Source organism: Schistocerca piceifrons, chromosome 4 (assembly GCF_021461385.2).
Source record: "Schistocerca piceifrons isolate TAMUIC-IGC-003096 chromosome 4, iqSchPice1.1, whole genome shotgun sequence".
Classification (NCBI taxonomy): domain Eukaryota; kingdom Metazoa; phylum Arthropoda; class Insecta; order Orthoptera; family Acrididae; genus Schistocerca; species Schistocerca piceifrons.
The window spans coordinates 706103133-706175221 of record NC_060141.1 but is presented as its reverse complement, the minus strand read 5'-3'; the positions used below and the strand labels follow the sequence as shown (position 1 = coordinate 706175221).

Below are 72089 nucleotides of genomic sequence, written 5' to 3'. Positions count from 1 at the left end.
TCCATGTGAGTGAGACACGCCCCTCAAAAGTCCTAGCAACAGCTGAGTATTCTAGAGGAGTCATTATACCTTTATTCTAATATCCTTCACTATCAATAGGACGGGGGAGAGCACTACCACTAGCCATTGAATAATCAATATTACTTCTATCACTACTACTACTACTACTACTACTAATAATAATAATAATAATAATAATAATGCTACAGCTAGCGGTCCATCCTGTCGACGACTGGGCTGGCGAGAGTGCATCTCTGCAGGAAGAGGTATGCGCCATGGTACACATCTTTCGCTGACAGCGAGGACGTGATGTCTTTTCGGTGGACTTGCGCTACTGACACTTAGCCCGCAGCCACTTGCAGAGGTTCTTGCAGCCACCTGCAACCTCTGATGAGCAGTGATCAAAGGAGTGCGAGCCAGTGATGCGTGGCGGCGGGGACCTGTCACTTTCCCAACCCTGTGTGCATCTGGTGAGACTGCAGGAGCACACACCTTGTGCTGAGAAGCTGGTTCTGTAAAGATAAGACAGAGGCGATGATTAGTAAGATCGATATTATATTAGGAATAGAACACTTGTTTATATAATAATAATAATAATAATAATAATGGTAATTACCAAATTCAGCCAGCCCCAGGACTGCATCTGCTCCTTGGCCATTTCGTGCAACCATTCAGGCACTTGTGAGGAGGATGGACGAGGATCTACAGACTGTGTAACATGAAATGCCTGAATTAAGGAAAGGAATTTCATTAAACAAACATCTTATAAAGAATACTTGAGGAGGTTATGCCATCTCCATCAGATGTCTGTACATACACTCCTGGAAATTGAAATAAGAACACCGTGAATTCATTGTCCAAGGAAGGGGAAACTTTATTGACACATTCCTGGGGTCAGATACATCACATGACCACACTGACAGAACCACAGGCACATAGACACAGGCAACAGAGCTTGCACAATGTCGGCACTAGCACAGTGTATATCCACCTTTCGCAGCAATGCAGGCTGCTATTCTCCCATGGAGACGATCGTAGAGATGCTGGATGTAGTCCTGTGGAACGGCTTGCCATGCCATTTCCACCTGGCGCCTCAGTTGGACCAGCGTTCGTGCTGGACGTGCAGACCGCGTGAGACGACGCTTCATCCAGTCCCTAACATGCTCAATGGGGGACAGATCCGGAGATCTTGCTGGCCAGGGTAGTTGACTTACACCTTCTAGAGCACGTTGGGTGGCACGGGATACATGCGGACGTGCATTGTCCTGTTGGAACAGCAAGTTCCCTTGCCGGTCTAGGAATGGTAGAACGATGGGTTCGATGACGGTTTGGATGTACCGTGCACTATTCAGTGTCCCCTCGACGATCACCAGTGGTGTACGGCCAGTGTAGGAGATTGCTCCCCACACCATGATGCCGGGTGTTGGCCCTGTGTGCCTCGGTCGTATGCAGTCCTGATTGTGGCGCTCACCTGCACGGCGCCAAACACGCATACGACCATCATTGGCACCAAGGCAGAAGCGACTCTCATCGCTGAAGACGACACGTCTCCATTCGTCCCTCCATTCACGCCTGTCGCGACACCACTGGAGGCGGGCTGCACGATGTTTGGGCGTGAGCGGAAGACGGCCTAACGGTGTGCGGGACCGTAGCCCAGCTTCATGGAGACGGTTGCGAATGGTCCTCGCCGATACCCCAGGAGCAATAGTGTCCCTAATTTGCTGGGAAGTGGCGGTGCGGTCCCCTACGGCACTGCGTAGGATCCTACGGTCTTGGCGTGCATCCGTGCGTCGCTGCGGTCCGGTCCCAGGTCGACGGGCACGTGCACCTTCCGCTGACCACTGACGACAACATCGATGTACTGTGGAGACCTCACGCCCCACGTGTTGAGCAATTCGGCGGTACGTCAACTCGGCCACCCGCATGCCCACTATACGCCCTCGCTCAAAGTCCGTCAACTGCACATACGGTTCACGTCCACGCTGTCGCGGCATGCTACCAGTGTTAAAGACTGCGATGGAGCTCCGTATGCCACGGCAAACTGGCTGACACTGACGGCGGCGGTGCACAAATGCTGCGCAGCTAGCGCCATTCGACGGCCAACACCGCGGTTCCTGGTGTGTCCGCTGTGCTGTGCGTGTGATCATTGCTTGTACAGCCCTCTCACAGTGTCCAGAGCAAGTATGGTGGGTCTGACACACCGGTGTCAATGTGTTCTTTTTTCCATTTCCGGGAGTGTATAATATAAAGTAGGACGCACAGACAGAATAACAATATAAGAAGATAAATAAAACTCATGGTTTTGAAATGATGATGAAGACTGTTGTTGTTTTTCCCTCATCTTCTCGATAACCTTCGGATTTATTTGTCCTGAAATGTCTGGCCTGAACGCTGAAACGAAAGGAGAGAATATAGTGTAGAAGAGAGATAAATAGAATTTGAGTGAGATGAACGCACAAGAACTGAAACAATTTCCAGTTCGAAGTGCGAAAGATTAATCACACATAAAAAAAGATAATGATAACTTATGGTGTGCCTCAGATGAGCGGACGCACTTGATCTCATGGGAACTGTGAGCAAAATCATTCCATTCCTCTTTGTCTTTGCAGAGATAAAAGAAATAGTGAATACACACATGAACGAATGAACGATGCAATGAACAACTGACAAGTGAGAAATCCTGATGGAGAGCGGTTCCTTACATAGATGTGATGATGTAGTATCACATGATCTCTGCATGAGCCAATGGGTGTTGAACATTTTGCGGGTGTGGGGGTGAGCTCACTAGCACTCCTAGTGGCTGAAAGCTGAACTAACCAGATGCTTCCAACCTTGAGGAGACCTGAGGCTATGATAATTTATGGATTTACACCAAAATAATTCATACTATGAGTGAAGATGCTATTTGGAATGAAAGTTGGATAATATTTCAATTCAACATCTGAATTTGGAGCTCGTTTATGGAGAATGCAAGTAGATATATTTTTGGTCATGGATTTATGCATCTCGCTCAAAGTCTGTGAGCTTAGAGATTTTTTCGAATGTGAATGCTTTGTAGGTGTAATTCTAGGTTCCTGGCATTAAGACTAGTTTTTGTTACATTTAGCTTAGTTTTATAAACGCTGAAGCATCTCATTTAGAAAGTCTTGAGATGATAGAATGGATAGTTTTTTTAGTATTTAGGAATTGTGTACAGCTGAAAAGATGAAATTATGAGCTATTTTGGTAAACAGGTAATGTTAGGGCATCATTTTTTATGTAGACAAGCCGAGATGTCAAGGAAGCGGACATAAAGAATTTCTGACGCAATATTCAATTTTGGAGATTTCAATTTGGTTATTGTTTTAGATAGCGATGTGAGTTTAGTATAACACTGAGAACGTTGTTGGATGTGTTTGCAGTGGTAGATAGCTATAAGCACATGATGAGTCACGTGAACCCTGTTTGAATAGCGAGGGAGAGGAACAGATTTCTAGAGCATGATCTGTGATGTCCTCATGCATGCGCAGGCTACACACATCACATGGGTACCATTAGAATCATGAGGGAGAGGAACAGACTTCTTATAGAGCACATTCTGTGACATCAATATGCACATGCGGGCTATACACTGTGTTGTCAGTATGCGCATGCAGGCTATATGCGTCAGACGTGTTCCGTTAGAATCACGAGGGAGAGAAAGCAGTCGAACAGATGAGAGGGATGATAGCACACTCTGGTGGTGGTAATATGTACTAGACCACACGGGCCTCGTGGTGAACACACTGTTTCCCGCCATCTTGGATAATGGTACTCACATCATCCGCTGATGTCATACCTCTCATCTTGGACGACAGTGCCCTCTGCTGGTGGTAGCATGTACTAGGTCAGTTGGAGTCCGGACCTCGTGGTGAACACACTGGATAGCTGTACTGCATGATATTGTTTAAATAAAGACTGATGCATGCAAAATAAAGACTTATGTCCAGCACTGGTCGAGTCCTTTTCCCACGAATCCCTACTAGGTGCAGGTGGTGGTCGGGTGACTTAGGTTAGTGGAACTGCCCTTTCGTTCCCGCCATTTTATTAGGTTAGTAGAAGTTTCCCAATTGACCTATTTCACAGCCAAAATTCAAACTTAGCATCAGTTCCTATGATGAGATGGCAGTCGGATGACTTAGGTTAGTGGGGGTAGCCCAATTGAACTATTTTCCCACTATTTACTCAGGTTAGCAGAGATAGCCCAAGTGACCTTTCTTTACCTCCAAAATTCAAACTTCCCACCATTTCCTAGGATGGGGTGGCAGTCGGATAACTTAGGTTAGTGGAGGTAACTCAAGTGACCTTTCTTTCCCTCGATTTTCTTAGGTTAGTAGATGTTCAATTGTCCTGATGGAATTTGAACTACCCACCAGAGGGTGAGCATGGATAACTGTTCTTGCGTCACCAGCTGACGTCACGGCCGCCATATTGCATAAAAAACAGCTATCAACATGAGTAACTTAGAGGTAGATATCCTCAGAGTAGTTAAGCAACTTAAATCATTTAATAAAAGCAAGTCTTCCACTTCAGACTGTATACCAGATGGGTCCCTTTCAGAGCATACTGATGCTCCATATGTAGCAATCATATACAACTGCTCGATCGACGAAAGATCTGTAACTAAGGACTGGAAAGTTGCATAAGTCACGCTAATAATCAAGAAAGTCAATAGGAGTAATGCACTAAATTACAGGCCCATGTCATTAACCTCGATATGCAGCAGGATTTTGGAACATATATTGTATTCCGCCATTACGGGTTACCTAGTAAAGAATGGTCTATTGACACACAGTCAACACATATTTAGAAAACATTGTCCTTGTGAAACACACCTAGCTCTTTACTCAAACGAAGTGTTGAGTGCTATTGACAAGGGATTTCAAACTGATACCGTATATCTAGATTTCCAGAAGGCTTTTGACACTGTACCTCAAAAGTGGCTTGTAATCAGATTGAGTGCTTATGGAATCTTATCTCAGTTATGGGACTGAAGACGTGATTTCCTGTCAGAGAGGACACAGTTTGTAGTGACTGGCGGAAGGTCGTCGAGTAAAACAGAAGTGATTTCTGGAATTCCTCAACGTAGTGTCATAGGCCCTCTGCTGTTCCTTATCTATTTTAAACGACTTAGGAGATAATCTGAGCAGCTGTCTTAAGTTGTTTGCATATAAGACTGTCGTTTATCGTCTAGTAAAGTCAATTAAAACAAATTGCAAAACGATTTAGAAAAGATATTTGTAAGGTGCGAAAATTGGCAGTTGACCCTAAACAATGAAAAGTGTGAGGTCATCCACATCAGTGGATATACGATAAATCAGTCAAATCTAAAGGCCATAAATTTAGTAAAATACTTAGGAATTACAATTATGAACAACTTAAATTGGAAAGAACACACAGAAAATATTGTGGGAAAAGCTAACCAAAGACTGCGATTTATTGGTGGAACTTTTAGAAGATGCAGCAGGTCTACTAAAGAGACTGGCTACACTAAGTTTGTCCACAGTCTGGGACGCTTACAGGAAATAATTGATGGATTACATCGAGAAAGTTCAAAGAAGATCAGCACGTTTTGGCTTATCGAGAAGTAGGGGGAGAGTGTCAACGACATGATACAGGGTTTGGGTAAACATAATTAAAACATAGGCGTTTCTCGTTGCGGCGGGATCTTCTCACGAAATTTCGGTGACCAACTTTCTCCTCCAAACGCAAAAATGTTTTGTTGACGCCGATCTGCACGGGGAAATATGATAATCATATTAAAATAGGGTAAATCAGATAGGTGTTACTTTTTAGTGTTCAATGTTTGAGAGTGGAATAATAGAAAATTACTGTGAAGATGGTTCAATGAACCCTCTGCCACGCACTTAACTGTGATCTGCAGAGTATCGACGTAGATATAGATGTAGGTGTCATTCCGATAGGGGATACATCAGTGGATATGTCAATAAGGGCATTCATTACTATGAGGATTTCTTGATCTGTTTGTCCTGCATGTGTCACAACAGACCAATGGCGACAATCTGAATCAAAATTATTTCTATAGCTGTAGAAATTAGGCGGATTCCAGCCCCACAATTCCACAAGCTGTGAGCCCTCAAGCGATGGAATGGTGGAGAGATGGCATAAAACTCTGAAGGCTGCACTTATGTGTCATGATATTTATTGAACAACAGCTGCCATTAGTTTTGTCAGTCCCACACACAGGAGATAAACTGGACATTAGGGCGTCGACCACTGAAATGGTTTACAGAGAAATTGGAATTATTTTCAGGGGAACAGACTTCTATGAACCAGAATTGCTATACGTTTTACAGCAAGTGAAGATGAAAATAGCCAAACTACACCCAACCACGGTATCACTTCAAGGAATTTGTAAGGTATTTGTACCCAGGGACATTGCAATATGCTCGCTTGTGATGTTGTGAAGCAATGCTGCATGTATGTCACTGCAACGTCCATACTCGTGACATCCTGGATGTTAAAACACAGTGAAGACGTGATTCAAATAGACTACATCGTCTGGCCTCTGACAGTAACATGGGAACGGTTTAAGCCTGCATGTGTGCTTTCTACAGACACAACTGCTTGCTGTGAAGTTATTTTCCCACTGTAAACAAGAGTATCATAAACATCATATAGTAACAGATATGGAGAAGGTAAATAAAGGTGGATATAAGCTTTCAGCACTTATAAGTAGAGACACTATGGAGAGAGGAGGAGTTGCTATATATGCTATAATTTATCACAGTGTAAAAATTTAGAAATTAAAAAATGTTGTGTAGAGCAATATATAAAAGAATGTGCATGTGAGCTTAAACTAAATAACGGTACTTTTACAATTACAGCTGTGTATATGTCCCTACTGGGAAATTTTCAGCTATTTTTGAAAAATTGGATTCTTTGTTGTGCTGTCTGTCAGACAGAGGGAAGTAAATTATTGTTAGTGAGGATTTCAGTGTAGGTTTTCTGGAAGAGACTGATAGAAAACTTGACCTTGAAGTATTACTTGGTTCTTTCAATTTGATGACAGTTATTGATATTACTACTCGGGTAGTAGAGGAAAGCAGCACACTGATAGATAATGTTTTTATAGACCAAGATAAATTTAATCAAATAAAAACTTTTTTGTTAAGAATAATCTGTCTGATAATGACGAAAAGCTAGTTACAGTATATGACAGCCCCATACAGTAATACAAAACAATCCTCCAAAATAGTGCATATATTTAATGATTTAACAATTGTAAATTTTAGGGGGGAATCTTGCAACAGATAGACTGGGCTGAGGTATACAGGGAACCTGATGATAATTTAAAATTTAATCTGTTTCACAATACCTTTGTGGGTATATTTGAAAACAGTTTCACAAACGATACAGTGAAACATAATTGTAAGAAACTCTCTAAAAGGTCATGGATTACTAAAGGGATGAAAAATCTTGTAAACATAAAAGGGAAAATGTATCTTACAGCTAGAAGGAGTAATGAGCCAGAAACAGTCAAACATTCTAACAACTACTGCACTGTGTTAAGAAAAGTTATTAAAAGGTCCAGAAGTATGTGTATTCTGTCTGAGGTCAGCATGTCTGATAACAGAATTAAAACAGTTTGGAATATTGTTAAAAGGGGAACAGGGCAATAAGAGTACAGTAAGACTGTATTTCTATGAAACTCAGTGAAAAGTTTGTTAACAAAAAGTCAGGACTAGAAAATATTTTTAATAATCATTTTTTAAGTATTTTAGACAAAACAGAATCCAGTTATTCATTAGAAAAGCTAGGCTGTATGTGAAAGAGGCAATATCTATGCAGTTTCATGACAATGAAATTCAACCCATCTCTCCTGTAGAAATTAGGAAAATAATAAGTTCACTCAAAAGTAAAAGCTGGAATTGATGGCATTTCCAAACAGAGTACTAAAATCTTGTTCCCAACAGATAAGTAGAATTCTAAGCCACATATGCATTAGCTCACTGAAATATGCCATTGTTAAGCCATTGCATAAAAAAGGCGATGGATCTGATGTTAACAACTACTGTCCAATCTCGCTTCTGACAGCTTTATTCAAACTTTGTGGAAAATTAACGTATTCAACAGTAGCTTCAAATACTTGTAAAAATGAAGTATTAACAAAATGTCACTTTGGTTTTCAGAAAGGCATTTCCAAAAAAAAAGCTATATGTGCTTTCACTGATTAAATATTAAATGCTCTGAATAATGGAACATCATCCATTGGGATATTTTGTGATCTCTCAAAGGCTTTTGTCTGTGAATCATGAAATTCTTCTAGATAAGGGTAAGTGTTGTGGTATGAGTGGGATAGAGCACAAATGGTTTAATTCATATTTATCTGGACTAATGAAGAAGTTTAAATTAACATTACACATAATCTACAAAAATCAGCAGAGTCCATTAACTTGGGAAGTGTCAAGAATGGTGCCCCACAGGGTTCGGTCTTTGGTCCATTACTGTTTTTAAATATATATTAATGACTTTTCACTCTATATTCATGAAGATACAAAGCTAGTTCTGTTTGCTGATGATACAAGTATAGTAAACACACCAATCAAACAAGAATTAGCTTAGGAAATTGTAAATATCTTTCAGAAAATTAATAAGTAGTTCATGGCACATGGACTCTCACTGAATATTGAGAAAATACAGTATATACAATTTTGTACAGTAAATTGCTTAACACTATTTATAAATATAGACTTTCAATGGAAGTCTGTTGTTAAGAGAGATTATTTAAAATTTCTGGGTTTGTGCAGTGATGAGAAACTGACCTGGAAGAAACACATCAATGATCAGCTGAAAAGATTAGGTTCAACTACTGATGCTTTTAGAGTTATGGCAAATTTTGGTTATAGGTGTATCGGTAAATCGACCTACTATGACTACTTTGATTTACTGCTTTCGTATGGCATCATATTTTGTGGTAATTCATCATTAAGAAAAAGGTATTTGTTGTACAAAAGTGTGTAACGAGAATAATAGCTGGAGCCCACCCAAGAACACCTTGCAGACATTTATTTAAGGAATTCAGGATATTTGTAGCATCTTCGAAATACGTATTTTCACTTAACGAAATTTGTTATTAATAATGCATTCCAGTTCAGAAATAATAGCAAATTCCATAGCTACAACACTAGAAGAGAGGATGATCTTCACTATGCTGCCACAAAAATCTTTGGTCATTTGCAAAATAGCATTAGAAGTCTGACAGACCAACATTTAAAAACAGATTTTAAAAAATTCTGAGTGACAGCTCCTTCTACTTAATAGATAAATTTTTAGATATGAAGTAGTAATTGCAAAAAAATTATGTTGTGTAGACAAAACTTATGTTAAACTGACATGTTCCACATCATTACAAAATGTTGTATTCATGATCTATGGAACAAGTATTAATGTAATGTAATGTAATTATTCAGCATTCAATAGTGTTTTATCTACAGGCTTAATTATGAATTAGCCTATACCTATAAGATGTTGGACAACCACAAAAATTACTAGTCTTTGTATCTGAAAGGAAAATATCAAATGTGACTTATAAGATATTCTTTGAATAAATAGGATGCTATACAACTGAGATGATTAGCTGTAGATTTTTTCCTATTCACCAAACAAATGGAAAAAAGGTAAAGTCAGTCAGATCTAGCAGGCAGTAAAATTCTAAAAACTTGATATAGTGAAGCATCTGCAGAAGCTGGTTACAAACCTAGTCCCATGTGGTTTGCCATAATATACAGCACTCTCATTTTCTTGTGTTATTTCTGCAATAAGTGTGCTTGTTGCCTGCATTTTAGTCCTGCTTAAAATCCATTTTTTGATTCAGTATTTGAGTTTTCTGGTCCTTGTATTGAACTTTTGCCTTAGTTGAGTTCTCTGGTCCTTGTATTGAACTTCTGCCTCAACTCTAATGCCAAAACTTGCATCATAACATTAGTACCAGGCTGAATAATTTGAGGCACATTAAACAACCTATATACACTCCTGGAAATGGAAAAAAGAACACATTGACACTGGTGTGTCAGACCCATCATACTTGCTCCGGACACTGCGAGAGGGCTGTACAAGCAATGATCACACGCACAGCACAGCGGACACACCAGGAACCGCGGTGTTGCCCGTCGAATGGCGCTAGCTGCGCAGCATTTGTGCACCGCCGCCGTCAGTGTCAGCCACTTTGCCGTGGCATACGGAGCTCCATTGCAGTCTTTAACACTGGTAGCATGCTGCGACAGCGTGGACGTGAACCGTATGTGCAGTTGACGGACTTTGAGCGAGGGCATATAGTAGGCATGCGGGAGGCCGGGTGGACGTACCGCCGAATTGCTCAACACGTGGGGCGTGAGGTCTCCACAGTACATCGATGTTGTCGCCAGTGGTCGGCGGAAGGTGCACGTGCCCGTCGACCTGGGACCGGACCGCAGCGACGCACGGATGCACGCCAAGACCGTAGGATCCTACGCAGTGCCGTAGGGGACCGCACCGCCACTTCCCAGCAAATTAGGGACACTGTTGCTCCTGGGGTATCGGCGAGGACCATTCGCAACCGTCTCCATGAAGCTGGGCTATGGTCCCGCACACCGTTAGGCCGTCTTCCGCTCACGCCCCAACATCGTGCAGCCCGCCTCCAGTGGTGTCGCGACAGGCGTGAATGGAGGGACGAATGGAGACGTGTCGTCTTCAGTGATGAGAGTCGCTTCTGCCTTGGTGCCAATGATGGTCGTATGCGTGTTTGGCGCCATGCAGGTGAGCGCCACAATCAGGACTACATACGACCGAGGCACACAGGGCCAACACCCGGCATCATGGTGTGGGGAGCGATCTCCTACACTGGCCATACACCACTGGTGATCGTCGAGGGGACACTGAATAGTGCACGGTACATCCAAACCGTCATCGAACCCATCGTTCTACCATTCCTAGACCGGCAAGGGAACTTGCTGTTCCAACAGGACAATGCACGTCCGCATGTATCCCGTACCACCCAACGTGCTCTAGAAGGTGTAAGTCAACTACCCTGGCCAGCAAGATCTCCGGATCTGTCCCCCATTGAGCATGTTTGGGACTGGATGAAGCGTCGTCTCACGCGGTCTGCACGTCCAGCACGAACGCTGGTCCAACTGAGGCGCCAGGTGGAAATGGCATGGCAAGTCGTTCCACAGGACTACATCCAGCATCTCTACGATCGTTTCCATGGGAGAATAGCAGCCTGCATTGCTGCGAAAGGTGGATATACACTGTACTAGTGCCGACATTGTACATGCTCTGTTGCCTGTGTCTATGTGCCTGTGGTTCTGTCAGTGTGATCATGTGATGTATCTGACCCCAGGAATGTGTCAATAAAGTTTCCCCTTCCTGGGACAATGAATTCACGGTGTTCTTATTTCAATTTCCAGGAGTGTAGATAATAGTGGAAACTCTGGCCGAGAGTGTCTGAAAGAGATTGCAGCATACCCTGGTGGTTGGAAATGAATAATAACAGACTGGAGTATGTAAACACACGTAGGAGAGTTTACTAGTATGAGAAGTAAAACTTCTCATGGGTGCCCCCTAATTTTGGATCGGGAACTATCGGCAGCAGTCGGGAGATTTCGTGGCCTGGCGTGGTGTAGCGATTTGTAGATGTTGTCAACTGTGCAGCGTAGACTGCATTTGTCATCTGCTTTGTTGCCTGATATGTCAGTCGCTTAGCTGTGCTGTTGCTGTCAGTCTGTAGTAACTGCTTTTTCACTGTTTCGAAAATGAGTGATGATCCGTCGACTCCAGTTCGGAAAAAGAATCCGGTTATATGGAGTGTTTGTCGTAAACTGATGATGAATGTGGCGAAGTTCTGCGATGATGGGAAAAAAACCTCACTGTTACACCCGATTTGGCAGTCTTCCCTCAGAGCTGCGATGTACACTGGGAAGAGCCTGCACAGTATTGCGAGGGTTAGAGAATTTGTCAGGAATAAGCTGGACATATCCCCAGGAACTCCTTGCAAAAAGAGGGTAGTTTCAATTATAATCCTATTATAGAATATTTCTAAATAGCTCCACATTTGGTTGTAATTAATTTAAAATGTGTGCTCTTTTACTGATAGAGCCAGTAGAAATCCATACGCTTATAGTAATGACTAATCGTACACTTCAGCTTAGGAGAAAAAGCGGGGAAATTGAAGCAGTTGTTGATGACTTTAATAAAAGATTCATCAGGGACACAACAGAAGAGTTTTACACGGTGCAGAACGTTGTGCCCACTGTGCGAAGACTTCTGCCAGTTCTTGACCAGAAGATTGATTGGATCGAGTACAACATCTCTCAGAAAAGTGTTGAAGCCCATTGGTTTCGTCTGGAGAAAGGCTGAAAACAAGAGGACTTTATTATTGGAAAGTGGCAACATTGTGCATTGGCTGTCCCAGTTCCTCATCGAGCTGAAAAATGTGAGGGAGGATGGCACAGAAATTTATTTGGATGAATCCTGGATGGACAGGAGGCCAGTGGGCGGCAAATGCTGAAAAAAAATGTTGTGGGCGTTACTGCGTTGGGGAGCGTTTTCGCAAGACTAATAGTTGGAAGTGTGTGTTCTAAAAACGGATTTAAAGTTCTGGGCCAAATCAACCCAGGGAGATTACCACTGGCAGGTGAATTCTGCTAATTTCGAAAAATAGCCCTACACAGTCTGTAATAATCAGGGACAATGCATGTTATCACAGCAGACAACTCAACAAATGGCCCACCAAATACGATAGGAAAGTATCTATGATACAGTGGCTGCAGAATAGAAAAATCCAGCGTGATCAGAGTATGACAAAGGAGGCTCTGTACGCCCGGATTCAGAAGAATAGGGCGGCAATGAAGTTGTCGCAGTTGACATAACTGGCAACAAGAAAGGGCGGCAAAGTAATTCGCTTGCCACCATTCAATTGGGATTTGAATGCCACTGAGTTAGTAAGGGCAAAAATAAAAAGACTCTTTCGGGAGTGCAACATTACAGGTGACATGTCATCTGAAAGTCTGTTGACTCTTTTAAGAGCTTGTTTTCAGGCTGTTACTGAGGAAGACTGGAAAGGTTATTGCAGAATGGTACAACAGCTTGAACAGGAGTGATGGAAATAGCTATTGACAATCTCATTGTCGACGTCGGCATTTCAGATACCAGTGACGAGTAAGAGAAAACGATTATGTGCGAAAGTGAAACTGTTAGTGCATCGTAATTATCAGAAGCTTCAGCAAAATTGGCCTGTTTCATTCTTGTTTTAATATACATTTGTGTTGAAAGTTATTATAGCTTTGCTGAATTGTGTGGCATCCAACAACTTAAAAAAACAAAAACAGTAAGTTATCTTCCATTCCTAGTGTCGTAAATTGTTCTCTTACCTACTTCGAATTCCGTGTTTATTTTAATACGGTAACTGATAACGTGGGACCTTAATGTCTTTATTTAATATGTCAGTACAAACAGTTCGACGCGCAAGTCGCCGAAGTGGTGTCAAATCGAAAGACTTGCACATGGCGAATGGTCTACCTGACGGGAGGCCCTAGTCCCACGACATTTAATTTAGTACAAACAGTGATCTCAGTTTTGATAGCACCAAGAATTTTACAGACGGTTAACTCTGTCCTACACACAGCTGCTTTTGTGGAAGTTAAAGAAACACGTTTTTGTTGCCTGCACTGTGCATGTGCAGTACATGGAGACTGAGCTTGTTCCCCTCCCTATCCCACCTCTCCCCTCAGCAGACGTAGTGATCGCTCCTCGATGTCCCCCCCCCCCCCGCTGGGTGATGATAGTAATAAAGTAGTTCACATATACTACTTGAACGACAGTTATTGTTTGTTCATGAGTTGCAAAATACTAGTCGAAGTGTCGTTTGTGCCATACATGATGTAACACCCCACCCGTCACTTATCTGGTTTTGGTGTGTGTTCACCCCAGGTAATTGACTAACAGATCAATAGAGAGTGCAAAACTGCCGCAACATAGGTTAATGCAAAGAAAGTAATAAGGCCCTGTGACTCCTGATTGAACTGTTGTGGCAGTGTTGACATTAATTGATTCAGAATTGATCCCTTTTAATTAAAAAGGGATGCACATTGATGTTATATTCAGCTATTGAACACCAGATGCAAATGTTGAACATAAAATCAATTAAGAAAGTGATTTGGGATTTCAACTACTTGATTGAAAACAGATGCAGTCGATTAGCACAGATTTATTTTAACTCACGACCTTCAATCATCACATTACATGACTCTCCTATCAGGCAGTGGTAATAAATTGCGTTTGCGTGGAGTAAAGCGCGATAAATCAAAAGTAATTCCTATCGACTGATCCAGGCGTAATGCGAAGTGCAAGAAGAATTCTACAATACATGGCCCATGAAACCCTCATGGAAACTTTGCCGACGTGATCCAACAAATTAATCAGTGGCCAGAGCGGGCGCAATATCACCGAATTCAGCGTGGCAGAGCGTCGTTGTTGTGTGTACGTCGGCCGACCTCGTGGTGCTGCAAGGCTGCGCTCGTCTATTCACTCCTAGCTATCTTGCTCAGTACATAGCTGAACCAAGCTCAATCGTTCCCTTTTCTGAGTCCTAAACTGCAGAGATGCTCACTCTTTCTCAGGCAAGCTGAGTCAAGAACGCCACGTCCGCACTCTAGGCAAGCTGGGAAGGGAAGACTTCTACGGAGACTTCTCACAGTCCACTCTTCGCCTCAGTTTCCCCTCCAGCAAAATCACTTACGCCAATTGCAGCGCAAGTCGCATTAATTACGTGTCGCTTCCCAGCGCCGACCAATGCCTGCTCTGGGAAGTGAACAAATTCCCACAAAATTTCCCTTCTTCTCAACTTCTGCTATATAGCTCCTCCCAGGCCATCCATCAAGGTTAGCGTCTGCACAAACACCAAGTTTTCTGGAATTCTGACTTCCAGGAGAGTACTTCAAATTCCTTGGTCCTATGTTCCCATCGGAGGTCAGCGTATTTCATGCTGTCGCTCTTCACCTGATTTACTTCAGGCTCTGCGGACCGTGAATTCACCGTGAAGTTGCTGTAGTCATGAACACGCATATTTTGACCTCTGTTGACCGCTCCACCGTAGCTTTGCGCGGCTTTCTTGCATGTTTCACAGAAAACGGGATGACGGACGTGTATCAACAGACGTAAAGTTTCCCAGTACATCAGCATGGGGTCGAGGTCAACCACCCATGCTGTCACTCATCTTAAGGCGCCTGGAGGCCGCGCCGCGTTACCGCTTTCTCAGAGCTTGAGCCACCCTAAGCTGCCTATTGTCGCTTCCCTTCGCCGTTCCCCATCCGGCCACGGTCAATTCTAAATACTTCTTTGGGGTAAACTACTGTCCAGTAAATCGACTCGTTTCCACAAAGTTTTCATGTCATGTGAATTACTTTAAAACCATCACCCGACATTAATTATTCCACTACATCCATACTATACCCTCTACAAGATGCATTGTGCCTTGTCAGTCATTTTGTTCAGCCCTACTGTTCGCTCAACGTGAGTTAGGTGATCTTTAATGACTTCATCCATCTTACAGTGATTGCAATAATTACGTGCAACAAAGTGATGGAAAGTCTTTCTACAGATTCCTGATAAAAAAAGAAATGAAAGTATTAATGTAAAGTTTGTCTTTCAGTGAGTTAGTTGTACTTATTACAATTGAGAAACTTATTATTTCTAACTTGGCTTTTGTTATATTTAGATATAAACAGTGGTTATTAGTGGTATGAGGGCAAATCTTGATGAAATATTTAGAAAAGAAGGGCCAGAGCATTTAAATAGAAGTCATGTAGTATTCACTGATCATTTTGTATAAAAGGGCTTCAGGAACGAGAATTTACTAAGCTAAGAGTAAGAACTGATTGTAAAGCAATAAAACGGCCATATTTAACACTGGTCCAGTGATTTGTTACAGTAATGCTGTTATATATAACATTCTTTACTCCTCGTTTGAGTATTTGGCCTGGCTCTGTTCCGTCAGTTTTGCCCAATAGGAAGGAAAGTAATTTCAGACCAACTCCAAAGGAGAGAAAGCGAGAAGAGGAAATGGAGCAACAAGAATCAGTCCCTGACGTTCAGGAAAAAAGTGTTAAAAATGTTTCCATTAATATTGCAGAAAAGAATATTGAGACAGAAAGGAGTGATTCGTGCTGTGGGATCCAGGTGGTGTATTTTAAAATGCAAAGTAATGAAGTGAAGCACTGCTAAAATGTGGCAAGCAAGATTATCAATCTACAGGAAATTATGAAAAACAGGAAACCTAAGGGAAGGAGGTAAACAGAACAAGACAGGAGCTGTGCTTTGGCTCCTCAGTTGTGTTCACCAAAATTGTACAGGTTTTTGCTACTCCAAGAACAGTGAGGATCTAGTTGCAAAATTCAGAGGTTAAAGTAGGTATCAATAACTTAGTGCTTGTTCTGTTACAACTAAAAGCTGAAAAAAATGAAACTAGAGGGAAAAAAATGCATCATTAGTATTTGATGAAATGTCACTGTTGATCTACAGTGCACAAAAAGACTTATTCGAAGGTTTTAGGAGACACTGGTGTAGAAATTTGTAGGGATTCAAAGTTAACAGAGCGCCAGTTATGTGATGAAGCCATGTTAGTGATGGTCAATTTTAAGCAGATAATTGATTATTATTTGTCCTGAGAAGTCATGCCAGGGAAAATAATAAAAGATATGTTGATAAACATTTTGGTTCAAATTCAGGGTAGTGGTCTAATACCTTAAACTGTAGTTTGTGAGCAAGGTACAAGTAATGTAAAAATGTGAAAACTCTTAGTGAATAGCTCAGAAAATCTATTGAAGTGCATGGAGAAAATGTATTTTTTTTCCTATGATACTCGCCACTTACTCAAGTCACTGAGAAATAATCTCAAGAAATACGACTTTTAGTCGAAAGGAAAAGTCTGTAGCTGGACTGACATAGGAGAATTTCATTAAAAAGACTCAAGAGTTATACCTAGACTTGGCCCCAAGCTCACAAAACTATGCAACACACTCAATCTATTATCACCAATGAGGATGTGTTTTACAGTGAGAACCCTAAGTCAGTCTGTTGCTTGTGGTATTCAAGTACATATGAGATTTGGTTCTTTGCCACCCTCAGCTGCTGTTACATCTGATTTACTGAAATGTCTTATAACGTATTTGACACTTTCAGTTGATCAAAATGTAGCAGTACCAAACAGTATAGAAACTCACTTATGAGTGGTTCTAAAAATTTACAGAAACTGTAGGATATTAGGGAAAATTTAAAGCAGCTATTTGTGCTGAATAATGGAAAAAAATCCACGGTGGTTCAAGATTGGATTGATAATGTCACTTCTCTAAAGCCCTTGTGGTCAGAACTAAATGAAAGGTTTAATTTTAAATGTCTTTTTGCCAGAAGAGTGACACAGAATTCCTAGGGTACCTGCCTTCAGTGACTGGATTTACTGTTAAAGATGTGGTCATTATTTAGTCTAATTTTACTTTAATCTCTGCAGATTCCTGAGACAATTATTGGACAGTGTACTCAAAAGAAAACTACAATTATATTACAAGGACACACATCGCAAAGGGCAAATACACATGTATAAACACCTCTGTGCTTGTCATTTGAAAGGCAAGACCCGCAAGACATGTCAAACTGCCAAAAATAATGCATATGTGATGCAATAACTTTTGTAAGACGTCAATTGTAAGTAGTGATACAGTCTCACATTCAGTTATCTGACAAATAAAATTGTTTATTCCACAGCAAAAATATTTTCTTTATACGAAGAGTCCCAACTTATGATTCTTTAAATGCCGCCTTCTGCTCATTACTTTACGTATGAGAGCCATATCCAAGACATCTCGTACATCATTTCATGCGTGTATTAAGCGCTAGCGATCAAAATATAGATATCAATTCGAGTTGCTAGGTGTCACCGCTGTGCGCTGTCTCATGCGAAACTAATGCATTCTTACTATTATATTTATAGGCTCTGAGGGCATATTGAAAACTTTTCCACTACAGAGTTTGTGGCGTACTGTGCGATCCCTCGGCGATAAATGGCATCACTTCAATTTCGAATATAGCTCGTTTTAATAACCATGTATGGCTACAATAAACTTACCGAAGAATAACTTATGTATTCTAATCCTACCAATTTTGTAAAATTATGTAATAATACTTTATTTCTGTTTGTAATTCTCTTTCCCTTAAAGGCGTCAGAGGGCTTTCCCGTTTTTGGAGCTCCAGTTTCTTTGTCACAGTAAGGGACAACATAGCTTTTGTGGAAGTTCTTTGCGTAGTTCATGTTATTTGTAAACAAAAGCCTTAAATTAAAAACATTAGGATGTAGATAGCATGAGAGATAAGGAGTGTAACAGAAACTTTTAGTAAGAAATTAAACTGTTGTATAAGTCCGCAAGGCGTGCTTTTTTACGAATTTGTAGTGCTGACAGTTGTTTGTATGGCAAACATCGAAGGATGACGGAAGAGTCAGCCACTACGCACTCTCCGAAAAAGAAACAGAAGATGTCACAGGAAAACACCAATAAATGGAAAGTGAGTCGTTAAAATGCGTGGTATTTACTTGTATCTTTAGAATTTTCAGCAGTACAGTGGCATTTGATTTTGAGGAGTCCTGTTTGCCGTGGTATTGCCACTTTCGAAAAATTTATGTTCCAGTTCAGTTTTGTTGAAGGAAAACCAACACCATTTCTCTTTATTTTAAATGGTGATATTGATTAGATGTTTGTTTACGGGTGTAAATCTGACTGTTTGCAGAGAAAATTGACACACAGGAATCAACATTTCATTAAATCCTAATATCTTGATTAGATCCTAGTGTAGTAAGTGGTTACTGGATGTGATTTAAGTACCTATATTTATTTATTTATGTATTGACTATTATCCACGTTTAAGCATTAAAAATGCAACTGATGTCGTCTTTGGTATACATGAACGCCTCGCCTACATATATAGAATTAAGCCAACAACATACATGGTGTAAAAGTTTAGATCATTACTGTCTAACTGCAGAAGTGACGTTCGTACTGTACATAGTATTGCCAATATATCACCTTACGTAAGTGCAAGTGAAACAGTATTAGTGTTTAAGGTGGCCTTTATGGCACATTTTGAACTCTTCAGTGTATAAAATGCGTTCTCTCCAAGCCATTTGTGTGTGACGTTTTTGAACATACTCAGCGACATATTGTGTGCCTGTACTGGCACCATGAAAAATAGTTTTATACCCCTTTATTTGTAACTATTTAGTGTTGTCCTCAGTGTAGTAATTGTGATGTTGATATGCTGTTTTAGGTGTGTGTCATGTTGATGGACGGTTTATCATAGTTTATGACTGTGTTGGTTTTCTTTTGGATGTGTTAGACAGCATAGTATAAACAGGTACATAAATGTCTGTATTTTTTAAGTTTTCTAAAATATAGACTAAAAGACTCATTATTTCTGACTCCATGGATGCATCTGATTGCCTGCTTTTGACATATGAGAACTTTCTTTGCCTTGTGGGAATTCCCACATAACAAGATAGGGTAGGTCAAATGGGTGTGGAAGAAGGGATAGTATGCATTGAACTACAGCTTATCACTAAAACATGACCGAAGTTTACCTAATAAATATGTAACACATGCTAACATAGTCCAGATGTTGTCAGTATGACTCTTCCATATTAAATTAGTCAAAATAGCTGCCAATAAGTTTAGCTGAAGCACAGTCATTGTTTTCTTTAAAACATAATCTAAAAAGCTGCTCTGTTCTTCCATGAGGTTCATAGCGCTATAGACAACAGCACTCAAGTTGATGTCATGTTCCATGACTACAGGAAAGCATTTGACATAGTCTTGCATTGCTGTTTAGTGAGGGGGGGGGGGGTGGGGGGGGAAGAAGAGTTCACTGAGTATCGAACCAGATTTGTGACTGGATTCAAGACTACCTTGCAGATAGAACTTGACATGTCATTCTTAATGGAACAAAACCAATAGACCTTAAAGGAGTTCCCCAAGGAAGGGTGACAGAACTGTTACTGTTTACAGTGTACATAAATGGTCTAGAAGAAACTGTTGCAAGGTCCTTAAAGATTGTTCACGGGTAATAATACGGTTGTCTGTAAGAAAGCAGAAATGCCCAAAGGCAGTATCGATTTGGAGAATGACCTACAGAGGAGTGATGAGTGATGTAGGCTCTGGCAGGTGACTGTAAAATAATAATAATAATAATAATAATAATAATAAAAGGTGACATTCAGCACATACATAGGAAAAGAAATCCACTGCCATACAATTACACTGTTGATGACAAGTTGCTGAAAGCAGTATGTACTGTAAATTTTCTAGGAGTAGATATCCAGAGTGACCTTAAATGGAATGACCACATAATACAAATATAGAGGAAAAGCAGAGGCCAGACTGAGATTCATAGGAAGAATCTTAAGACTAGGAGGACTGGCATTAGCGAACTATCTAGGACTGCTACCGGTCATTCTGACCGTTTAACTTTTTCTTTTTTGCTTTCAGTTTTGCATCTACATCGGTATTCAGCAACCCACCGTAAGGTGCATGGTGGAGGGTACCCTGTACGACTACTTGTCATTTCCACTCACAAATAGAGTGAGGGAAAAACGACTGTCTGTATGCTTCTGTAGGAGCCCTAATTTCTTGTATCACCTCTTCGTGGTCCTTATGTGCAATGTATGTTGGCGGGAGCAGACTTGTTTGGCAGTCAGCTTCAAATGGTGTTTCTCTCAATTTTGTCAATAGTTTTTCCTGAAAAGAACAATGCCTTCCCTCCCTGGATTGCCAGTTGAGTTCCTGAAGCATCTTTGTAGCACTTAAGTTTTGTTCAAACCTACCGGTAACAATTCTACCAGCACTCCTCTGAATTGCTTCACGTCTTCCTTCAATCCGATGTGGTGCTACGAATCCCAAAGAATCGCACTGTACTCAAGAATAGGTCTCACCAGCATCCTATATGCGGTGTCTTTCCTAAAATTCTCCCAATAAACTGAAGTCGACCATTTGCCTTCCTTACCATAGTTTTCACATGTTCGTTCCACCTCATATTGCTTTGCAATGTTACACCCAGATATTTAAATGACTTGACTGTGTCAAGTTGGACACTAGTAATACTGTGTCCAAACATTACAGGATTGTTCTACCTGCTCATTTGCATTAACTTACATTTTTACAACTTTAGAGCTAGCTGCCATTCATCATACCAACTGGAAATTTTGTGTAAGTCATCTTTTATCTTCCTATAGTCACTCAACTTCAGTACCTTACTGTGCACCACGGCATCATCAGCAAACAGTCGCAGACTGCTGCCCACCCTATCTGCCAAATCATTTATGTATATAGAGAACAACAGCTGTCCTATCACACTTTACTGGGGCACTCCTGGCAATACCCTTGTCTCTGGAGAACACTCGTCATCGACGACAACATACTGGGTTCTATTATTTAAGAAGTCTTCGAGCTACTCACATATCTGTGAACTTATTCCATATGCTCGTATGTTTGTTAACCGACTGCAGTGGAGCACCGTGTCAAAGGCTTTCCGGAAATCTAGGAATACGGACTCTGCCTGTTGCCCTTCATCCATAGTTCTCAGTATATCGTGTGTGAAAAGGGCAAGCTGAGTTTCACACGAGCAGTGCTTTCTGAAACCATGCTGATTTGTAGACATAAGCTGCTTAGCATCAAGGAAGTTTATTATATTCGAACTGAAAATGTGTTCAAAGATTCTGCAGCAAACAGAAATTAGGGATATTGGTCAGTCATTTTGTGGGGCCGTTCTTTTACCTTTCTTATATACTAGAGTCACTTCCACTTTTTTACAATTGCTTGGGCCTTTTCGCTTGGGTGAGAGATTCGTGATAAATCCGAGCTCGATAAGGGCCAATGCCGTAAAGTACTCTTTGTAAAATCAAACTGGAATTCCATCAAAACGTGGTGAGTTATTTATTTTCAAATCTTTATGTATCTTTTCTACGCCAGGTATACTCATTTGTATGTCATCCGTGTGGGAGTCTGTCAGGTGGTCAAATGATGGTATGTTTGTACTGTTTTCCTGTGTGAACAATTTCTTGAATGTGATATTTAAAACTTTGGCTTTCATTTTGCTATCTTCAACTGCCTCACCAGACTGGTCAACAAGGGACTGAATGGAAGCAGATTGTCTGCCAGTTATTTTGCTAAGGCGTGACAGTGATAGTTGTTCTATGCTTTGCACATGGATCTTTTCACAGACGCATGAATCTCTACTAACCTTCGCTTGTCGTCGTTTGTGCATCCCCTTTTGAACGTAGAGTGCAACAGCGTCTGCTTCCTCAGCATCTTACGAATTTCATTATTAAACCATGGTGGGTCGCCTTTATCCATTTACTAGACATGTAACTCTCCAGGCCACGATTTACAATGTGCTTAAGTTATATCAGCAGGGGAAATACAGAAGCGTCTGTTTCCACCCATCTGCTTTGACCCATGACATCACAAATATGGCGGAAATGACCATACACTACGACTCCAATATGGCGGCTATGACGTCATTACGTAAACATGACCACAAACACGAAAATACATTGAAAAACCAACACACACACGTTCCACAAAAAACCTAATGAAACTAACAGGACAAGCGTGGGAAATTGGGGGTTTTGGGTGGAGACAAAGTAAATATAAACAAATTTAGACACACACCACCATACCAAACCACACAAAACGACGAAAAAAACCAACACAAAACTCCCCAAATTCCACTAAACACAATATCCTCTGGAACCGGACACTTCCCTTGACCTATATAGGTCAACAGAAACTACCGATATCAAATCATAAAACCCAAAACTACAACCATGTCCATAATCATCACTACCTCAAAAAACAGCAAATTGGAATTGAACAATTCCCTTGACCTGTTATCCTTACGACATCTCCACATACAGCCGTCCCTGGTCCGAGATGCTGGAACTTTAGTAAGCCTCATTTCTTCACGACATACTGAACACTTCACGACTTCATCCAAAAATCCAAATAGTTGAAGAAATTTTATTAGAGACAACGCACTGTCCCCTGTCATCGCTGACAACCAAAAACCGTTGACCTTGTCAGTCATATCCATACCTACCAAAGACATAAAAAAGCAATTTACCAAAATTCACACATGATGAACAGAAAAAAACTACAATAACGTCAAAATAACAGAACTAAGATTGTCCAATCACTGAAAAATATTCCGCTAAAAGCACAGTCTCAATACCACACACGTGCAATGTTATCGTGCAAATGAACCCCATATGCTACATAACACACTACCCATAAACACACCTCCAGAGAGAACCACTGACCGCAACAATACGCCACCTATAAACACGCCACACACGCAAACTAAACCAAAAACATCACCTAACATACCACCAGAGAGCACCACCAATCACATCAAAACAACATCGACAAACATGCCACTCTCACAAACTAAATTCTGCACCGTCGTGATGTCACACACCACAACAGCAAGCGGGTCAAAGCCGACTCGTGGGATCGGATGCTTCGGTCGACCTTCAGCAGGTTGTCTTTATAGGTCAGTACTGTATTATGCATGTCGTACAAATGTGTTATGCTTAAAAACTTGTACAGAAAGTGCATCTAATTAAATAAAAAAGATTGAAGTAAAGAATACCAATTTAAACTAAAATTACAAATGCAAATAAATGTATTAACATTTTTTTTTATCTGTGCAACTTGCACTTGGTCAAAGCCCCAACAGGTGATATACATATATGTAGTACCAAAAAGAAAGAAAGATGAACACAAATTGCTGTACCAATAATGAGAAAATAACATTTTTTCTCTGTGACATACTTTCAGTCAAGGCCACCATCTTCGTCAAAACACTTTGCACACATGTACTGAACATTTCCAGCACATGGACTACGTATGAACTTCTTGCACTGCTCACACAGATTTTTAGTTTTATTCAAACTTTTGCATCCTCCTATATGGCAGATCTTCCGTACCAGTACCTTACATATTTCAGTGTTCACAGTGAATGTATGAACAGGTCCTTTCCTTGATTGTGCATACACAAAGGAGAGTTCTTCTGTTAGTTTGAAAAGAAACATTTGCCAACTAACTTTTTCTCCTGCTGTCTCTCTAAAGGGTCCAGGGAAGATGTAATATGTTGAAAAACATGTGCATAGGCCATCTGCGGCAGCCAAACTTGACAGTGTGCAGATGAGACATCCAGTCCTGAATATCAGCTCCAAATTTAGTGGAATTGTAGAAGCCCACAGTTTCAGTGAGTTCCTACTGTGTGTTGTTCATCCACTGCAACTGACTGGCGGATTGTGCTAAGTAGAAGAACATTTTTCTTGGTGTTTGCCTGATTGGAAATAATTTTTGTGTTACCAGTCATAAAAAGATCCGGCAGCATTCTTCACTGATGGAGGAACTTCTCTTAAGGTTTTCTTCAATGTACCCACCATGATTGTGTCGCTATGCTTCAGGTGATGTGCAAGGTGTTTGCCTCTGAAGACATTGTCATATGTTACATTTCTTCCTTTCGAAGTGTAAGGTTGCGTGAGATATGTAACAACATGCTCTGCAACAGGTATATTAGTGGCTCTCTTACTTTGTTTACCAAAGTAAGGAAATCCATGCACCATATATTTACTACTGGCCTCTCCTGCAAGGCAGAATTTCGAACCAAATTTGTCTGGTTTATTACTCATGTGTTCTGCATAGCAGCACCGATCACTGCTTGGATAGAGCTGCTCATCTACAGCTATAAATGCACCTGGTTTATAGTTCTGGATACAGTTAGCTAAAAATAAATTGTTGACCGGAGTAGCTGCCGCAAAGCCATCGGTCTTGAGTCTTTTGGCATAAGCGTGCTTGTCATCAGACTTGATAATAGCATGGCTTCTGTGAACTTATTTCTTCCCACAGCATGAGAAAAAAATGGCGGTCCCTACACTTGGAACCACAGAAGTTTCAGGGGGAAAGTCTTTCCTCCATACACTTCACTTGCCTACATTACACCTATGGCATATTCTAATTGGGCAATATCAAGTATCCGTTTGTGGTCCTTGAGAATTTCTTGGCGTCTAATTTCTTTGAAGTTTTTTAATGTTCTTTAGAATATTATTGTCTATTGACACATGCCATACACTCGCGAAACACCCTATTAGCATTATGTGGTGGCCCAGGAGTTTCTAGTAACACATTGTGATGCCCTAATTTTCCAGGTGCATGCCCTGGTGCAGTTAAAGTCCACACTGTTCTGTCGGCTGCAGTCTCTGCACTTCTGAATGCTGAGATGGATGCGATTTTTTCCGTTGTTTTCCTCGGCTGCAAGTAGGAATTAGTAGTATCACTAGAATCGAAAGTGAGAGCTTTGAGTTATTTGCATGTTGTTCTGAAAATTCATCTTGCGAGTCTGACGATTGGCCTTGTTTTGTTTCAAGGGGTTGATATTCTGTGTCAACTTTATAATCTTCATCATCCACCTCATCACATTCAAAAATATCTTCTTCTGTTAAAGCTGTTCATGCAATTCAGTAATCCTTCATCCGAATGAAAACACTGGTGCGCCATAATAATGAGGGGGAGCGCTAAACTTCTATTGAGCACAACAGCGTATTGACAGAGAACAGAAACTAAAGCATGTCCACTCCTCCACGAAATCAAGTAAAATGCAGAGAGAGAGAGAATGTGATCATAACAGTGAAATAAAATAAGCTAAGTGGATAAAAAAATCCATTTTTGCACCTTTACAGACATGAAACATAAGAAAATATCTCACCTGTAAAAGATATCTCACTGGTCATACTGACCGTCTGCTGTCCTTTGAGGTAAAAATGTTTATAATTCATTCAGGTTTTGTAATAGACATTTGTCTTTTACAGAAATTATAAATCACCAAAGTACATCAAAACTTGTGAAACATGAGGACCATGAATTAAAACATACGCTGTTTATTAAATGTTAAACAATGCTCCCTGGTCAGACTGACTGGTACGGTCCTTGTGGTGTTAAAGAAATATAATTAATCCACTAAAGAAGTGGCTTACAAGGTGTTTGTTCAACTGATTTTTTTTAGTTTTGTTCATTAATCTAGGGTCCTTACCAGGCAGGACTGATAGAAGAGATAAAGAAGTTCTAATGAAGAGAAGCATGTTTTGTCACAGGGTCATTTAGTCAGTGAGAGAACTTTACGGAGATAGTCAACAAACTCTAGTGCCTGGTGCTACAATAGCAGCATAGTACGTCACGGAGAGGTTTACGATTGAAATTTTGAATGAGTGCTTTCTAGGAAGGGTCTGACAACATATTGCTTCCTCCCACATTTATCTCGCAAAATGACCATGATGAGAAAATTCAAGAAATTAGAGCTGATACAAAAGCTTAGCAACAATCATTTTTTCCACAGATCATTCGCAAGTGAAACTGAGAAGGGGGGCTCAGTTAGTGATAGTAGCAGTACCCTCCATCACACTCTGTGAGGTGGTTTGCAGAGTATTGATGTAGATGAGATGACCCTTACTTTCCTGCTTTAATGTTCCTATGTCTCCAGAATGAGATTTTGACTCCACAGCGGAGTGTGCACTGATATGAAACTTCCTGGCAGATTAAAACTGTGTGCCGGACCGAGACTCGAACTCGGAACCTTTGCCTTTCGTGGGCAAGTGCTCTTGCCTGCCAAAAGCAAAGGTCCCAAGCTCGAGTCTCGGTCTGGCACACAGTTTTAATCTGCCAGGAAGTTCCTATGTCTTTTTCAGCTGTAACAAAAGTTGTATCATATCCAGAAAGTGTGGATGTACACATTATAATGCTCGGTGAGTCATGTACTTATATTATGAAGAGCAAAGGTCATAACACAGAATCATGTGGCATGCCCTGCATGATTTTCAAGACATTAGACCTCATATTGTTGAACTGAACAATTTGTTTTCTGTCATTCTGGTAGCATCTGGTAAGAGGTAGCTCTGAGCCTGTTAAACCATAGCAGTAGAGTTTTTGTAGCAGTATTCTGTGGCTATGCCTTGTTGAGATCCACAAGGATAACACTAACATATAATCTCATTTCAGATGATGATAGTATAAATGAAACAACTGTAATGCATGTCTCTACTACCTCTGATATATATATTTTATGACCCCCCCCCCATCCGGCCCATCATAGTTTAGTGTTTGTCCATAGCAAACTGGTTACTAAGTCAATACCTGGTGGTACATATAACTGCAGGTGATCTTCACTTAACCAGTGTTCATTAATACATAATATAACAATGTTTTTCACTCCTAACAAAATACTGAGATCATTAGTTTCATTTTTTAAAGACTTGATATTCACGTGTACAAATAATAGTGTCATCTTCGCGAAGTGGAAGGTTTGGATTCTTCTGTAGCAGCACATCAGTTTTGCTCACTTTTCTTATACAGTCATTTGTTACTAGCTGATTGTTTATTTACATCTTTGCCTAGTTTGTTCATCACTCAGACTCCAGATGATGATTTTATAGGTCTTGTATATATCCCCATTTTCGTAAGTAATTTAACTATAAGGGGCTATGCAACTGTTTGCGAATAGACCCCTAGTACAACTGAATACGACCTACAACATTCTGGAATTCGAAAAAAACTTGAGACGCCTCCAGAATGAATGATGATTATAGCATGTAGTGAAAATATAGGCGGTATCATATTCTGTAACAAATTTGATCCAAGGAGATGTATAACTGTAAATACTTTTCTTTTCTGTATATTTTTTTAAAAACTAATTGGTACCTTTTAAAAAAACATGTATATATGTATTGTATTGTGTTTTGGTACCTTTCCTCGTATTTTTTGACGCTGTCTATTACAACACTAAGTTGTTTAATGACAATAAAATTTGATTTGATCTACCACAGTTTGAGAACATCTGTTTACAATGCAGTAGTATTTGCATCAGGCATTTTCTTATTGCTCATTTGAAGTCTTTGATGATCAGCGTTTTAACTGAGATGCAGATATTAAATACATTTTTAGCCAAATAATGCATAATAAATAAAGGGACCAGTGTGCAAGTAGTATATTCAATGATTAAACTGACCACTCTCTTATTGCCTAATGTGTTTATAAAGTTGGGCAATTTTATTCATCCATTCATCTATCCATTGATTCCTGTAGTAGATCCTATCAAGGAGCAAAAACTTCAAGGATGTAGAACAAACATTAACAAAAGACAAAGATGTCGTAGTAACTTAACTCTATTAAAAAGCTGCAACTTCAGCAAAAAGCTGCTGCCTCCTCAGTTTTACTATATAGCTGCTGTTTATCTGCTGTTAGTGGCTTAACATTTCCTTGACTGCAGTGGTATGTTTTGTAGAACATATTTTTTAAGTCTAAGTACTGGGTCCAATTTATAGTAAATTATTAAATGTCATGTAGATTTTTAACTAACATTGCTATTTGCCATGGAGCTCACAGAACTTTTCTGTCCATGAATTTAGTAGCCTAATTGGATACTTTTTAGAAAGAGCAGCAGCTTAAGTCTAGGTCAGGTCCAGCGGCAATCATGGTGGTGCTTATCTGCTGCTCATTGGTTGGAAACGCATCAGTTTCATGTAACCAGTGGGATATTTATGTGACATAACCAGAGGCAGAAACAGAGGAAACGTGTTTCTAGTGCCAAAATTGAAACCATTGTCTTGTTTGCTGTTTTTTGGTGTATTAGTGAATTTCAAGAGAAAGATTTTATGATTGCGGCAGCAAGTTCTCTAAAGTGGACTGATTTAAGTGGCTTAGTCCTGCATCCCAATATTGTCCGTTGGTGCCTGCCTCATGGATTAATTGCAGAGATACAAAAATTTATCAAATGTGATGGTGAAATGATTCTTAAGAGTAAAAGTTTTCGTGGATGAAATCATCTTCAAGTGCAGCAAAATACATAACTTTGATTAAATGAATGAACATTTTTTAAATTCAATCATGGGAGAAGGTAAGTGGATCAATGTTTATTAATATAGAGTTGCATGTCCGATATATTAATAAACATTGATCCATCTACCTTCCCCTATGATTTAATTAAAAAGCATTGATCCACCTACCTTCTCCCATGCATTAAATAAATAACATTGATCTGTGTACTCAGTGTGCTCATGCAGATTGATTGCATAACAACACAGAGCAGAGAATATCGAATATATTGTGTTACAATGGAGTCCTTGGTTTTCAGGTACAAGCACAGTTTAAATAGCTACACTCAAACAAGGAACAATTAAATTTGAAATCTTCAAACAATTAAATTTATAATCCTCATTTACAACAATGTTTCATCCTTTCTTCCAAATTTATTACGTCGTCTGCATGCTAATCCCTCACTGGCACTGTGTAACAAAGAGCTGAACACCTTCTGTTCCCATCATATCTCATGGCTAGTGCTGACAACATTCCTGCAAGAAAACACAGAAGTATGCCACTAGTCCTATTCTAGACTTTTACCAAGAGTGGCTAATGAATTATGTTTTTAATTTTCTTTTGAATTTGTAGGCATTCCCAGTTTCTTGTTTCATGTTGGGTAAAAAATGTAACTTTCTGCATTCTGGCCCTCGACAAGTCAATTGGGCCCAGTTGATCATCTTGTGTCCTCCTCTGCCAGTGGCGTCATTGGTTGCGGTGTGGAAGGAATGTGGTCAAGCACACTGATATCTGTCCTGGTTGTTTTTGGGTACCTGGACACTGAACTGCTATTAATCTGTCGAGTAACCCCTCAGTTGGCCTCAAAAGTCTGAGTGCACTCCATGTCAATCCTCCCATAAAGGAAAAATCCAAAACAGCACCTTGACTGAATCCAGGTCCCCTGCAGGGCAGTCGGCTGTGCTGTCAATTGAGCTATGAAGATGGAGGTAGACTGTTTTTTATTACATGGGAGCTGATTGAATATCATACCATCTGAGTGTGTAACTTCATTTTTAACCCTAAACAAGGAGGCAAAGCCTACTTAAAAATTAATTTTATAATCATGTTGTGTTGTTGTAGTTCTTCCTCTTATGTCCGTGCTTGCTGTAAAAATAGGACGAGGAATTTCGCCTTATGCAAGACACCTTTTTTTCCGTTTTGTTTTACCCAGACATGTTTCGGCACTTTTTGTGCTATCTTCAGTGGGTTATTTTTTATTTTCTTACTGTAAAATTGTTGTTACATATTAACATTTAGCGAAACTTTTGGTACCGATACATAATATTTACATTTGTGAATGAATAATTGTTGTAAAATATTGTATATCATTTGCTCAGAGTTCACAGTTGAGATATGTATTAATGACCTGATGCACTGTGTGTTGTTTATAACATTATGTCCAAGGTCTATTTATAGCTTGACTGGCAAAAAGAATGGATGCATGCAGTAGTTTACATACGTTACGTGATACTATTGGACTATGTTGGTAGCTATTCTACTACACAATCTACAACTTCTCATTTGCAAGCAGCAAAATGTTATTTTTTTCTGTTTATTATGTATTTACAAATGGAAATGAATATTTATCATGTTTTTTGTGTGTAACTTACAGTTTTGATAGTCGGAGAAAGTGCAGTGTCAAGCGACCATAGGTCACAGAATCAGTCTATTCACTTCGCCAACAACACATGAGAAAACACTACAAAATCAAAACTGTAATTTACACACAAAAAACGTGATAAGTCAAGAAACCAATGTTACGTAGCAACAATAGATACAAAATTCAACAATGTAATAAGTGCCCTGAATAACTGTCATAAATTTTCCAATTAATCACATTAAATGTACTACTCAACATGTAATTATTACAAATAACATTTAAAATGTGCAGTGCATCTCATAATTTGGCTAGGGACTGTAACCTAGGGAGTGATGATCTTAGTGGGCTAAGTGATATAGGGATCATAGGGTCTGCGAAGTCTACTGATACCGAATGTCAGCTTCCCTCATTAAGTAGTGATGAAGTGGCATTTGATATCAAATGTGTGTAAACAGATAGAGAACAGAACAATGACAATTATTTCATTTCCATATTAGTTTTTGAAATATAAGTTGTGGGACAGATGCACATGTAGCATATCCTAAAGTGTAGGCTTGGTTGGAAGGTGACAGTTCTGTTGAGAGTTGGTGAATCCAGCAAATGTGAATACGAAGTCTTAGATGTATGACACACTGAGCTGTGGTGTAGTCCGTGGTCGATGATAGGTTGGAGGGTGACAATTTGGTTGTGAAGTGGTGAAGCGGTATCAAATACTTAAGTTGACCCTCGATCATAACACACAGTGGCAAAAGCTAACAACTCTTAAGATAAGAAGTGATGACTTAGTCTTACGAAGTGCATGCTCTTATCAATTTGTTTGTTGATATTGGTTACAAAGGCCTGAGTTTTTGTGTAGAGATACAGTGTGTCAATACAAGCTGGGCAGGCCGCTGTTCGATGATTTAATACTGTGTGTATCTCAACACGGTGAAACCAGACTACACGAAAAACTCACTTGCTCAACTAGTGATAAACTTTATTGAATGTGATCACAGGAGAAATGCTGAAGAAGTACAACAGCTTCTGAGGATACAACTTGCAACTTAATGGTAATCTGCCACAAACGGTACATTCAAGTTATCCTTTAACTATGCACTAAAAAATAGGCACAGAAGATACTAAAACATAAAAAATGTAAATCAAAGATTGAACAAATCCTAAACACACGTATGAAACACAGCGCCTCTAGTGTCTGGCGTTGAAAGGTTTGACAGTGCAGTGTTTGTAAACACATACATACGGTGCATGCGATTCAACACTATGTAATGGCAGATGGCCACTACACGATGTATCAGCAGTGAGTGACTTGTAACTTTCAGAAAGATAAAGTGAATTTTACGTATAAGGAGGAGGACTACCAATGAAAGTATGGAAATTATGATAAATGCTGAATTCACAACACAGTTATGTTGATGGTTGTCTGTAAAATGTGTTTTGATAAAGAATGTTGTACACCATCCAGTAGAAAATAAAATGTGCTGTTCCTAGCTTTTGAAACTTTCCTCTTCTTTCCTCAGGAAGGACTACTGGAAGGGGTGGGGTAGAGGGGGGGGGGGAGGGCGGAGGGAGACAGATTGAAAGGGACCCATCTGGTGTGAGGTGAGGGGAGACTATCCCCGTCCTCACAACAGATGTGTCCCTTGAGTCTGAGTCTGAATGAACTGCCCCTCCTTTCCAACCTTTCCCAACCAAATTCTTTCTTTCTTACTAAGGGAGGACCATATGAGTTGCAGAGGCTGGGAATAGTTCATTTAATGTTCTGCTTCTGTCTTTATCAGTAGTAATTGAAGTCACACCTCCTGAAGATAAGTTGGGTGTAGATCTACTGGCCACTCTTTCTGTCTTCTTGTAGTTTAACAGTTTTTGTCAATTGAATTTTCTTTTTATACAATACATTTATTTGGTTCATCCTGTTGATAAATGTATTGAAATATTGTGCTTGAATTCCACAGATTTTATGTATCCATGGGTATCGACAGAACGGTGATGTTTTCAAGCAGAAAACGGGAGCTCTCAGGAAGGTGTTGAAAAAAAATGCAGAATTCGTTTTTGTGACAGCTCCTATGAGGGTACCACCTCTTGAAACAAGTGAACCACAGACAACAGATGAATCATCTAATCTAGGTTAGTTATATGCAACTGCCCTTTACTAGAGAGTAACATTCTTACCAGGGAAGAAACAGAAGGAATCAGATTAGATGCAGTTGTCGAAAATTTTGGTTATTGTACTGTTGAAATGGTTATCTTTTGTGTTAGCTGTTGAGTAACTAAGTTAATTTCATAGCAGATTCTGACTAATGTTTGTTATATCTATATATATATTCATCATAAGTTGATATATCAACTGATTTCAAAACTAATATTCCTGTTTCATCGCATTTATCATTTATTTGTTTGTTGCCTGTCATCATATTGGGATGTATTTTGTGGCTTTATGCCATTCCTAATACCAATTAATCTTAATGGAAAAATGCAATTAACTATTTGCCATTAGTTACAAGCTGATGTAGGTATCTAATACTTGATACTAAGGATTTATGTAACTTTATATGTAAAACAAGGAGAAGGAAACAACTCACTTACAGCTAGAGGAGTCACCAGCACTAATTATTGGTGGGGACAACTCAGTAAATAGGATATAGATCACAAAGGGGTCTTAATGGGAGATATTGAAACAGTTGAAAAAATTAGTAACTAAAAACACTTTCTGGAGCTGTCTTGATGCCTTGGACAACATATTTCAATGACACTCAGTATTCTTAAAGCATGTCAATTTGAATCTGGATGAAAATTTATTTTGCTGTTTCCAAGTATAAAAAGTTACATAATATTAGCATTCATATTCGTTGACATTGTGTGTATGATTATTATGTGTTATGTCCAACAACCATGAAAACTATTTAAAATTGAATTGTTTTTCAAACTAAATTGTGCTTGATTTAATTGGGAATGTAAATAAATAGCCTATTACGTACATGATTTTATTTATTTTTCAAACATTAAAAATACTTTTAAAAACATAAATAAGAAAACTATGAAAACTGGGAGTAAAAGTGTAAGTCATTAAGAGGTCAAAAGTGATAATTAAATACATTGTAAGGAACATAATGCAAAATAATCCTCCAAAGTTCATCACATAATGATTCAAATACATTTTGCCTACTGTCAGAAATTGATACATTTTACAATAAATATTTAATTGCCATAATTCCTTTGCCCTTTAAAAAAGACAATGTTGATGAATTCCCTTGAACAATCTTCTTAGCAATTCCTCTTGACATGTTCTGCCTGTAACTCTGTTATGATACCAACACCGGTCAGTAACTGGTTATCATGTGGCATTTGTTTGTTAGCTGTCTGCCATGTGGCCACCCCTCCTACAAACTTACAGCAAAATGAACCAGATTTGTGCTTTTCTACCAAGCTTCTGTTGTACCAACACAATTAATTAAAACTTGGAATAACTTCTTTTTAATGAATAATATAAGTGGATTTGATTTACTGTCACATTGTAAATCCTGCAAACCGTCAATTCTTACTGCACAAGAGCATCTAGTATGTGTAATTAGTTAAGCTTGGATTTATTCATTCAACAGTGCCAGTTTTTGTCAACTAACAAAGTTATGCTCGACTGTAACGTTAGCAAGACAGTTGGCAGATCGGACTAGACAGCAGTATAACACAATCACTGGTATTATGGTGGAATTATTCATGAATCAATACCAGAGAAGGAAAGTTGCTACTCACCATATAGTGGAGATGCTGAGTCGCGATAGGCACAACAAAAAGATTCACACAATTATAGCTTTCGACCATTAAGGCCTTTGTCAGCAGTAGAGAGAGAGAGAGAGAGAGAGAGAGAGAGAGTCACACACACACACACACACACACACACGTCTCGTCTGCAGTCTCAGAGTGCAGTGTGGTTTCAGCTCTCTGAGACTGCAGACGTGTGTGCAAGTTGCATTTGCATTAGTGTTTATGTGTGTGTGTGTGTGTGTGTGTGTGTGTGTGTGTGTGTGTGTGTGTGTGTGTGTGTCTACTGCTGACAAAGGCCTTAATGGCCAAAAGCTTTAATTGTTTGAATCTTTTTGTTGTGCCTATCGCAACTTAGCATCTCCGCTCTATGGTGAGTAGCAACTTTCCTTCTCTGGTATTGTTACATTCCATCCTGGATTTTCCATTGTTTGATTATTCTTGAATCATATAGAGCAGAAATTTTTTTGATGAATGCTTAGAGTTAACTAAGAAAATAATATGCTGTTACTGATATGTTAATGATTCCACTTTATTATTAATCGTGAATGTAAATGAATTTAATGACACTGCTGCCAAGTACAGTGCTTTTTACCTCAAAGTAAAATTTACTGTTGAACACAAATGTAAAGGCATAATCAATAGACATTCTTACGCAGAGTGCTACAAGTAATGGTTAAAAGGCTGAAGTAGTCACTTAAATGTTTCAAGAAATTAAAACAAACCACACATTGAGAACAGAGACTACCGTATTTACTCGAATCTAAGCCACACCTGAAAAATGAGACTCAAAATCAAAGAAAAAAAAATTTCCCGAATCTAAGCCGCACCTGAAATTTGAGACTCGAAAGTCAAGAGGAGAGAAAAGTTTTAGGCCGCATCTCCAAATCGAAACAAAGTCGGTCCATTGCAATATGAGACACAATTTAGGTCGAATGAATGGCAATACAGCTACAGTAGTTTGGTTCGAATCGTAAGCTTAGCAGTTAAGCTTTACCAGGTAGCCATTGCTAAGCGTCAGGCGCTCCATCCATATTTATACGGGTACTCTTCCTTTTTCATGGGCTTCGTCTGGTTTGAATTAATTGCTTATTTTTCTTTGATCTGATAAGTGCCGTTTTCTTTGTTATAGGTGTTTACGTCGCTCTAAGCTGAAAATGCATTACTGTACTGTGTCATGCTTTGTTTGTTGCATTCTGATAGTGCGTGTTTACGGCCTGTCGCCGCTCGCGGCATGGCTTGCTTTTGTGGATGCTACCGCCGCTTACAATTAAAAAAAATAGAGGAATCGTCTCATTAGCGAAACAATGGCAAGAGACTGCTATTTGTTGTTACTTACACTGCTGCTTTCTTTGATAATGATCAACAAGAACCAAATAATATACCGCGTATGATAGATGATGTTCTGAACGAGAGTTAAGTGAAAATTTTTCTCCGTTTGAAAATCTTTGCAGGCGCCTCTTTAGTACATTACATTCTACACAGAAATTAGAGTCATCTTAGATTTAAAAAATCTAGTCAATTGCCATACTTCATTTCTGACTGTATCACTATTAGGCATAAGAAAAATATGAATATAAACATGACATGATATGTATATTCTTCCACGTTTGCTGTTGTCTCACTCTAGTTTCATAGTTTATTAGCAGACAGGATTTAAATGAGAAAGCAGCAAACAAGAAACAATACATGGCAAAATGTTTATATTCATATTATTCTTATGGTGAAGAGAGTACTGCATGTGATTCACAATTCATAAAAGTTCCTATTAGTAACCATCTCTTCTCACAGGTAGGAAAAAATTCAGAATGTAGAGTTGGCCATGTTGACAAACATCCCAAACAGTCTTGCCAGTCGGATTTTCGTAGTACATTGAAATGCTGCTACATTCGAAGATGAACAATATGGAATTTGTATTTACTTCGTTGGATAATGTATGATAATGCAGTGGTCGAAACTCGGGGCGGAGAAAAAAAGTTCGTCTTTTACCTTTTTCTAAAAATTTATTTACTGACACAGAGATTTTGGTGTTATTATTTATCTTTGTGCCTACAAAGCATGCCTGTGTAGCACTACATATATTTGACAGCAGAAGTTAGTTGTGGCGGCACCCACCAACATATTTCAGAACTTTCGCTTGCCTTGCACTCGATTCTAAGCCACAGGCGGTTTTTGGATTACAAAAACCGGGAAAAAAGTGTGGCTTAGATTCGAGTAAATACGGTATTTTGTTCAAATAGGAACAGCAAGTGCAAAAATCTGTGTTCATGCCTATAGAATATTGAGGAAGGGTGAAGATACAGTAGTGGGGGGGGGGGGGGGGGGGGACCACTGGTTTAGGAATAGGCTTTCACACAATTTAATTTCTTTGTTTTAGGTGAAAACACACTCCAAATAAATCAAGTTGTAAATTTTGACATAGTTTGTGTATAAGATTCAGTGCAATGACTGCCATAGTCAATATATAGGTCTGACTGGTAGAACTTCTGAGACCCGGCGTAATGAACACAGTGCACCACAAAGTGATACGACAGCCTCTGGAGATCATCTAATGAAACTAAACTCTTGGTAGGGCCAGTAGAAAGATGTCTTGAAATTTTAATCACATCATGTAATGGGTGTTTCTTGAATATCTTGGAACAGTTTGAAGCATATGGATGTCACCTGAATGAACCACATAAAATAATCAATCTCTAGTGAGACTTTGAGAATTTGGTACACTTCAAGAATTTTGTTGACATATTCAGACAGCCCAGTCAGCAGCAACCCACCAGCTTTTCAATAGTTCCACTTGGCAAAATAAGACTTAAGCAGCTCACTACACTCACTGTGGCAGCATGGCCACAGGCAGTCTGATTCCAATGCATAACACACCTCAAACGCCCTCTGGCGAAAAACATTGCTTGCGCTTTATGTTTTAGATCAATGTTTTCATTTAATTGTAAATTTTAACATGTTTCATGTATTCACGTTAGGTGCATAACCTAAATTTCTTCTTAGTTTGAAATTAATTGCATCACGTCTTTTAGACAGTTATCTCTTAACATTTCAATAGCACCCAGTATTTGTATTTTTTGTCTCCTTCTGCCACCTTCCTCCATCCCCACCCTTCATGCATGATGCATAAGACTATGATGCATAGTGCATACAGTAAAATGGTAGATACCATGGAATGTTGTCATAAGTATGCTGTTGCCTTTATTTTACAGCTTTGGCTATGTTCATTTTGAAGAATTTTGACCTTCCACAAATTGTGAATAACCAGGTACAATTTTAAGAATTTTAAATTTTGGAAATCTGTTATTTGCATATTCAGGTACAACTAAAAAATTTAAGCTTTAAAAACTTTTAATCTGTGTCATCTATGTAGTTCTTTATTAATGTTTTATTTTAAGATCTGAAGATGATGATTATATGTGATTACTTCCGTCTAAGCCTGTAATAATAAATAATTTCAATTATACTATCCATTCAAACAATAACAGCTAAAAACTGAAAGAGTTGCTTTTTCACTATTTTATGGTTAGTGGCAGCAATTTTGTTATCCTATATTGGGAATCCATGAATCAAATGACAGGAATAAATGCAAATTGGCAGATTTTCTTATAGATCTAGACAGTATTGTTTTCAAAGGTAACAAAAACTGACAGAATAACAGCTTTCTTGAATCTGACACAAGTTTGTGAAGTGTGTACTGAGATCAGTTGAACATGCCAGTAAAACAAGAATACTCAATAAATATTTACAAAGGAAAAACAAGTATGCTAATATACCTTACACAGATCCTGAGTGAAATGGTCCTTATGGATGAGGAATAAGTCAATGTTGTTGTTGTGGTCTTCAGTCCTGAGACTGGTTTGATGCAGCTCTCCATGCTACTCTATTCTGTGCAAGCTTTTTCATCTCCCAGTACCTACTGCAACCTACATCCTTCTGAATCTGCTTAGTGTATTCATCTCTTGGTCTCCCCCTACGATTTTTACCCTCCATGCTGCCCTCCAATAAGTCAAAACAATCTTAAATATATTCTTGTTTAAAAGATAATAAATAACTTGTCACAAAACATGTAAATGTTCAACACATTGAGGCTCATATGGTAATTGTTAGGGTATTGTAGCCATGGATCATGAAATAGAAAAATCATGTAACAGCATTTACTCACAAAAATCACATTAATCCATGAATTTATACAGAATGCTATGTTTATAAATATATTATTTGACATTATTAGTAACATATACGCATTAGTAGATTGTACTAAGAAATTCATCAGTAGAATAGAAGGAGTTGCCCACTAATAAGTCCTTAAGTCTCCTCTTAAACTGAACCTTATTTGTAGTTAAACTTTTTGTGATCCAGGCAAGTTATTGAAAATGTGTGTTCCTGAATAATGAACATCTTTCTGGACTAAAGTAAATGACTTTAAATTTTTCTGAAGATTATTCTTGTTCATAGTATTGATTCCCATCAACTGAGCTGTTGGTTTGAAAAAGAGAGGTATTTTTAATGACAAATTTCATTAAAGAATAAAAATACTGGGAAGCAGTAGTTAGTATTCCTAGTTTCCTAAACTGGGCTCTGCATAATGTTGTTGATTTCACCATAAATAATTCTTATTATACATTTTTGGACCTGGAAAACTTTAGCTTGGTGTGATGAGTTACCCCAAGAAATAATCCTGTACAGCATTATGGAATGAATGTAAGCATAATATGCTAGCTTTTTATTTTTATATCTTCTATGTCTGACAGCACTCGCATTGCAAATAGAGATTTGTTTAGGTGCTTCACCAATTCTGTGGTATTCTCATCTGAGTTGAACTTATTATAAAACTGCAATCCCAAGAATTTAATGCTGTCAACTTCTTCTACCTGTCATATTTAGGTATATAGTGGCGGGAAACCTCTAACAAGTTCCAAATTGTGGGTAGCGTGTTTTTTCAAAGTTAAATAACAAAGAATTAGCTAGGAACCATTTATTAATGTTCATAAAATTTTATTACTGATCTTTGTAAGGCTACACTTGATTCGTTATTTATTACAATGTCTGTATAATCTATAAACAAAACAAACTTGGCATCTGGTAATGTCACAGGTAAAGGTCATTCATACACACAAGAAAAAAAAAAAGGTGACAAAGATGGAATTTTGGGGAATAACACATGTAATTAGTTCCTAGTTGGATAATGTCTTATAGTTCACTACGCGAGGTGGCACACTGGACTCACATTTGGGAGGACGACGGTTCAAATCTGTGTCCAGCCATCCTGATTTAGGTTTTCTGTGATTTCCCTAGATCACTACAGGCAAATGGTTGCTGTGAAAGGGCATGGATGACTTCCTTCCCAATCCTTCACTAATCTCATGGGACCAATGACCTCACCGTTTGATCCCCTCCCCCAAATCAGCCAGCTAATCTGATAGTTCAGTACTTGTCTCTTTTCTAATGACACCCATTATTTCCTGTCAGAGAAACAGAATTTGCTCCATTTTGCATCATTTCCTGTTACACAATAATAATCTAATTTATGTGAAAGGAAATTGTAATTTACAGTCAAATGCCCTTGACAGATCACAGAATATACCAGTAGCTTCTAATTTATTGTCTAATGAATTAAGTACATTCATGCTGTATTTGTAGATAGCTTTCTCAATATCAGAACCCATGAGAAATCTGAACTGTGAGTTTGATAATATATTTTGTTGTTGTCAGGTGGTTAAGAAGCTGATTTGACAGTAGCATTTCGAAAATTTTAAAGAATGCTCGTAAAAATCAAATTGAGCAGAAATTTTACAGTGTTTCTTTATCTCCTATCTAAAACAGATGGTCAACTCTGACAAATTTAAATCATTCAAGTCCACTGCTAAAAGACTAGTTCCAGTGATAACTTAATGAGTTACTAATCCCAAAAATGCACTTTAATTAACTTTGTTGATATTTTATCATAACCAATTGAGCTTTTCTGATTTTAAAGATTTTTATGCTGGACTTTATTTGCACTGATGGAGTAAGGGTTTTATTCATAGTACTGAAGTTATTTACAATGACTGGCCTGAGATATTTCATGGCAGCATTTACTGAATGTGACAACTCCATCTTTTCAGTGACAGTTGTTAAAAAAAAAGTTTTGCAACACTGCATAGACATTATCAATGTATCATTTACTCTTAATGCTACCTGTTCCTTTTCATGTCTGGGTCTACCAATCACCACCTTCACTATACCCCATATTGTCTTTGTCTTGTTATTTGATGTGATTATCTTTATTTTGTTATGTGTTTGATGTCCCTATTATTGTCTTCAGTATTTTGCAGTATGTCTTGTAATGGGCCTAATGGATCAACAATAGAGCTGCTTCTGGCTGACAGATAGAGTTAATTTTTGTTTTATACAGTACCTGTATTTGCTGGGTAATCCATTACTTCTTTGTAGACTTTGATTTAGTGTGGGTTAGTTTATGCAGAAAACAAGTTTTCCAAAGCAACTTGACCAATAATTTGACAGAAATAGGCAGTTACAAACAAGTATTAGCAGTACAGTTACAAACAAGTATTAGCAGTATGTGCTGGTGTTCTGATGTTCAGTCTGAAGACCGATATGTTGCTGTTCCCTTTATTGTATATCCTGTGCACTGTGCAAACCTCTTCGTCTCCACATAATTACTGCATCATACGTCCATTTGAACATGCTTACTGCATTCATGTATTGATCCCTCTCTATCATTTTTACACCTTCCTTCTTCCCTCCTACCCCCTCCCTCCTCCTCCCCCTCCCTCCTCCTCCCCCCCCCCCCACACACACAGTCACTCACCCCTTGCCATTACCAAATTGATGATTCTTTGATGCCTCAGGATGTGTCTTATCAACCAATCTTTTCTGTTAGTCAAGTTGTGCTTCAGATTTCTTTCTCCCCCTGTGAAATTTGTCTCATTGGGTATTCAATCTACCCAGTGTATTTTCAACATTATTCTGTAGCACCATATTTCAAAACTTCTATTGTCTTTTTGTCTGAACTGCTTATCGTCCATTTTTCCATTCCATTCAAGCACACTCCATACAAATATCCTAAAAAATACTCCTTGATACTTAAATTTACATTTGATGGTAACAATTTTTTTTCAGAAGTGCATTTGGTGCTGTAGACTTGTAAGTCTCAAAAATACTCACACATGGTCAAAAAACTCAATGAACAGAAGCACACTTATGATGGAAATGTGTTGGTAGTAATGACAACAAATAAACCTCTGGCATCAGTCACCATGAGGTAGTTGTAACAACACCAATTATGAAGTAAAACAGGCAGTGAAACAAGTAGGAAGATTTAAGTGTTCAGGAAATCATATAAAGAGGTAGTAGTGTTATATCCGAAGGAGGACCTTGAATATAGTATATTGGGAACCTATGGCTCAAGTTTTGAAAAATAATTGACCAAGTACTGGACAGATATGTACCTAGTAGAACAGTTCATTAGCTCAAGATGGTGAGGGGTAGGGGGGTGGGGGGTAACCCTGAGCTGTATACAGTCTCAGTAAAGAAACTATTCTTATTGTAAAACAAAGCATGGGAGTATATACACAGGGGTGCTTCAGGAAATGCATTTGGCTGTCAAAAGGACAATACGTAAAGCCTTCAATGATAACAGCAGCAGACCCTATCAAAAGACCTCTCACAAAACCCAGAAATTCCTGTCATATGTAAAGACTGCTAGTGGCACTCAAATAAATGTCAGACATCCATAGGTGGCACAACAACCATAGCTGGAGGTATGAAAGCCAAAGCAGAAATTCTGGATTCCTGTTTGAAATATCCCATTGTAAAGATTCATGAATGGTGTCTACATCAAATCTCGCACCGCTGCAAAGATAAGTGATACAGATTTTGGTGTACATGACAGTGGTTTGCATATGTAGTGGTAAGTGTGCCATTGGCGCACCCTGACCAGTCTCTGTGAGTTGTGGGTGGATGTTGAGAAATCTTTGATCAGGATAGCTCCTCAGTCCTTTCAGTGTCTTGTAGAATCCACATTATGATATATTACTGCAGTAACCCAGGCAAAAAGTGGTGTTTCATGCTAATAATTAGGTGTGTGTAATTAAATTGCTTGTGGATGGAGTCTCCTGTTTTTATCTATGGAAGAATAATAAGAAAAATATACTGTAATTTGCTCTCTGTAGCCATTTTATCTCGGACCAGAATAAAGTTTATGTAATGTAATTATTTAGTTTGTTATGTTAAACTGATTTGCCTACAGCATATAATTTTTTCTGTATTTTGTTGCTTTGTTGATTCTTTTGGTAGTTTCAAATTGCTATTTTTCATTGCAGAACAGTATGGCTGGTGGTTCTCAGATGAGAACAGTGGATTTAATTCAAAGAAACCTTCAGACGTTTGCATTGGTTTCACTAAAAGCTTGGAGGTGATAACCAATGCTTTTAAGGAAAATGGTCCTTTTGATGGATTACTTGGATTTTCACAAGGCGCATCTTTTGTCAGTGTGTTGTGTGGCATGCAAGAAAGGGGATGTAAGTCGTGTGCTAACAACAACTTATGCATTAAATTTCTAATGAATGCTTATGTTAAGCAAATAGAATTTCCTGAGTTAGTTTGAGAAATGATTCTTGCTTATTTAGTGTGCTCATGCAAGATGTTTATAAAGTCTGTTGATAATATATAGTGTAATATAATTACTAATTTCTGTACGACCCTTAAATTTTCTCAAACCCCCAATTTTCATACATCGAATATAAATAGGCATCAGCTGTCTCTGGGACTGGAAGGACTTGCAGTTACACAATGGGGTTGTGCGGCCAGATCAAATTTCATTACTCAAACACAAAACCACCCAACATTTAAATGGATATCTGTGTAATATCAGCCCCTGGTTAACAGTGAAGGTGCCCACTCCCTATCATTCTTCATCAGAAACCAAAGTAAATGAGAGGGACAGAGTGTATGCCACATCATACACGACACTAGACATAAACGGATAAGAAGAAACATTCAAGAAAGTGCATCCTTCTGGAGCCACAATGCTGAGTTTTCAGTTATATTGCTTTGGCATATAAGGAGCAATTAATTTGCATTGAATGTTGCTCATTAGTGAAAAACTATGCGTAAAGTTCATACCTTCAGATTTTTTTCCATTTACATATGCACATATAAAGTAATGTAGAATTAATTCCCAAGATTAGCAGCGTTAGTAGATTAGCACTAAGCTAAGTGGTGGCTGCTTGTGCCTGTGTAATGTGAACTTGATTGGTTCTATATCCCTACAACTGTCCTTCATGATGGAAATTGTGGAACATGGTGTGTGAATAAATAGATAAATAAATAAACCAGCCTTGTTTTTTGAAGCAAGTATTGCCAGTCTTTGCAAATGGAAAGAAAATCCTCGAGCTTGAGATGTCCATTCGGTTTTTGCACCATCACTGTGTACACATTTATGATCGTTGCTACATAAATATTTACAGCTCTTGTGTGAAAGTTTTCTCAATTCCTCCCTAACTAAATAGTGAGCCCCTTGTCCTATCTTTTTTAATTTACTGGATTATTATCTGGTCTCTTTAGTCCTTAGTTCTTTTTGACAGTGTTAACAGTTGTAGGTGCCATACACTAGACATTTCTCTTGTTGCCAGCATTGCATGAGATGAGTTTATATTCTCCACTCAGTAACATTCCCTATGACAATCTTGGTGTGAGTAGAAACTTCCTTACTTCATTTTCTCTACTCTATATCTTCCTATGCCAAAGAAAAAGTGTGCATGTTTTCCGAAAAGAAAATATCATTCTTGAGAGGATTGTGATGTTTTTTATCTACACGTTAGTCCTGAAACCTGCCCTTCTCATCAGTGCACAACAGATAGCTGTAATTCCTCCAAGCATGATACTAGAATTTATAATTAATTCAAAGTATGTGTCTTAATGGGGTGTAGTTGAATGTGCAGGCCTAAAAGAATTTTTCAGAACATTGTTTCCTTTTTTTTCCTTTCCATGAAGTGCTATGAAGACATGCAACTTTTCTGACCACTGATACTTCAGCTCTAGGTGGTCAGCCACCATTTCAGTATGAATGAAATGATACATTTATTTCACAAGCTACAACATTATCGTGAATAAAACAGTGACCTTATATGCAATAAGTTTCCTTTACTTTATGTCTATGGTCACAAACTTTTTGTTAACAGATTACCAGTTTCGGTCTATAATGACCATCATCAGATTCTGATGGACCGGGTTGTGAAGCAGCCATTGAAATCAGGCACGTTATGTGCAGCTGCATGTTGTGCCACAGGGTGGTGCAATTTGCTCTTGGCAGACAGCTGGTTGGTAGTCATACCAGTATCATAAGCTGTGCAATCATTGCAGCAGGGCTGGTATATGACCTGGTTGCTTTCACAATTGGCCTGGCTACTGATGGGGTAGGATAAGCCTGTGACAGGACAGGAATGGGAAGTGCTGGGAGGGTTGATTGGCAGGTCTTGCAAATGGATCTTCCACAGGGACATGATACCTGTGACTAGCGGTTGGGATTGGGAGTGGCATAGGGTGGGCTGGGATGTTGTAGGGACTGGGTGGGCGATGTAATACCTCTTTAGGAGTGGTGGGAAGGATCTTGGACAGAATTTCCCTCATTTGACAGCACAATGATAGATACTCAAAGCCCTGCAAAGGATGTGGGTCAGCTATTCCAGTCAGGGGTAGTAATGGGTGACAAAGGGGGCACTCCTTTGTTGCAACTTCTTGGAAGTGGTGGGAGGATTGGGGATGTGTAGGGATACAGTACAGGAAATCTGAACTAGATTAAGGATTAAGGGATTTGGGAAGCTATGAGGGTTTCCTCTAGATAGTCCATAAATGGGTTGGCATAGGGGGGTGTCATTCAGGTGCTCATGGCTGTGCCACAGATCTGTTTGTGTACTTTCCCTTCAAAGATGAACACACATGTAATTCTTTTTCTGCTCAATGCGACGCAATTGTTTTCTGGCCATAGTGGCTGGTGTTAGAAGTCGTGTGTGTTAGGTGTGCTTACTTGTGTGTGTGTGTGTGTGTGTGTGTGTGTGTGTGTGTGTGTGTGTTTCTTTCCTTTTTCTCTGAAGAAGGCTTCGGATGAAAGCTTAATGCTTAACAGTTTTTTCGTTGGGCCTGTCTGCAACTCAGTGTGTCATCTTCAAAGCGAGTAGCAGTATATCCTTTCCCTGGAAACTTATTTATGCGACTTTGTTTCTGAAATGATAATACAAAGAAAAATTATGTTCCATGCTTGCTTGTAACTTTATTCTTTGTGTCACTTATGTGACTGACTTCTTCTCCACTGTTATGTGTGCTTCCTTTTCTTTTTTCTAAAACTTTTCCTTTTTCCTTTCCGTATTTCTATCTCTCTCATTGTAGGATAAGCTGTTTCCTAATACTTTCATATCCCTGTCTGCTCTGCCATAGTTACATCAGTGAATGACTGGTACTTGGATTCTAGTCTTGTGTGTTACCCATTTTAAGTAGTTACTTTCTGTGCATAAATGTGAGTGAATTTAATTCGCAGATGATACAAATTCAGGATGTATTTGTTTTAACTGTCAAGTTCTCATCATTTGAATGAACTCATTTTTTTGTATTTATATGTGTTAATGTGCTCCAGTGCAGACTGTGGCTTTCTCGAGGCACAATTTCAGTGGATGCAGTGACTATAAACTATGTTTATTCATATGACTTAACAAGTTTACATCTAGTAGGAAATGAAAGTGGAAACATGAATTTTAAAACCATTGTGGACGTCTTTTTATCAGCTGCTAGCGAAGGGATAAGCAGACCTGGACCGACAATTCATGAAGTAAAGCAAAAAGACAATTCGATTTCTGTCTTTCAGAATTTTTAAATGTTCCAGAAGCTGGGGATTCAGTTATAGAATCTTTTTAACAATATACATTTATATGCATGTTGGTCAGCTTTGCTCCATTTATTATTTTTGTGGTAGCTGTAGAAATTGTAAATTACTAAGATTGTGTTGTATTAGTAAGAAAATAATTTTGAGTTAAACAAAGCAGACAAATGGAATCTTTAGTTACTAATATAACTCATTTTGTTTTCATTTTCTTTACAGGTTTGTCATTTTCTTTCAAATTTGCGATTTTGATAGCGGGCTTCAGATCATTGTGTTCTCCTCACTACAAGAACTACCTGAAGACAGTGAAGATTCCTACTTTACATGTGTATGGTGAAACAGATCAGATAATTCCAAAAGGTAATTGTGCTGTTGAATGTGTGATTAATTTATTGTCTTTCTGTATTTCATTTTATTAGCATTTCCTTCTGAATTTATAAGGGGAGTTTGAATGAAAATGAGACAGACGTAAAAAAATGGTAAGTAAACTGTTTATTATTTTGTAAGTAATTGCCACAACTGTTAATACACTTATTCCACTGTGAGACAAGATGGTCAGTGCCTTCACGGAAAAATGTTTGCAGTTGCCTATGGAACCACGGTTTTACCCAGGCACCTCTTCATTCAAAACAAATTGACAGCTACGAAAATTTTTCTTCAGGGCTCCAAAAATATGAAAAATCACATGGAGAGAGATTGAGACTGCACAGAGCAAGGGTGGCCAAAAATTTGGCTCATGAGTCCTGCCTGGGCACGATTGCCATAGTGCTCAGCCTTGCTGCACATTTCCCCCACTGCCACACTACACTGTCTGAGTGCAAGGAGGAAGTCAGTGGAAAACTGTGAACATGCCACATTTAAATGGTAGTGCAGTTGCACTGCATACAACTTGGTTTTATGATTTACATTTCCCAACAACATAGATCACAAATAAATAAATTTTCAGTATTATTTAATAATTTTTGGTGCACTGAATACATAATATAATTTTTATCAGGTTCAAACTGTCAGCATACGACAGGCACAAACAGTTTAATAGATTTTCATGTTCAGGTTGCCAAGTAATTATGACTTATTTAGTTTTCAAAAAAGGTCTTTCACAGAAATACATCAGTTGAAATATTGTGGCACTTCTGCAACCTCAGTAAGGAGACGTGGAAGCTGTACTTGAGGAAAGCAATGTAGATGTCCTGGACAGTTTAACAGAAAAGGATTTGTCATTGAAATGGGAATTTCCTCGCAGGTAATTTAGTTACGTTTGCACTTCCACAGGGGCCCTTCCTACTGAAATGGCAAACAGTCACGAAAACAACTCAGAAATGGTTGTAACATTGCAGTATCCTCAAAACATTTATGAGATTATCCACGCAATTCTTTGAAAGCAACAATGAATTTTTCAAACCGGGTGTTTTATTTAATGGCTGTGAGCTTAGGGAAATGGACGTAGTTTTTTTGTCAGAATTTGCTCCTTGCACAATGCAAATTTCTTTTTAAATTCATTTACAACAAATCAGAAATTAAACTTCCTGGCTGATTGAAACTGTCTGCCGCACAGAGACTTGAACTAGGGACCTTTGCACATGTGAGTCATGCTTGGGTAGCTCAGTTGGTTGAGCACTTGCCCGCAAAAGGCAGAGGTCCTGAGTTCAAGTCTCGGTCCAGCTCAAAGTTTTAATGTGCCAGGAAGTTTCATATCAGCGCACACTCCAGTGGAGAGTGAAAATCTCATTCTGGAAACATCCCCCAGGCTGTGGCTAAGCCGTGTCTCCGCAATATCCTTTCTTCCAGGAGTGCTAGTTTTGCAAGGTATGCAGAAGAGCTTCTGTGAAGTTTTGAAGGTAGGAGATGAGGTACTGGCGGAATTAAAGCTGTGAGGATGGGTTGTGAGTCGGGTTTGGGTAGTTCAGTTGGTAGAGCACTTGCCTGCAAAAGGCAAAGGTCCCGAGTTCGAGTCTCGGTCCGGCACACAGTTTTAATCTGCCAGGAAGTTTCATAAAAGCACACACTCTGCTGCAGAGTGAAAAATCTCATTCTGGAAATCAGAAATTAATTGTTCCTCACTTAGCAGTGTGTTACCATGGGAAATGTGCAATCAAGTCCACTTGAAATGTGAGGTCTGCAATCCATTCCAGATTTACTTCATTTAATTCCTTCTCTCCTATTTCCTTCATATATTCAACAATAGTGAATTTTAAATCAAACCATAATTCCAAGCATGCTGCTTGACTTAACCAACATACTTTGCAGTAATACTCTTCATTCAGTTCCATTGAAAACAGTTGCAACTGGCAGGAAAAAGAAGTGTGCGAGTTCAGAAATTTTGTTGTTCTTACCACCAATTCCTTCACATTTTGTGTGCCTATAAATTTAGCTCAAAGTGCTTCTTCTTCATTTACAGAACAACGAATCCTGTCTGTCGATCACTGTAATTTTTTGCACTTTCGTTGTCAACTAAATTTTTTAAATTCTATATGTGTGATTTTGTAATACCATTTCATAGCAAATTTGCAATATTCATCGCTTATGCGATTGCATAACATATACTGAGAATTCTCATCCTTCTCTTCTGTCATTCCCATTCATTTTTAAAGGCTGTTGATGACAGATTGCTAGACTGCTTCTTTTTTTGCAAAAAGCCACTGGATCTGTGAACATTCAATCAATGAACAAATAGCAAAGGGTTAACAGTTCAGACTCCATGATTCTGCCAAACTGAACTGAGTGATGCTAGCTGACAAATGCCACACCACTATACAAATGAAATGTCACACTGTACCAAATAATTCTGGGAAGGAACGAGCAAAGCAGAGACAGACAGAGCCTTGGCCCACATGTGGCCTGCACACTTGGCCCACATGAAGTTTCGCATACCATGGCCGGCCCTGGTACAGAGGATGTGTAAGGGCTTCCCAGCAGAACTTCTGTAGTGTGGTCTGTTGGCGGCATGTGGCCAGGCATATGTACGATCATAGTCCCTTTAGGCAACCTCAAATATTTATCCAAAAAGACACTGACCATCTTATCTTACAGTGGGATAAGTGTATTAACAGTTGTAGTGATCACTTTTGAAATAATAAATGGCTTAATTACTTTTTTTTCAATTTGTCTCATTTTAATTTGACTGCCCTTTGCAGATATTCCATCATCAAGTGTATTAAATTGCCAGTTTGACTTTTAATTTTTCTTTGCATAGTTTGTGAACCTGTCTTAGGTTGACAATTACACTCCCAGGGTGGCATAAGAAATGCCGTCTTATTTCATTTTATTCATATACTTGTATATTATTTTTCACATTGTATTCATGGTGAAAATTATGTCATATAGCATTAAGAGCACAACTAAATACACTGGAATAATGTTGGATGAAGGAATGTAGACTGTTGCACAAAATGGGGAAGTATTGCAGATATATTTCAGTACTCACTCGGCTACATGGTGGGGTTAATGAGCACAGTACTAAGTCTACATCATCAATTTGAATGCAAATTGTCTCTTTTGGTGAATAATTGCTAAGTGTTGCAAATGTTTGCATTGCCAGAAAATGTTTAAACCATATCAGTGGCTTTGACTCCTCCTCTTTTAAAAGTGTACAATCAATGCCAAGTTGGGAATTTCATGTCAATCTATACACCACATTGTTTATTCTATACTTTACTGGCTCCCTTGGAAGATTATAGTGATGCTTAAGTTCACAGCTAGAAACATGGATTAGAGGCTACTCGTTGTTAATTGAGCACTCAGGGAAGTGGTTGTAAAACATAACAGTTTGTAAAGTTTTCTGTCAATTTCGTAAACAAACAGATTCATTTGATATGGGCAAAGAGACACTGATTGAAGTCCAGTGCTGCTGTCCGTATCAAAATTTGCTTCATAATGTTCACAGAGTCTTTTGTAGCGCAATGGCTTAAGAGAAGTTTTATTCAGTAAAATATGCATTTCCTTTTGATGATTTCTTCACAGAGTTCAAAAGTACAAAATTATACCATTATTTACATGTTTTGCATAAAGCCCAGATTGTCTTCAACATGATATCCATTCATGTTTTTCTCTGCGTTGCATTGCAGTTCTCTTGTGTACCTGCAAACTCTTTTACATTCTTTCCTATAAAGAACCTCTGTTTCACACACACAAAACACTGTTCACAATGTGGAACACATTATATGGGATTCAAATTGTATTTGAATTTCTGATCGAAAACACTACTTTCACATACTTTCTGTATGAAGGTTGAATGACTTTTATTTTATAAAAAGTTAATATGGAACTGCTAAAGCAAATTCGCTGCTTATTCGTTTAAAATTAACTGAAATGGCCTGGAAATCATTTATAGGGTTGGAAAATGATGTAAACTGGATTATTTGTCTTGAAAGACCATAAAAGATTTATTTTATTTGTCATCCAGCATTTTATTTCATGATGTTACATTAAAATAGAAAATAAAAAATATTTAATAAATAACAACAAAATATGTGTGAACAGTTACAGAGCTCTATACATAATTGTCATGTTAAACTGTGACTGGTTGAGGTCTGTTATCAGGGTAGGAATTTCAATGGAGACAATACTATGAAAAGGATAGTTGCCACTCACTATGTAGTGGAGATGCTGAGTTGCAGATAGGCACAGACAGTCAAACAAAGCTTTCAGCCAAACAGGCCTTCATCAGAACAGACAACATATGCACACACGCTCCCACAAAAATGCAACTCTCTCTCTCTCTCTCTCTCTCTCTCTCTCTCTCTCTCTCTCTCTCTCTCTCTCTCTCTCACACACACACACACACACACACACACACACACAAACCACAGTCTGGCAGCCAAGGCAAGACATAAACTCTGATTATGTTTGCGTGAGTGTGTTGTGTGTATATTGTCTATTCTGACGAAGGCCTGCTTGGCTGAAAGCTTTGTTTTACAGTCTTTTTGTTGTGCCTGTCTGCGACTCAACATCCCCGCTATATGATGAGTAGCAATTTTCCATTGTTTAATTCCAATAGAGAAATAGACTTCAGTGCTTGTGCTCTTGTGTACATAGTACCTTTCACTGTCACCTGTTTGACAGACAACAAACTTTGTACTCATGTAAGTCAAGGTACATTACCCAGGATGAATGTTGGAAATAAAGTGACACCTCAGATTGATGATGTGTGGCGAGAGGCACTAATGGCACCTCAGTAAGAAGTTGTTGTCTGGCATTTACAAACTCCATACCTTGTTTTACACTATCTTGACCTCTGTCCTTGACCATACAGAATGTTTCTTGAAAGAATATGCAAGTGTGGATTATGAATGAACTTTTGGTTTCTTTGACAGAATTTTTAAGTTTTCTCTCTGTTCCTTCAGTTGGTCAGGCAGAGGGCATTTCCCACTGCTTTTTGCATTATGAATCCCAAATTTCTGTGATGGCTGACCTTTGTCAGAGTGAGCCTAGAAGGAAGTCATGTCTACGGGTGCTCAGTGAATCCAGTCTCTCTAGAAACAAAGTATACAGCACCAGTAACAAGATCGGGGGACTTACAGTGAATGATATATCTACAGAGCCCATCTATTACTGACTACTGTATCCTCACATTGATTTTAAGTTCCTGGGTGTCCCATTACACATATTACATATGAGTGGTTAAATATCTGCAGTTACTTAAGTACAATGATGTAAAACAGGTAGTATGTGTGCTTGAAGTTCAGCACAACCACATTGTAAAACATTTATTTTTAATTCTTTTTATTTTGCTGTTTGATAGTAAAGGAACATTAACAGAGAAAGGTGGAAGTTGTATTTTTACTGATTGAAGTATCTCTGTTTATTCTGATTTTGGATCCTCACTAGTTCTGTTTTTGATTGATATTCAGGTTAGACCTGGGCAAACCAGGTTACTCTACTTCACCCTAAGCTCATGTTCCAGAGTTTTTCTTAACAAATTGCACACTGGATTCGTATTGTGCTGTTTTCAGACTCAGGTATGCTACAGTTATTCACAAGAAATAAAACACCCAGGAACTTGAGCACAATTCACTAAAGAAAAAAACTTTGGTAATAACATACATTATGTCACAAACGCCATCGTCCGGCAATGAAATACTTAGCAGTTAAAGGTAATGGACATGTTTCATGTGTTTATTTCCTCTAATCATTCTTCAAATGCTTGCTAAGTGGTGCCACTTATGTAGTTGTATTCCAGTGAGAAATTTACAAAATTTGCATGCCTTTTCTTCAATGGATAGAATTACCAGTGCCAGAAACAAAATACTATCTTTAAAATGCTCTAAAAATATTAAAATTGTTGATTACTGACCCTTAAAAGTGTAATAAATACATACAGAGACAGGAATTTGAAAGCAAAGGTTCAGCTGCTTTGTTGAGTTCCTTTTGTTGTAAGCAGTGGAATGTGAAAATTCATGCGACAATTGGTAGAAGTCTCTTAGGCTGAATGAACAGAGCCTTTAGCAAGCTCATAGAACTGTACACTGCAGAAGCCATGCCCCACTCCTCTGCTGCATAGAGCTAACTGACGTTGCAAAGTACAAGCTGAATATTAGCTACTACATGTTTGAAAAACATCACTCATTGTCGACAGTCCGAAAAGTGTTGACTGTCATTTAAATTCATGTGGCAAATATTCCAAATGCATCCAAATAACTTAAATTCTGTTATACATTGTTTTACTTTATTATATGTTATTTAATATATCTTTGTGGCAGCTGTGCCTCAGAGCCTTTACCTATGGGCTGTGCCTGATCTGGGATGATAAATTTCTTCCAACCTGGGTGCTCCCTTTGTGAACCTCTCTTTGCGCATTCATTCAGCTTTCCAGGTTTTATATTTTGCTGCTCCCACACATTACTTGTGTGTCTGCAAGTTCTTGTTACAGGTAATGTTCCATATTTTACAAACTGTGATGGGCAGTAAACAATGGTAAATTCTACATTGGACACATCACAGATGAATAGGTATTGTTTTTAATTATTTTGTCACCAGCATTGATATGATAGTTATTTGTCTTCTATGAAATATAAACAATTCTTAACAACATGCCTCACACTATTGCTCATAAAATCCCACCATACTGCACGAAATTTCTGTATATGACCATTGGTTCTTGATCCCAAAATATTTTATTTTATTATCCTCTCCTGGTTGTATAGTTTTGCCCTTGATGTCTGGGATATCATGTATACAAGCATTCAGTCTGTCCCAAGTGTAACTCGTCATAAATACTGAACATATGTCTTTGGCAATTAATAATCATATTTCTCTTGTTAAAACTTTATTTACATGTTTACAACAATTTTATGAGAAGTGGACTTTATTACTCAAGACCAAAAAGCAGTAATGATGTGTTCCATATTACATAAATGCCATAGGTTTCCTGTGCGACTTTGTGTCATTAGTTAAAATAACTTGTCTTGATTGTGAGGCAAGCAACATGTGCACAGTTACCACATACGAGCTGCCTTTGCTTGAGGGTGATATACATCTACTCTTGGTATAAGGTCACAGCATTCTTGCTCATTGATGTGACCATTATGGGGTGTCTGGCAACAGAAACGGTTTCCTTCTTTTAGACATTTTATGCCTTACATACAAAAATTTCTTCAGAAATGCACGTGTGAGCAAATTATTTAAAGACAATATGACTTGTTGCACCACAACAAACTGACTATTTACAGCTGGGCCAAAGTAATGTTACCTGTCTAAAATTTTAGAAATCTTTGCATTTCATTTTTCCTTTTTTTAAAGTTAGATGTTTGTCCTATTAAACAGGTCTCTGACCTGCGAGCCAAAAATGAAATTCACTGCCATGGCTTGGTTAATTTGAAAGTCTCAACTATTTTTCAGTTTTCTATGCTCTTTCATCACTCTTATTGTTTTTTTTTTCCTTGCAACAAGGTTGGATTAAAATTTTTCTCTGTAAAAATTGTTTTATTGTGTTCAATTATTACTTAATTTCACTTTTATCGAATAAGTAATGTTAAACTTTCCTCTGTTTTACAAGAAATGAGTGAGGAACTGACATCTTACTACTTAAATCCGATAAAAATGGTGCATTCTGGTGGTCATTATGTACCAGCATCTGGAAAAGATGTGTACATTAAGTTCCTTGAAGAAGGCATCTGGGAAGTCATGGAAGAAGAGGAATGTGAAGAAAATGAGTCAGTGAGTGGATGTAATGATGAATCAGAGGACAGTGAAATATAGCTGGCATTCTGAGGAAATGCTGCATTGTTCTATTAAGTGAAACTATTGCAGGTAATTATTCTTTTGGTTGAAAATGTGATAAAGTTAATCATATCTGAAGTAGAAACTTGGGGGTGTTCAACAAAGTGTTGTGTTGAAATATTTATAACATAGTCATCCTGCTGGAATCTAATTATTTGTAGAAAACTTAAACTAATTCTTCCACAGTTATGACAGATAATCATTGTTACACCATTTACCCCTTCTTCTGGTTTGTTTCAGAGTCTTTCAATCACAGTAAAAACTGATGTGTGCAGGTCGCATATCGGGTGCAAAACTGGCTGTCTGGAACAGTAAAATTGTCGTCTTTCCATGAGCTGATTTGGAATGTAAATTAAACAATGTATCTGGCTCTGTAATAGTACTTAGTAATATTCTGTTTTTAAATACACTGTTTCACTTTTAAAGACAAAGAAGACTTCTTAAATGGTTTTTATTTTGCCTCATAAATAAATTTGTGCTTAAAGTAAGTAATGGAGGGAGTGTAAGCTAAGCAACTTGCAGATTAGTGACAAGTGTGAAATCTACAGAGGCTATGGTTAATTTTATGGCTATTAGTATGTTTGCTTTGTGTAATTATTCATTGCTATGAGTACTTTCTCATTGATTGTGGCTGTCTCCCTGAAGAGACACTTGAGCTACATAACGTAAGCAGGGTAAACTATTTTTTTGTTGTTGGAAAAAAAACATGTCTGCCATGGAATGACCCATTTTTGCAGTGTCAGAAAGTGAGCACATATTTGGCAAGAAGTTACACATTACGCAAAATGTACCCATGTGTCAGGTTGACAGACTTTGGTCGTGTGCAACATGTTTGGCAACTGGATGGTCAAGTTTGCAGTTTTCCATGGTTTGGTTCTGGACATTCATGCGAGTAAACAGTTGGGTACCTGTTATGGCCACATAGAATGCTGTGCAGTAATTACAGCTTAGCTGATGCATAATATGGCTGCTTTCATCTCTGTCTTTTAATGGGTAGGAAATGCCTGTGGCTGGACTGTGGTAAGAGATGTTTGATGTGTGTGTGGGACAGGTTTTGCACCTGGGTCATCCTCAAGGGAATGACCCGTGTGGTGCAGGACTGGGAGCAGGATTGGAATGGGGATGAACAAGAATATTCCGTAGATTGGGTGTGCAGCAAAACACTGCTTTGGGTGATACAGGTAGAATTTTGGGAAGAATGTTTCTCATCTTAGGGCATAGGGAGATGTATTGGAAGCGTTGCTGAAGGTTGTTGTTCAGTTTTTCAAGGCCAGGGTTATACTGGGTGATTAGAGGAGAGCTGGTCAGTGGCTGGTTAACAGTTTTACTGGCGTCATTGGAAGAGATGGCATTGGAGATCTGTTTAAGGATGAGCAGGACAGGATATTGTCTGTCAGTAAAGGATCGGGTAAGGTTATTGGCATATTTTGGCAATTCCTGCTTTCCACTGCAGCTGCAGCATCCACAGGTGGCGAGGCTGTAAGGGAGAGACTCCCATAGAATTGGTGACAACTGTTTAGTTTAGGTGTAGTGGAATGGAGAATTATGAGGATTTAACTTGTAGCAGATTTTGAATGTAAAGCAATTTAAAAAGGGAGCAGAGTCATGCCAAGAGGGCAGCAAGGTAGGCCTTCTCCAAGAGTGCAGGCAAGAGGGGATGCAAAAACTGACTGGGAAAAGAGGAAGAGACAGGTTAAGAATGAATTGGGAGAGGTACGTGAGTTCTCGTAACCCTTGTGTTCCTATCATCTGACTACAATAAGCAGCCATTCCCTCATACCGTGCCTGTAAAAATCTGCTATTGTCCATGTCATTTCAGCAGTGTCATATTATCCACATAGCATCTTAAGAAAATGACTGCTCTCAAGCAGACATCTATTACTAACTTGGTTTTTGTGGGAATGGCGTACTTGATTCATACAGCTGCCACATAAACAGTTTGATTATGTTTGACAGTGGAGTTGTTGCTGCTATTTAGATCCCAGGATTGTGGGATTTCATGAATCGGTGAGGAGATGCTGTAGCAAATATTCTGTTGATTTCTGCTGACTACATTGAAGTGAGATGCAATGATGGATTAAGAAAGCACAAACATTTGAACGGGGAATGTAATATACTTACCCCTGCAGCCAGTGTTTTTGCTGCTTCCAAATTTTATGTGGTATGATCTGCTATGTAAATAAAAAAGAATTCAAGAATAATACTCCCATGGCTGATTAGTAATAACCCTATAGACAGTTGTACTCTGATGAAAGCGCTCTGTCAATTGTAGCTATCTTGTTGATGGAATATGATGCACCTACTTAAAAGAAATAACAGTGTTGCTGTCAAGTTGGAGACCAAGGTGATTGTTTTGAATATGATTTAATTATCTGGCACAATCGCATTTATTTGCAGTGAAATTGCTAGTTTCAGCTGACATCTTCCATCCTGTATTTTTTGATCTGAGTATTGCTGATGCTGGCTGAAACTGGTAATTTCATTGGAAATAATTATGTCAGGTATTTAAATTATTTTCACAGGTGCTTAACTTGATGATAGTAATGTGATCAGTAAGTTTGCTTTGCTCAAAATAAGTAAATACATTCCTCTATGAGAACATTTCACAAAATTTATGCAATATCTTTGCAAGCATTATTCACTGGATGGTCAAGAAAGCAATGTACTGACATAATAAATTATCATTCATATTTTACTAAGTATCTATGTGTGGTTTATTGAGGAGAAGAAAAAAATATATATATATTAGATCCAAGAACAGGATACTGTAGGCTACACAGGTGTTTACTGATGTTATTATATTGCAATGTGAAGAGTTTTGTTTAGTACTTAGTAATTTACATCTGTGGTGGACAATGGTAGATTAACTGCAGTGATAAATAGTAACTGCACATCTGTTATCAACATGAACCATAGAGTTCTACATGAAAAATGATGTGTCTTTGAGCTCCTTATCTCTGGAATTGAAATTCATTTAGTGTGACTTCTACGGACATTCATTTACAAACATTACGCCACAACAAAAGCTAATTTTGGTTATAGGAGATGGCGGAATTTGATGACAATTTTGACAGGCTATTATATTGTTATATATTTTAAAGGAAAATTATAGATGGGGGGGGGGGGGGGGGACGACATTAAATTTGATGTACAATGTTGTTGATTTTACTGTACTTACGTTAACAGATCTTTGTGCTCATATCACTTCGTCTTTAGAGGACCTCCCCAACTATTTGTGTGTTGCTATTAAACCTATGGCTGCATGTTTATCAAAAGCTATGTAATGAGGATAGAATCTGGGAGCAGAATCAAAATTTCAGGAACAATGTGTCATGTCACTGTTGGAACATTTTTGATAACATTGTTATGAAAAGGAAAGATGGCCACTCACCATTTGGAGGACATGCTCACACACACACACACACACACACACACACACACACACAAACCACTGTCTCTGAGAGACTCTAAGGCACTGTAATTGTGTGAGAAAGTATTTTGGTAAAGCATTTTTATGAAATGAAATGCACGTCCTTGTGTTAATGAAAAGTACTAAATTGATGGATTTAACTTTTAGTAGGCTGTATACATCAAAACTGATAAATTTATTGCTGATGTGAGTGGAAATTTTCCCATGGAAACTGAATATTTCAGAAACTCTCAAGAAGGGCACATCATGTCGGGAAGTTTTTATAACAGTTGGAACTGAAACGAATAATGTTGGGTTTTGCTGTTTTGTGTATACTTCTTTTTAAATTTACCTAAGATTAGAAAAGAAAATGTTGATGGTAACTCCTTTAACTGAGAAAAACAGCTGCAGATATGAAATATCATCATCTCTCTCTACATAACACATGGTCTGAAGCCAACAATTTATTAAAAGCTCTCTCAGCTTTCACATGTAATTTGTGTTTTGATTGGTTTTATACAATTTTTGAAGTATGCTAAAGTTTCATCTCCAAATACATTTTATACCCATCATGTATTTACTCTGGTCAATGTATTGTCTATGTCTGTTCTACAATTTTTCCTCTCTATTGCTCACGTCAGTTAACTTATGCTTAACATGTCGCATTAACTTGTCTTTTCTTACAGCAAGAATCCTGTAAATTTGTTTCCGTATTTTAACTTCTAGTTTCTCTTAATTTCATATTTATGTTGTAATTTGAAAGTGCCCAATGTGTATTAAGACATGAATGATGATAGGTGGTTTGTTTATAATACTCGTATCACCACTGTTAATAAATGTATTGCAGATAAACCCACACTTACAGTTTATAGAAAGGCCCTAATGTCATATTATCGTCTTTACATTGAGATATTTTTGAGAAGAACTACTAAGCTATCCCAATGAACACACGCAGAAAGTGATATATCAGCTGGAAATCCCATGGTTTCTGAGTGCTCTAGAAACAGTGCTGAATTCAAATGATGGTCACTGCATTAATCAAATGGAATTGCCACACTTCTCCTCAGTGGACATCTGAAGAGAATAACTTAATAGTTTTACTCTGCTAAATTCCAGTACTAAAACTAAGAACACAAATCATGCAAAACTAAAGTGGCAGGTAGTCCAACGGGAAGTAACACTTACTTCAGTCCTCACAAGTCTCTGAATCTCTCGGTTTTAATACTGCTGAGATCTTTAGTTAAAATGTCTGCTACATTGTCATCAGTTGACACACACTTAAGAAAGCCATCTAAGACAATCTGCCTGACAGTCTGACTGACCCAGAACTGTTGGGTACTTTCTGACACACCTTTTTTCTCGGTTATCTTAGTGGCACCTGTGTTTGTCAGCATTTACCTGGAGGAGCAGTTGAACGAATTCAGATGTGTCGGACATTAGAGACCAGATCTGACACACCCCAGATCATGAACTAGACTTCAGAAGACAGCCAGGCTGGGCACTGACGGCAGTCGGAACACCAGCGACCAGAGAGGGCCAATGTAGCCGCGTCTGGCGGGCGCGGTCCGCAGACGGAACACACGACACAGCGCCGACCGATTATGGAGTGCCCAGCACGAAATGGAAGTGGAAATCATAGTAACAGTCATGAGACAGAGTACCCAACATCTCAGATTGGGTCTCCTTGAACAGTTGTTGACTCAGCTGCATCATCTGCTACTGGTTCTGTGTTCCTTGGAAGTGTGTTGTCACCATCTTTTGATAGAACTGAAAAGCTGAACTGCACTGCATACATGCTGTGTTGTTTCACGTCATTGCTTTGTGGCTCAGCTATTGTACTCTGCTTCATGTTTACTTCCCCAGGAAGACACAGTTCTTTGCTTACCGTAGCCTTCAGAGGGGATACTCTATTGTCAAAAATGACATATCTTCTCAAAAGGATTTTTGTCTGTCTAAGGCTCTACAGATGACATTATTTTGATCCTGCTTCCACTCGAAAAGATACACACATTCTTATGCTCAGTCCCCGAGTCTATCAGATTTCGATACACTTGTCCAGGCTGTGTAGCCAAACACTCTGAGTGTTTTCAAATCTTCTTTAACACGTTCTTTCTGCTTCCAGACTTCACACAGGATTTTTACAGCAAGTAATCTTGTTGGGCATCTATTTCAGATGTAGATACCTCACACTGGAGTAAACTGTGCTTTTCTGATGTAATATGCCCTCTTCCTTGAACAATTCTTCAAATTTGCTGTTAATGTCTTTGGTCTCATTCTCCTGTTGGAAGCTTTGCATGTACCTGAATCTCCTGTAAAGACTCAGACACATCAGTTTTCTGCTTTAAGACTTTCACTCATGATATCTTGAGTTATCCAGGTAAGTAGGATAATAATGTGCTCCAACCAAGGAAGTCTATGTAATATAACCTATATCTTATTTACCAGTTCTAGAACATGTTTATTTGTAGCGTGGCTTGGTTTGAAAAGCTGTCTCTGGGCTTTTCCTTGCACACACCCTACACATTTTTCTTCATACCTAGTCGTCCACAGGATTTGGGTAAAGGTTCTCTGTGTCCAAGTCTGTGGTGCCAAAAAACTTGTGCCTATCTGGCTGTGGCTTCATTTTCCACTTGTTCATGGTTTTTGTGGCTCTGGGGCACCACTGTACTGTTATTCACTTTGTAATATTTACAGTGCACTAAAGAGACGTCACTGCTTTAGCATCACCATTTCAGTACTTCCGTGAGACCAATAGGCACACTAATGTCACTGTTTTTTAATCTAATACACATTCCTTTCTTGCCCATCTGTTTAACAGACAAATTCCCATCAAGTTCTTTCACCAGAAGCACATGTTAATTGGATTGACTTACAATGACATGATTTTACTGCTTTCTTGATAACTCTTCTCTTACCAGTCGCTATAGTAACTTCCCCATGGGCCAATTTTACTTCTCTAAGTTACCCATCTCTAAGTCCTGTAGTATCTCTTGAGATGCTCCTGAATCCAGAACCAACACCTTTCCATTAGCATCTCCTCCACGTTTGGACATTGTCATAGCCACTATTTCCATCATTGTCCATCGCACTTGCACTTGGTCAGTTTTCAATGTATGTATCACTTTTAGCACTATTGAGCTTGCACTCGTGTGGGTTTTTGGGAAAATTCTGCTTGGTCAGCACAACCTTAGCTTCTTTTACACAGAACTGTGGGCACTCTCTGGCGATGTGGTCCACTTCACCGTAGGAAGAAGAGAGTCTGGTTCTGCTGAATGTGTTATTTTCATCTTCTTGGTTTAGTTTGTGATGTTTGTTATGGCTCCTCACAAACTTACGTTGTTTCTGACTTCTACGTTGTGATGCATATGCTTTGGCTTCTTCATGACTTTTAATGGGTTTGGACTCTAGTTTCAGGCACTTCTCTTATATGAGTTTTTAAGAGAAATGAATACATCATGCGCAATTGGGTGCTGATGTAAATTCAGTGGTGGCAAGTGAAAATTTGTGCTGGATTGGGACTTGAATTCGGATTTCCTGCTTTACGCTAGCGTCACCTTAGCTACCTCGGCCATCCAGATATGGCTTTCCATCTTACCCAAATTCTCAACTTGTCACACTCTTGTAGCGTCCACTGTCCATTAACCCTTTGCTCGCATCTTTTTTGTGAGTTCCATAGGAGTTTGGGTGTAGTGCGCATACTCGTAGATATATGTGTGGTGTCCATTCTGTCATATATAGCTGACAGGTCAAGAGCCATCTGTGCTCATAGATATTACGATATATATGTGTGGTACCCGTTTTGTTGGATATATCTGACAACACACACACACAGAGAGAGAGAGAGAGAGAGAGAGAGAGAGAGAGAGAGAGAGAGAGAGATATTTCTCTTGTAACCTGTTGTTGATAATGTCAGTGGTCAATCCATCTTCATCTCATTCTAAACTTGCAATGCGCCCTTCATTCTTCTTCAGATGCAGCTCAAGAAGCATGTTTCATCATCAAATGTGAAGCTTCCTCACTATACTAACCTGTTGGCAGCCAGCATCTTCATCACATAGTCATCCATAGTCGCATCTTCTTCCATCTTCAAATTTACCAAGTCTCTCTTCTTGTATATAGTGTGGAGTATGCCATTGTTGCAGTGTATCTTCTTGAGCTTCTCTCACGCTTTCTTTGCTAGTTTAAGAGTACCAGTTGTCTCTAGATAGCTGCCTTCGACCAGCATGAAAATGATTAACAAGGCTCTCTCATTTTTGTTCCTTTTTTCTGCATCCAGTTCATCATAACATGTTCCAAACCTTTGTTCTAAGATATCTCTTGCCTCTCAATGTTGTATCAGTGAATGAATATGGATCAACCATGCAAAATAGTTATTGCTATGCAGGCAATCAATTTTCATAGATGGTTCCATCATTCAGAATTGTTTTCTCCTTCATTGACTGTTGTAGAACATAAGGTATTTCTGACACTTAGTGTACCGTTGAACTCTCACACTCATAATGTTAAAGCACTGTGGCCATAACCTGTCGTAATTTTAAAGTGCGTGACTCATATTGAGATGTGGATAAGGATAGGTAGCTGTATTACACTGAATGCCGAAGAAAACTGGTATAGGCATGTGTATAATACAGAGATATGTAAACAGGCTTCCCGGGTTCGATTCCCGGCGGGTGTTGTGTGATGTCCTTAGGTTAGTTAGGTTTAAGTAGTTCTAAGTTCTAGGGGACTGATGACCATAGATGTTAAGTCCCATAGTGCTCAGAGCCATTTGAACCATTTTGTAAACAGGCAGAATATGGCGATGCGCTCGGCAACACCTATATAAGACAACAAATGTGTGGCACAATTGTTACTGCTGCTACAATGACAGGTTATTGAGATGCAAATGAGTTTGAACATGGAGTTATAGTTAGTACACAAGCATCTCCGAGGCAGCGATGAAGAGGTGCTTTTCCTGTATGACCATTTCATGAGTGTACTGGGAATATCAGGAACCCGGTAAAAAATTAGATCTCTGACATCGCTGTGGCCGGAAAAAGATCCTCCAAGAATGGGACCAACAACGACCAAAGAGAATCATTCAGCGTGACAGAATTGCAACTCTTCCACAAATTGTCACAGATTTCAGTTCTGGGCCATCAGCAAGTGTCAGCACTGAAACGTTCAACAAAACTTCATCAATATGGGCTTTCGGAGCCGAAGGCCCACTCGCGTACCCTTGATGACTGCAAGACACAAAGCTTTACGCCTCGCCTGGACCTGTCAACATGGTGACTGGAAACATGTTGCCATTTCAAATTATATATTGAGTGCATGGACATGTACAGATATGGAGACAACCTCATGAACCCATGGACCCAGCATGTCATCAGAGGACTGTTCAAGGTGGCGAGGGCTCTGTAATTATGTGGGGCATGTTCATTTGAAGTTATAAGGGACCCCTGATACGTCTAGATACGATTCTGACAGGTGACACAGATGTTAGCATCCTGTCTGATCACCTGCATCCATTCATGTCCAGTGCGCATTCTGATGGAATTTGGCAATTCTAGCAGGACAATGCGACACCCCACATGTCTAGAATTGCTACAGAGTGACTCCAGAAACACCCCTGTGAGTTTAAACACTTACATTGGCCACCATGCTCCCCAGACATGCACATTATTGAGCATATCTGGGATTCCTTGCAATGTGCTGTTCAGAAGAGACAACCCCCCACTCCCCCTCGTACTCCTGTGGATTTATGGACAGCAATGCAGGATTCATGGTGTCAGTTCCCTCCAGCACTACTTCACACATTAGTCAAGTCCATGCCACATCGTGTTGCGGCACTTCTGTGTGCTAACAGTGGCCCTACACTACATTAGGCAGTTGTACCAATTTCTTTGGCTCTTCAGTGTTTGTGTGTTTTGGTTTTGTTCAATCTTTGATTTACACATTTTTAATGTTTTTTTATCTTCTGTGCCTAGCTTTTAGTTCTAGTTACAGGATTGCTTGAATGTTCTGTTCCTGGCAGATTACCTTAAAAATTGTAGTCTCAGGAGAGTTATATTTCTTCTCTGTTTCTCCTGTGACCATATTCAATAATGTTCATCAATGGTTGAATGAGTGAGTTTTTCATAAAATACACACACATATCACTGTTAATAAATGTAGTGTAGATAAACACACACTTAGTATGTATAGAATGGCTCTAACTTCATATTACTGCCATCTTTACACTGATTTGTTTTTGACACAAACTGCTAAGCTGCCCTAAGAGCACACAGACAAAAGAGGAACTTACGCTGGAAAACCCTTAGTTTCTGAGTAATCTGGAAATGGTGCTGAATTCTAATGATAGTACCGCATTAACCGAACAGAATTATGACATTATATCTGTCCACCTATTCTTTAACACTTTCTTAAGCATCACATGCTACGGTGCTTACACAGTCCACATTTCATTGCCATACAGTGTTATGCTGCAAATGTATTGCTTCAGAAACACACACTGTTCCATGACAGTATTTAATAACATCGTGCTGGCAATGCTGTGTTGTTTTCTGAATGATAACAATCTGCCATACATCATCGCACGGTTTGGACTGTGGAGTTACTTTTATGTGGGTCTCAAATATATACCAGTGTAACATAGTGTAGTAACACGATTCACATTTCTGTCGCACTTCACATAGTGTAAACTGGGAACTGTCTGATAGGCATGCCCGATGTGAACTGACCGGGCACGGCCCGTGCTGCCTGAGTTGTTGTTGTTCCGCTGGCAGAGGTCGCGCGAATTCTCGCATGCCTTCTGGTGGACGGGACTTTACTTGTGCCAACTACTGTCCGTGAAGCGCCGTGCCGATGTACGCCTCCCGCGATCTTTCTGGTGGCTACTGCACATAGAAATATAAAACTACCATTGGTTCTGTAGTCAAAAGAATAAAAGTAAAAAGATGATTTACAAAGTATGACCCATTACATAATATGTACTTATACGGGTATGGTGTCTGTTCTTTCAGAGATGTCCGAAAGAACAGACACCATATCTATGTAAGTATATGGTTCTGGTAACACCGACCATGACCTTCCTCTGTGCGGATGCACACATATTCCCTAAATTCTTACGGGACTTGGTAAGAATGTCTTCCACGAATAATGAGTGTGCTGGGGTGGGACACTTCGAATGTAGTGTGCAGACCTACAAGGTGAGAATGTGGGTCTCGCGGGAGGTGTGCACGAGATAGTCCCTGCAGTTGCACTATCCTCTGTGCCCTCGGTCGCTCAGATGGATAGAGCATCTGCCACATAAGCAGGAGATCCCGGATTCGAGTCCTCGTCGGGCACACATTTTCACCTGTCCCCGTTGATATATATCAACACCCGGTAGCAGCTGAAGGTATTAAAATATAATTCTAGTTTCATTACATAATAGGACAGTGAACATCCAATGGCATAGCATGAATTTGGTGATTAAAACTCCATGGGTATACACCATCCACAGTTGATCACCTCCTTAAAAACATGAAAGAGGAAGAAAATAGAAATGAAACAACACTACAACCATTAAATATTTCAGTATTCCTGAAATGGCAGGGACCATGGAGCTGGTGGTGGTAAGGTGCTGAGTGGTTGAAAGATATTTTACACATTTATTTGCCTTAGCATTTGAATAAACAGAGAACTATTTAACAAGAGATACACTTCAAATTATTGCTTTCAAAAATTATTGTTATCATTATGATTATTATTTTGCTTTGCATATCTAAGTTTTAAATGCAACAATGGAAAACCCAGGATGGAATGTAACAATATTGTGAAAGGAGAGCTGCAACTCACCATATAGTATAGATGCTGAGTTGTAGGTAGGTGCAATAATAGGGCTGTCACAAAATAAACTTTCAGCCAACAAGGCCTTTGTCAAAAATAGACGACACACACACACACACACACACACACACACACACACACACACAACTCTTGCACACAACTACAGTCTCTCTCCAGCTGCCAGAGACTGTGGTCATGTGTGTGTGAGCTGTGTTTGCAAGTGTGTGTGTGTGTGTGTGTGTGTGTGTGTGTGTGTGTGTTTTTTGAAGTTTTAAATCCCATAGAGAATAAAACAAGCCCTTAAACTGAATCGACAAGTTTTACACTTGTACAGACTTAAATCAGAATTAAACAGGCTGAAAATGAATACATCTGTTGATATGCTCACTGTTTTCTTGCTATGTCCTTCTCTGGCCGAAAGTAAATACTAGCAGGCACAGCATGCATAACTAAGGCAGCAGAAATGAGAACTGCATCAACTCTGAAGATGCAAGCCCACAAGCAAGAAGACAGAGGGAATTGTCTTTCAGATATGGTAGTCACACATTTTCCACTGCCATCCATAATATGACAAACCAAACTTCTCTCCTCAGTGAGCGACACTGGTTACTGTACAGAATGGCAGGCAAACTGTGGGGCCAGGAGGATGTATCCATGTGGTTAGACCAACTCAGTTTGCAACTATGCTCCCTGTGACAAGATGCTGACCAACATATTGCTAGGATTCGCTGAGCAGATAAGTTTACTGAGGGGCAGAAACCTATTGTAATGTGTGCATGGTTCAACTCAACTTTTTCTTTTTTTTTTTTTTTGAAAAATATTTACATAACATTTTCACATCATAACACCACATAACAGAACATAATAGAAAACAAACTCATTTATAAATAATTATATCCTCTGTAACACAATGGCATGTGTAAATCTGTAGGAAACTGTCCATTCATTGGAAGAGCTTCTGATAAAATTGTCACTCAGTTCAAATGGTATGACACTAAATGAGCTATTACAGAAATAATAAAATAAAGCTTGTCTTTCCTCACGGTTGCAATGAACGCCATAAACATAAGCAACTAGGTATTTCAGGATAACATGTTGAGACTGGCTCAATTTTTACACATGTGGGGTAGGCTCATCATTTGCCATATACTGTAATGAACTTGTCAGCTCTACATTTAAATGTGCAACATAAATCTGCAATGGCAACTCACCTTTGACAGCAAACACAGCCTTCCAGACATCTATAAAGGTCTGACCCAGTGTGACATCAATATACTAGAGGCACTAGAAACAGACAAAAGATGTTCCAACCCACTGGCATGCTCAATGGACAGACAGATAGTGAATACAACAGATTACTGTCTCTTGAAACAACAGCATGAAAAGAAGAAATGAATACAATTTTATTATCCCTGTCCCGATCATAAATACATCCTCCTGTCTCCATTTCACTACCTACCTCCTACCACCTGCCCCCCTCCCAACAACCCTCAGATCATACTCAGTGTCACTTTCAGTTTCATCTCATTTCATTTGGTGCATAACTAGAATAATATGAAGTTATTACTATGATAGAATTTCAGCAAGTGTACGTTATATACATAGCAGTGAAAGCAGTAAATTCTAATGAGTGTTTTAAATCGTACTGTATGTTAATAAACAAGTTTTATCTTGTGTATAACATGTAAGAATGTAAAACTAAAATTGTTAACAGCCCCTTCTCTAAGAATTTTTTGTATTTTTTTGTATTTTACTTCCACAATCTGTAAATGGAAATAAAATGAAATTTGGTACTCTGTCACATCAGTGTAACATAGGTTAAGTATGCATCACCTGAGTCATGTAGTACTGTCAGGAAAGTACAAATGTGGAAGTTTTTCACAAATGCAGAAGATGAATTTTATGTGGTCAAACACAGGTATATGTTACAATACCTTATCACTCTCATTTCTCTAGTATTTCTCTCATTAACCTCATCTGAGAGTTTCCTTGTTGAAGTTGACAGCTGTTTATTCTGTTACTGTTGTATGGAAAACTATAGCAGATGTAATAGCCATTATGTCTATACAATCCTTGAAAATGGAGTTGTAGGAGTGGGACAGTAATTAAAAAATAAAAATTGGGACTGAAGGTGGAATATTGTTAATAAATGTTCCTCTAACCAAGTATTTTGCAGACTAGAACAGACTGTGACTTAATATCTGTAAATAATATAACTGCCTATACAATCCGTGAAAACGGGCAATAATTACAGAACCAAAATAATGACTGAAGATGGAATATTATTAATAAATGTATCCCTAACCTAGAAACTGCAGACTTGAATAGACCACAACTTAATGTCTCTTAATAGTATAACCCATTAAACTCTGTAACTCATCTCTTTCTTTTTTTTCTTTTGAGTAAACAAACGATGGTTGTTTTACATTTGTGCTTTAAGTACATTACACCTGATATGTATTTTAGTCACTTGTCCATTCCATGGGATCCTTTTAGGTCTTTTGTGGTTTAGAACAGAAGGATTCTCACATGTGAACATTAGCAATTTTATCATGCCCTCTTGCACATTTGTTCATTCGCTGAAATCTTTCTCCATTTTCTACATTTTTAAAGTTTTTCTCCATTCCCTATGTTGTTACTTCCACACTATATTTAAACTAGTGATTGTACACTGTATTCCTTCCTTTTCTCTGGGTAATGATGATTACAAAAGTTTTTTTTTTTAATGGTAATAAATTTGGGTAAATAGTTGTGGAGTGCCCTCAGTGAAAGTCTGGACTGACATGTATATATGGTGAGACAGTGGTGGGCATTAATCTGAGGGGATTCAAATGGCTATAATGAATTTGATGGATTTATGAGGCTAAAGTTAGTGTGAGGCTATGCAAAAAAGGAGAGATAGATCTTAGTTCAAAGAGGAAGAAGGGGAGGAGTCACTTTATAGTTTGGGTGATCATATAATATAGAAAAAGCTGCTGCTACTGTACTAAAGTGGTTACTCAGGGGTTCAGGAGAGACTGGACTAAATTAACCTCAATGGTGCTTTGGTCCTTTGCATTGTCCGGTGCCATTATATGGCAGTAGTGGGGAGTCATGTCATCAGCACAAAACTGTCATGGCCATTATTGACATTTTTCTGAAATAGAGCTGCTCCTCTTCCAATATATCCTCACCTGTACTTATGGAGATGAATGACTATCATTCTTGTTCTTCAAGTCATAAAAAAATCCCTGGAGGTGTTCAGACATGCAGAAACTTCAACTGATCAGCCATGGAGATGGGTTCAAGAGACACTATTCCATATTAAAATAGTGTCTCCTGTTTGGAGTAAGGTCACAGCTACCCAAATATCTTTTTGTGAATCTCAAAATTTGTAATTGTAGTTAAAAACCTGATGTGAAAAGGGACTGTTGAAGCAATAATTTGATTTTGTGTTTCACCTGTTTATTCTGTATCTTCTTGAGTTTTATTTCAATATTGACTATTACTAGGTTGTTTATCCTGTAGGTGTATATCTGTAAATTCAGTATTGGAATCTACTTCAACACAGAGTTGTCTGGTTAAGTATTATCTAATCATTGTTTAAAGTGCGTACCATTTGGATAAACTGGTGAGAGAACTAGGTTAGGGACAGTAGATGAATCTGGACCTATATCTATTTGATGTCAGTGAGGACCAATAAAGCATTATAGTGTGATGACAATGAAATCAGATTGAGAGTTCTCATTGCAGTTCTTGTGGCCTTCAGTCTTGTTGCAACTGAGAGAAAGAAAACTGAGGAATATTGGAAACATTTTATCTTTGCGAGTGTATAATGATGAAGTAAGACTGTAACATTGCTCTGAGACACTGCCTATTCTCCAGTCTATCAGTTGGCAACAATCTGAATTACAGAAACTTGCTGCAGAGAAATTAAGACTGTGGATGTACAGTAGATACAGCATCAGAATAGATATCCTACTGGTAGGCATGATCATTCCAGATTCATAATGTAAGAGGAGCAATAAGGGTTAGGAAAATTACAAAAAGCGAAATGGAGAAAGGAAGATTGGAAGGAGCATGATGTTTTGTTGGTAACCTGCCTGCTAGTGAAGTGAATGAACTAATAAGACAGTGCCCCTTTTTTTTTTTAAGTTGCTGTGCCTTGTACCCCTCCACACATTGAAGTGATTCTCAGTAAATTAGTTAGTGAGTTACTTAGTTTCATGTTCCGTGGATCATTTTGCATGATAAATCACACACACACACACACACACACACACACACACACACAAAGGGTGAACATTAATAAAACCAATAAACTGCAGGGATGGATTCATGACTGGAAATGCAGGATACTGGTTTATGCACAGTTCACCACCTCCCTGCACATTTATCTGTCTGAAAGCAACCATGATCACACAAATGCCTAAAAAGGGTTTGAAATGCTGTGTTATGTGTTTGGTGTCTGTGAGGGTACTTGTTTTGGTATAGCCATGCTGTCTCTCACTGTTTCCTTCTGCTTGGCTGTAGACAAACACCATCTCGGCTTGTTCCTGACATGAATACCAGGCCATTCTACTGCTTACAATATGCTGCATCAATCACATTGCCTGCAACACACAAGGAATACACGGCACATTGTTAAAGGAACTGTTATTTGTCAGTGCCATCTACCATGGCATCAATGCATTTCTGGACACATGTTCATAGGACCGTTTTTTACTCTATTTCCAATCAGGAATCTGTCCCTGCAATTTTTCAGTTTTATTAGCATTCCCCCTGTATCTCTCTCTTTCTCTCTCTCTCTCTCTCTCTCTCTCTCTCTCTCTGTCTGTCTGTCTGTCTGTATGGGAGAAACTTTTTCACTCTGTTTTCGAATTTTACTTTGCTGTTGTCAGACATCTTACATCAGTGGTTAAGTGATCAAAAATTTTAGTTGCAGTGTTGTGGCAACCTTTTTTGTGCAAAAGACAACCTTAATGTGGAGTAATGAATGTCATTTTTCCTTTTGGTTTTGTAATTACATACATAACTGTTCCTTTTGACCTGTAGTGGATTATTTACAACAAACTTCATGAGGTAATAAGTGCACTGTGAAGCAGTTGTCAGAGAGCCCAACTCTTTAAACAAATGCCTAAAAGATGATTGTGAGTGAGCAACACATGCTATTCTTACAGAATGTTTTTTAGCAATGAAGACCTGGTTTCTTCACAATGAGTTTTCCCCAAACATTAGCCTATTCCATATGTTGTTGTTGTTGTTGTCTTCAGTTCTGAGACTGGTCTGATGCAGCTCTCCATGCCACTCTATCCTGTGCAAGCTTCTTCATCTCCCAGTACCTACTGCAACCTACATTCTTTTGAATTTGTTTAGTGTACTCATCTCTTGGTCTCCCTCTTTACCCTCCACGCTGCCCCCCAATGCTAAATTTGTGATCCCTTGATGCCTCAGAACATGTCCTACCAACTGGTCCCTTCTTCTTGTCAAGTTGTGCCACAAACTCCTCTTCTCCCCAATTCTATTCAATACCTCCTCATTACTTATGTGATCTACCCATCTAATCTTCAGCATTCTTCTGTGGCACCACATTTCGAAAGCTTCTATTCTCTTCTTGTCCAAACTATTTGTCGTCCATGTTTCACTTCCATACATGGCTACACTTCATACAAATACTTTCAGAAACGACTTCCTGACACTTAAATCTATACTCGATGTTAACAAATTTCTCTTCTTCAGAAACGCTTTCCTTGCCATTGCCAGTCTACATTTTATATCCTCTCTACTTCGACCATCATCAGTTATTTTGCTCCCCAAATAGCAGAACTCCTTTACTACTTCAAGTGTCTCATTTCCTAATCTAATTCCCTCAGCATCACCCGACTTAATTCGACTACATTCCATTATCCTCGTTTTGCTTTTGTTGATGTTCATCTTATATCCTCCTTTCAAGACACTGTCCATTCCATTCAACTGCTCTTCCAAATACTTTGCTGTCTCTGACAGAATTACCATGTCATCGGCAAACCTCAACGTTTTTATTTCTTCTCCATGGACTTTAATACTTACTCCGAATTTTTCTTTTGTTTCCATATGACAGTATTGAATCAAAGTATGTCAACTTACTGATTTTTCTCTCACAAGATTTGCAATGATTTGTCGTGCAAATGTGGCCGAACAAATTTGTTTTAGGAGTTTCAAAATTTGCTTTTACCAATGTAAATTCTCATTGGTATGTACACCTAAGAATTTTAAAGTGTCCACCATATTTATTATTTCCTCACCATGTGTTACATTTATCATTGATGTAATACCCCTAGATGTGCAGAACTGAATATGTCATCTCTTTTTAAAATTGAGGATGACACCATTCACAGAAAAAGAGTCAATGATAGTTTTAAGAACATTGTTTACCATTGTTCTGTTAATGTATGTGTGCTTGGATTGATTACAATAACAGTGTCATCTGCAAAA

At 38.8% G+C, this 72089-nt stretch overlaps 1 protein-coding gene across 1 annotated transcript; it reads left to right on the top strand.

Moving 5' to 3' along the window:
- The first annotated feature begins 18305 nt into the window (after window positions 1–18305).
- On the top strand, window positions 18306–54860 carry LOC124795341 (esterase OVCA2). Its single transcript, XM_047259328.1, has 6 exons — window positions 18306–18570; window positions 32520–32691; window positions 42648–42845; window positions 46418–46558; window positions 54192–54445; window positions 54656–54860. The coding sequence occupies exons 1-5, from the start codon at window positions 18493–18495 to the stop codon at window positions 54392–54394; spliced, it is 792 nt and encodes a 263-aa protein (XP_047115284.1). The 5' UTR covers window positions 18306–18492; the 3' UTR covers window positions 54395–54445; window positions 54656–54860.
- Window positions 54861–72089: the final 17229 nt, after the last annotated feature.

Excerpts from the sequence above, each read along its gene's own strand:
- LOC124795341 (XM_047259328.1), top strand. The coding sequence starts at position 18,493 with ATGACGGAAGAGTCAGCCACTACGCACTCTCCGAAAAAGAAACAGAAG. Across the intron at positions 32,692-42,647 it reads AGATGAATCATCTAATCTAG|AACAGTATGGCTGGTGGTTC; the intron begins GTTAGTTATATG and ends TTTTCATTGCAG. Across the intron at positions 46,559-54,191 it reads AGATCAGATAATTCCAAAAG|AAATGAGTGAGGAACTGACA; the intron begins GTAATTGTGCTG and ends CTGTTTTACAAG.